Source organism: Mercenaria mercenaria, chromosome 13, assembly GCF_021730395.1.
Source record: "Mercenaria mercenaria strain notata chromosome 13, MADL_Memer_1, whole genome shotgun sequence".
NCBI classification, from domain to species: domain Eukaryota; kingdom Metazoa; phylum Mollusca; class Bivalvia; order Venerida; family Veneridae; genus Mercenaria; species Mercenaria mercenaria.
The window spans coordinates 37,002,467-37,074,089 of NC_069373.1; the positions used below are offsets into that span (position 1 = coordinate 37,002,467).

At 33.8% G+C, this 71,623-nt stretch overlaps 10 protein-coding genes and 1 long non-coding RNA gene across 11 annotated transcripts in view; 5 read left to right on the forward strand and 6 right to left on the reverse strand.

Annotated features, from left to right (window-relative positions):
• Nucleotides 1–1,720: 1,720 nt before the first annotated feature.
• LOC123529411 (uncharacterized) lies at nt 1,721–6,824 on the forward strand. Its single transcript, XR_006682133.2, has 2 exons — nt 1,721–2,001; nt 4,632–6,824. It is a non-coding gene; the product is annotated as an uncharacterized LOC123529411 (long non-coding RNA).
• Nucleotides 6,825–8,358: 1,534 nt separating this feature from the next.
• On the reverse strand, nt 8,359–9,791 carry LOC123529844 (caveolin-3-like). The gene is made up of 2 exons (XM_045310394.1): nt 9,654–9,791; nt 8,359–8,954 (listed from the first exon to the last, which is right to left on the reverse strand). Exons 1-2 carry the CDS (start codon nt 9,708–9,710, stop codon nt 8,628–8,630), a joined length of 384 nt encoding a protein of 127 aa, XP_045166329.1. The 5' UTR covers nt 9,711–9,791; the 3' UTR covers nt 8,359–8,627.
• Nucleotides 9,792–13,965: 4,174 nt separating this feature from the next.
• LOC123529111 (caveolin-3-like) lies at nt 13,966–17,941 on the reverse strand. The gene is made up of 2 exons (XM_045309321.2): nt 17,793–17,941; nt 13,966–14,632 (listed from the first exon to the last, which is right to left on the reverse strand). The coding sequence occupies exons 1-2, from the start codon at nt 17,850–17,852 to the stop codon at nt 14,309–14,311; spliced, it is 384 nt and encodes a 127-aa protein (XP_045165256.2). The 5' UTR covers nt 17,853–17,941; the 3' UTR covers nt 13,966–14,308.
• A 1,236-nt stretch (nt 17,942–19,177) lies between these two features.
• LOC123530098 (caveolin-3-like) lies at nt 19,178–21,750 on the forward strand. The gene is made up of 2 exons (XM_045310799.2): nt 19,178–19,347; nt 21,329–21,750. Exons 1-2 carry the CDS (start codon nt 19,294–19,296, stop codon nt 21,656–21,658), a joined length of 384 nt encoding a protein of 127 aa, XP_045166734.1. The 5' UTR covers nt 19,178–19,293; the 3' UTR covers nt 21,659–21,750.
• A 4,768-nt stretch (nt 21,751–26,518) lies between these two features.
• Nucleotides 26,519–28,446, forward strand: LOC123529698 (caveolin-1-like). Its single transcript, XM_045310150.2, has 2 exons — nt 26,519–27,362; nt 27,746–28,446. The coding sequence occupies exons 1-2, from the start codon at nt 26,847–26,849 to the stop codon at nt 28,082–28,084; spliced, it is 855 nt and encodes a 284-aa protein (XP_045166085.2). The 5' UTR covers nt 26,519–26,846; the 3' UTR covers nt 28,085–28,446.
• Nucleotides 28,447–36,710: 8,264 nt separating this feature from the next.
• LOC123528800 (caveolin-1-like) lies at nt 36,711–37,898 on the forward strand. Its single transcript, XM_045308807.2, has 2 exons — nt 36,711–36,869; nt 37,227–37,898. The coding sequence occupies exons 1-2, from the start codon at nt 36,807–36,809 to the stop codon at nt 37,557–37,559; spliced, it is 396 nt and encodes a 131-aa protein (XP_045164742.2). The 5' UTR covers nt 36,711–36,806; the 3' UTR covers nt 37,560–37,898.
• Nucleotides 37,899–41,016: 3,118 nt separating this feature from the next.
• LOC128547891 (caveolin-1-like) lies at nt 41,017–44,464 on the reverse strand. Its single transcript, XM_053521569.1, has 2 exons — nt 42,629–44,464; nt 41,017–41,627 (listed from the first exon to the last, which is right to left on the reverse strand). The coding sequence occupies exons 1-2, from the start codon at nt 42,698–42,700 to the stop codon at nt 41,295–41,297; spliced, it is 405 nt and encodes a 134-aa protein (XP_053377544.1). The 5' UTR covers nt 42,701–44,464; the 3' UTR covers nt 41,017–41,294.
• A 149-nt stretch (nt 44,465–44,613) lies between these two features.
• LOC123528798 (caveolin-1-like) lies at nt 44,614–46,261 on the reverse strand. Its single transcript, XM_045308805.2, has 2 exons — nt 46,130–46,261; nt 44,614–45,185 (listed from the first exon to the last, which is right to left on the reverse strand). Exons 1-2 carry the CDS (start codon nt 46,190–46,192, stop codon nt 44,853–44,855), a joined length of 396 nt encoding a protein of 131 aa, XP_045164740.2. The 5' UTR covers nt 46,193–46,261; the 3' UTR covers nt 44,614–44,852.
• Nucleotides 46,262–46,839: 578 nt separating this feature from the next.
• Nucleotides 46,840–47,974, forward strand: LOC123530419 (caveolin-1-like). Its single transcript, XM_053521570.1, has 2 exons — nt 46,840–46,911; nt 47,191–47,974. The coding sequence occupies exons 1-2, from the start codon at nt 46,855–46,857 to the stop codon at nt 47,521–47,523; spliced, it is 390 nt and encodes a 129-aa protein (XP_053377545.1). The 5' UTR covers nt 46,840–46,854; the 3' UTR covers nt 47,524–47,974.
• A 1,962-nt stretch (nt 47,975–49,936) lies between these two features.
• Nucleotides 49,937–51,055, reverse strand: LOC123528799 (caveolin-1-like). The gene is made up of 2 exons (XM_045308806.2): nt 50,896–51,055; nt 49,937–50,595 (listed from the first exon to the last, which is right to left on the reverse strand). Exons 1-2 carry the CDS (start codon nt 50,950–50,952, stop codon nt 50,257–50,259), a joined length of 396 nt encoding a protein of 131 aa, XP_045164741.2. The 5' UTR covers nt 50,953–51,055; the 3' UTR covers nt 49,937–50,256.
• Nucleotides 51,056–67,496: 16,441 nt separating this feature from the next.
• LOC123528794 (caveolin-3-like) overlaps nt 67,497–71,623 on the reverse strand; it is an 11,303-nt gene continuing 7,176 nt past the window's right edge. The window contains exon 2 of the mRNA XM_045308797.2: nt 67,497–68,132. Coding sequence (XP_045164732.2) covers nt 67,800–68,132 — 333 coding nt within the window. The 3' untranslated portion in view covers nt 67,497–67,799. The remainder of the gene's footprint in view (nt 68,133–71,623) is intronic.

The following is a 71,623-nucleotide window of genomic DNA, read 5'->3' on the forward strand; positions in this document are numbered from 1 at the left end:
ATATTCTAATTATTGAACTATATATCACATTTTGTTGACATGCTTTTTGACAAAAAAAGAAAGATATATTATAGAAGCTGTTCTTAGAAAAAAAACATATATATAAAGCAAACGAAATGTATATTGTGCAAATGAATGTGTTTTTATAACTTTTCTTTTTTCACTTTCCTATCAAATGTACATGTATGTTTTATATAATTATTGTTTGGAAGACTGAATAAACTATTGTTAACTGTAGTGCCTTCCTGTAAATATTTCAAAATTGTTGACATATTTAAGAGAAATTACAAATGAAATGCGATTTCCTGCAAATGGGGCAGCATGTTAATACTTCTGATATTTATCATACAAACTTTATGCCTAGACATAACAGAACAGGCCAAAATTCTCTTCCCAAAGTACAACATATTACCAGTAAAACATTCATTAAATGGTACATGCAGTGAGCGAGTTTGGCTTACATTTTCCAATTAAAATGGTTCATAAATACTAAGAGAATGAATCTTGATTAACGATGAGCCTTGAACTTGCCTCATGGAAAATTTACAGATAAGATGCTCTAGGCGTCTTTATTTGATTATACTGGACTGATTTGGTTTGCAGTTGCCAGTTGCCAGATTTTCAGGTCGTAAATTCTTTATAATAGGACAATAAACTGATTATCACCCCATAAACTTAAAATTTTAAAACACCTAAAATTCAGTGACGTATAATGTTGGTTTCCAAGAGACTGAAATTGTGCATTTATGGCGTTAATTTTTCACGTGAAGTTAACCAATGACATGGCAAATAATCACAACCAAACTTTGGGTAAAAATTACATGATATATGTTTGTATGAAATTTTCTCTGTTGCAATAAACGGAGAAACGGTGTGTGTGTGTGTGGGGGGGGGGGGGGGGGGGGGGGGGGGGGGGTTGATGAGGATAACTATTATAATTTGTAACTACGGTAAATTAGGGTAAATAGATATATCGATATCTCGGCAATACAAAGCAGCATTCTGCTTCGATTTGAATTCTTAATTGTTTCAAATAACTGTTACATACAGCAAACATTTATTTCTATATCAACAAGGGCAGTCGTGGTTAGAAACATATAGCAAATAAATATCGATGAATTTTCTTATTTGAGTAACAGAAAATAAATGATAGAAAAAGAAAAAGTTATCACGAATTCAAAAATTACAATTACATATAACAGTACCTGCTACAAAATTAGATATATAGGTACCAAACACTTGTACAGCAGGAAAAAGAAACGAAACAATATTTCATTTTAGTATAGAAAACTTTTTGCTGTGAAATGGAAATAAAAAAAATGTTCAGATTTTCATGCCAGCTTTTTCTCAAAAATAAGGTGTCCATAACAGTTGATATTTATACTTCAAATACAATAAGTGCAGTTGACCAATTCCCAGGATACCCGAACCTTCTTCATTTCAAAGATATTGCTAAGAAGCTTGTGATTTTATGGTTACTTGTGGCACTAAAGAAATTGTATTATGCAGAAAGGATCTCATGCAATAACAGTTAAAAATGGTTTTCCTGCTGAGCACTCTTTTGTGTGAACTTTTACACCTTATATATAGAATTATACACCAGCCATTACACCTTTTCAACGTTTTAGACAACATGTTGATCGGATCGCATACAGAAAACATGAAAATAGGCAAGAATGTAAGAACATATTGACGTGTAAGTCTAGCGCACTGGAAACAAGCGAAATGTCCGTGACATCTTTCAAAACATATCAGCTTTATCAATAATTCAGTCGTCTCTTTGGCAACCGGGTATTTATGCCATCCACACATAACTACTGGATCATTAACAATCTGTCATTCTGCTGCGCGGCTCCAACGGTATAACTACTCTAGTCTCAAGATAGGCTTTTTCCTTTATTTAACTTTCTCAACACAAGCGAGTGATCTGTTAATTTTGGCAAGATGGGTGAGCCAGACATGGAAAACAGGGATCCCAACAATATCAACGATCATTTAAAGGTAAAGTCACTTTATCATATTTTAGTAATGATTGCAACTAGAGCTGTATAACCATACTTGGGATATATTTTTGTGTAAGAAGATTTTACAAATGATGTACCAGCATTTTTTTCTTTTTTATTTTAGCTTTTTTTTTATTTTATATCCGTCATTTTCTCCGAATATTTCTTTCTTACAAAATTGATGCTAAACAATTAAAATATGGCTAGTAACGTACCATTTAACCAAACAGAGAACCCTTATTTTTTAACCGACATTTGCATAAAATTGATGTGACATGTACAATGGGGTAGAGGTTGGTAATTTCAAATATCTCTTAAAGTGGATCAGTTTTGGTTCTGATATTTTCCTGACTGATATATATATATATATATATATATATATATATATATAATATATATATATATATATAATAAGCTACAACTTAAATAATATTTTTCAACAGAATTTTATATTATCTAGGAAGTATAAATTAAACAAAAAGAATTTTAAATGTCAAAATCCACCAGTTTTAAAGGCTTTTTTCTAAACATATCTTTAAGATGCACGGTGATCCAAACATTTTTTCTCTCCATTTTGAAGCATGTTTTATGTGTCATTAAAGCAGAACAATATTTTTAAAATCTTAACTGCAGATTTTCTTTTTCAGATTTAAATACTTTTTTCCATTGGAAAAAAATGGATGGCGTAATTATGCTAAAATGTAAAAATGAAATTTTTGTTAGTGACATAGTAACCTGTAAGACCTGATATCCCTGTAACATTCAGTGGGATATTATATGTCTTATAAAATACCCACATGTTTCATTTTTTTTAAACAAAAAAGAGTGCGATGACCTGTGATTTTTTTTGCCCCTTTTTGTCTCGGCCTAATGTTCCTCAAGCTCACAGAGTATGTAAAGATTTAAACTGTGAAAAATTTGATCCTATATCCTTAAAGACAATATTACCATTATACATTATTCTAATACAGCCAATACGTTTTTGGTCAATTTTTAGCATTGAATTTCTCGGTAGAATTCTGTTTTATTGGATATTTTCCATAACTTTCATCCATTTAGAACACCACATTTTTTTAAACCAATTTTTATCCCGATTGTTGGATTTTGGTTAATTTTAAAACATGTTAGAAAACAATTTCGAAATGTGGTTGGTCTAAAATATCCTATGAAAAGTGTGACTTTAAAAGTAACATCATTCAATAATTAAAATAAATCCGTGTCTAGAGACTTAGATATAGGTTCTTTCAAGATTTCAAAATAACTAGTTGAAAAATAGGATTAACGCGTATGTGAACATTTATTCTTTTTAGTCTTATTTCATATTTCAGGAAAGTTTCAAAATATGATTATTATTGTTGTCTGGGTTTTTTTTAGGTGAGAAAATATATTAGATCTTGTTATAGTTAAGATAATGAAATGAGAATCGGTGATGAAAAAACTATCTAGTAAGGTCCTCCATGATTGTAGAATTGTAGAACAAACGTATTGCATAGATAGAGGATATTTGTTTGTGTCCGTGAAAGATTGAAATATTTTTCACAAGTGAACATCAGAAAAAATATTTTCACGAGTGACATAGTGAAAGATGGTGTTCAGGTGGGAAAGATATTTTGATATAAATTCTTACATGTGAAACGAACAATTTTTCTTTTCATTTCATGTTTTAACTTTCAAAAATATTTCAATCTGAAACAAACAAATATCCCTTATAAGTAACAAATCTCTTGTCTTGTCCTCCCAGCTGGCTTATGAAAAGTTGGTGGTTTTACCCAGATGCCTTACCGTGCCTGAAATAATGTCAAGGAAAGATAGGGTCTTCCTTCACCATAGAAAGCTTGAAAGCCGACATATAATTGTGTCGGTGTGATGTTATGCTGACCCGTACCCCAAACGTTTGAAAATTTCCCTTCGTATTTCGGTAAAAATTCTGTAGTGGACTTAGGAAATGTTGTTGTTAGTAGTTAAACGACTTACAATTTCAATTACCTTTATAATGGAATCAGAAGTGCAATAAGAAGTTAGATTTATTTTCCATTAGTTCCAGTGGGAGCATATCCCGTTCTATTTACATGTTGCTAGGCAAATAAAGAAAGAGTCATTAAAATTGCACGAGTTAATTGGCATAATAAAATCAAGATAGTCACGCATCAAACACAGAGACCACTGCTGTGGGATCTGCTATCTTACCACTGCTCATTGACTGAATTGACGAAGTCTCGTAATGGCTGAAAAGCCTAAAATAAACTGACAGAACTTTGCGGACATGACTGTGGAGTCGTTTCGATACGTTTGGATAGAAATGCCGACATCTTTAAAAGGCCAGCTCTAAATTTAACAACTTATTCAATACCTGCTATCAAAATGAAATAACAATACGAACTTGAACATATTTTTTTAAAAATCTCTTTTATTTAGTTATCTCTGCAGGTAGAATTATTTGTAATTGTTCAAAATATATAAGCATGAAGTAATAAATTGAAATGTTGAAATTTTAAACTTCAATTCCAGTTGAGAAGATTTTTGCACATGTGGTAATTTTAAGCGTTTTGGTTCAATGTACGTACCAATATACAGATTGTCTGTTGACTTCAGACGCAATCATTTAGAATAACAACATATTTGTTTCAGATTTCCTTTGAAGATATTCTTGCAGAACCCGAAGGAGTACACAGTATCGACTGCCTGTGGAAACTAGCATTCACATGCTTCAATTGCTGGCTAGGACTATGTTACAAGATCAACACAATCTGTTGTGGTATTTGTATAGCCGCCGAATGGGGTTGCGAATTCGCGCAAACTGCCTTTTACCATATATGGTTTATAACACCATGCTTGCGCATGCTCGAGATCAACTGCTCTGTGCTAAAGAGAATACACGTGACCGTTTGTGGATGCTTTTTGGAACCATGTTGCACAGCTTGTGGAAAAATATTCACAGCTTTTGAGAAAAGTTAAACATCTTTCACTATTCAAATTTGAATAGGTCTTCTATGGTTAAGATATTTAAACATGGTAATATATATTGCGCGAGTTCTGTTTGTAAAAAAAAACTATTTAGAAACTTGTGACATAGTCAAATATCACTGTATTATTTAAAAACTATAAAAATTAGACATTACACGTCTATCAACATCAAATATTTAATACATGTATATTTTTGGCACTGCTGGGACACCAAGATACCCAATCTTACTGTGCCATAGTCGGACAGTTTGCTCATGGTTTACCTGTTCATAGACGTTTGTTGAATATTGTTAACTATACACCACACTTTGAGCTGTCTTTGGACTACTTCTTATATTGTCATATTTATTCGTAGCTTCTTACAATAGAGGGATATACTGAAGTATCACATATTCTACAGATTCGGTCAAGAATGTTGAACATTGTGTATAACGTTTTCAATATATTTTGTGTATAAATTCGTTTTGGTTAGGAAATTGTGAAACTGTTGCAGTTTATATAATATTTATAACAGCTATGACAGTAGAGGACCTTAAATTTTAAATTATAACAAAATATTTGAAAGACGAACTGTTAAGTGTTACATATATCAATCAAAACCGACTATCATATTAGAATCTTTGTTTGATCATGTTTAAGCATATTGTTCAAGCGTTTTTTGGGAAATTTTCATTTAATGTCCGTTATTTCTTCTGTTTATAAAGCAACTGATAGATATGTATTGGATTAGATAGTTGTAAAGTCCAAGCATATCCTATGTTTTAAGTCAAATAAAATAAATTCAGGCCCACTATTTAAATCGAAATTTAGAAGTCATGTTAGATGTAACATACAAAACAATAACAAAACTTATTTACAGACAAAAAATGACATTTCATCAAGTTATAGCCATACTGGTACAGGAAGTTCATTTTTCTTTTAACTTGTGTTGTCGTACTGATGCATAGATAAATATCAGGTGGCTTATTTTTGTGTCATTGACTGATCTCTAGTACAATACCAGTATGACATAAGTGCGTGTGCGTGTGCGTGAGAAGTGACTGGAGCAAATGAAAGACAGCTGAAAATGTAGGAGAGTTACAAAGCGAAGCTGTGATAGATTAAATTTCTTGACTTATCTGATCCGTCCAAAATAAACACATTTGTATTATTTTTTTTTTTTAAAAATCATGTTCGATTTTTTTTATTTCACTGTTTACTTATTTTTCATATATATTTTAAATATTGTTTCTTTGCTGTTTATAAAGTTCAAAACCTACATACACCATTATAAAGGTCTCATCAGCTGAAAAAGAAATTGCTTATATTTCGTACTTTACCAAAAACATGCGATAATTAAATCGTGTTTATAAGAAATTTCGCTTCTTGTTTTCGCGCATGAATATTTTCAAAAAGACCTTTTCATTGTTATTTATATAAATATTAGATCCTTATGCACTTCTCTCTTCCATAATCGAGCTCGGCTATTACGTATTAACCGCTAAAAGATAATGTTTCGGAACATGTGTATCTAGGATTTTTGTACAGACAGGTTACTAATATTAGTATTTATGCAATTAAACAAATATGACTATTGTAGCTGAAAATTAAAATGTTATTGCTCAACTAGAACTTCTTTGCAGTAAAAACATAATAGACAATATATTGTTTGTCAAAAAAAAATAAGACAGGTGTGCCATTAAAAGAAACATAAGAATATGTTTTTGAGCATTGATGTATAATTATACAGCTTTACAATTTAAACGCTTTTGATTTCTTTGATATGATATTTTCTTATGTTTTATTTTTCTATCAAATGTACCTGTACGTATTTTATATCTATTGTTTGTTGAATAAACTACTGTAGAATATTATTGACTTGCTGTTTAAGTTTTATCTGCCGATGTGCATACTAAAAGGATTGCAAGCATACTAGTATTTAGACACCTACTAAAACGGAAAATTAGGTAGAATAGTTTGTTAAAAACACTACTCTGACTACTAATGGGTGCGCTGTTAGCACAAGATAATAATATGTTCATATTGTTGGGGTTTGACATAGATTTTGGCATTATGTTAGGTAGTCTTACAAACGCTTATTCCATCATAATCTGATTGAACGATATGGATACCCAGACTACACCATATTAATAAAAGTAAACCCCCATAAAGACATTGAGCACATAAAACGCAACAAGAGCCACAATGCGGAACGCAGGTCACTCTCAATGCAGTGCTTCTGTTGATGTCCTTTTAATATAACATACACTGAAGATTACATCTATGAACTATTATTAGCCTATGCCTGAATATTAAACCAGGTACTACCGATAATTCCATAAACGTCCGGTATTTTCGATAATGCGCTTACTTAAAAGCAAATTTTGCTGAAATAGACCAGGTTTCCACTAATTGTCATTTAACTGTAATAAATGTCTTTGAAATGAGGTCGTAATACACGTGCACACCCTTCAGCAAGGCAGAACCTCGTTCAAACTGGTGCTAGAGCAAGTGTAACATGTGTGCAAAAATTAATGGAAATAATTATTATATACAAATTGAATGTCTTATCTTCATACAACTGCAATATTATCTTTATATCACAATAGTCATATAGCACACCGACGGTATTGCCAAATTTAAGGAAGAAAAATCTTTAAAGTACTTTAAACGCGTAGAACGCAATCAAACAAAATAACGGGAGACTTAGTTTGACTGGGTCTGCACATGAGAGGTGATGAATTGTTCAACACTCATAAGGCTCCCTAGCACCGGTTCTTATGCGGAATTCTATAAGGAAAATGTTGAAAGGACTTCAAGATCTCAAAGGATCAGACGGAGAGACATTTTACAGTCGCTAAATGGCACTAAAGGACAAAGTCTTATGGACACATTTGATTGGCCATTTGATTTGATTTAGGTAACTGGAAGATTACACGCTTAAGCGGCATGTTGATCTCCTACAAATCCATTACAGAATATCACAAGTAAAGACGCGTTAGTGATTTAAGTCAAAGTTAGTTCATACTGAATATCAGGCAGCTATATTTGCGAGTTGTTAGTTTGTGTATAGTTCCAGTGAACACAGTTTACTTGATATAGCTTCCATGAATAAGTATCTCAATCATACATGAGCACTTGGAATGGTCTCAACCAGCTTCTTCTACTTGGAGTGGAATACACACAACCAGAACATTATAAGTAACATTTACAATTTCAAATGGTAGTTAATAAAGAATGTTTTCCTGAATCGCAACCTTGTCAATCCCGTTTTGGTATCACTGCATTGTCTTTTGTTAATAAAAAGGGAATATTTTCTTGCATTGTAGCTATGGAAACGAAAAGAGAAGAATATCGCTTCGCTTTATCAACATATAAAAGGGTCATTTATTAAAAAAACAACAACAACAAATTTCGGCGAAAGTGTTGTAATGTAATTTTGCAACAGAAAATAGATAACAGTGAAAACTGAAATAAAATCATTGATGACAGTTTGATCTCAAAATTTCAGTTCAGAAAGAATATTAGATGTAGTCTACCAGACGGAATTATGTTGTTCCATCTAATGAATAATCATTGTAAAGATTATATTCTGCAATCAGACAAAAAGTCCAATCAGCATCATACGTTGCCATTACACGTGACAAAACACAGTTTTAACTTGTCCCTGGTGGTTCAGGATTATCCCTTCTTGAACATGTGGAATACGGTTCCGCAAGCCATGCAGCAAGGCTCAACACAACAGTTGACGCACTGAGCCCACAACTTCTTCAAACAGCTACAATTGAGGTCAAACATCTTGAAGAGAGGTGTGAAATACCAGATATGCCAAAAGGAAACAAGCGCAAATTCGCATCCCCACTCTGCTGCTATACAGATACCACATAGGGTAGTAGCGATCATATAGCAAAGTTTCTTCCATAGATTGAAACAAGAATAGGAAAGCTTCCATACACAGTCTATACTGTGAGTACCATCAGGCTCAGCCAGAACATCTTCAAACTGGCACTGAAATATATTAAAGATATTATTATAATTTTTGCGCTTTAATTTCATCATCTCAGTTTCATTTTTATTGTATTTCGTTGTTCCTGCTCTCGTTTGAAATGTCAGTAAAATCAATGAGGAGATCCTTTGGTAGCATAGAATGCAAACCAAGCAAAATATTAGCAGACTCGGTTATACGAAATCTGCTCATCATATATAAAGAAGTGTGAAATGCCCTTAAAGTCACCATAGCACAGGCTCAAGAGAAAGAAAATAATTTTAAATGGACTCCATGGTCCATAGGATAGGATATAATGATAATAACACTGCGTCCAAGTTTACAGCCGCCATACGACATTTAGAGTTATCAAATCTCTAAGAAGATCCAAGAACGTTTCGTCACATGACGTCAAAATAAAGTTTGTCACATGTTCATGAAATCTTACTCTCAAACGTACTGATAACAGTAATTGTAATTAGTAGAAGCTAATGCAGAAATGGAAAAAGAAACAAAAGAAAAAGCAATTATTGTTAACACAATACCTCATTACATTAAAAATAGTTTTGTTAACTTTAATAATATTTTTTTCAGTAATTTTAGATACACTATAGCATTTTTCTTTTTGTTAATTGATATCTTTTTGTTAATAAATCCAAATTATTTTTAATACTACAAAGGCAAAAATGTGCAAAATTAAGGCAAAAGTAAAAAAGACTTACCGTTAAGTGATTATTTATGTTGTTTGGATCTCGGTTCACGAGATCGACCTCGGCCATTTTGAAATGATGATCCGACAATACTGTAGGTAAATGGCTAAATGAAATTGCAAAGAAATCTTGCCAAATATAAAGGCCAGGGTGTTTGCACAGCATGCAAAGCCAACGGGGATGTTCCTTGTCGGCTAAATATACATACGCATATTTGTTTTCGTGTAATGCTCATTTTGTACATGTTATCCAGATATACTGAAGATAAGTAAATTTATATTTGTAATTAAGATTGTTTCATCTTAACGAAAAATGACTTTGACAAGGTATATTCAAATATTTACTCATACTCCAACTAATATAATCCCTAGATAAATGTTGGAGAAAGCTAGTTGCTGTAGCCTCCTCTTATTGAAGGAATATATGATAGCGGTAGAAGCAAAGTTAAGATGATTTCTAGTGTTCATGGAAGCAATACGCACACCTTATGCAATTAGCGAGACGCGTCACAAAGGCAGCCACTCATCAACTGAGATACATCAGTAGATGTGTCTTATACATTTGTATACCAACCAGAAAGATACATTTTATCATGATAAAATATAAAATGGGGGAGGGTTATAAACATATAAATGAATATCAAAAAGAGGCAGTTTCTATCGATTTGTGATAAAGTGACAGAGAAGATCCGTCAATTAATTTAACACATCATTTATAGACATTCAATTCGGAGGCATGTTTGTCTTCAAAATGATAATCATATTAAAGGTTTGTATCTTATCATTTTTAGTATATTTGTAAGTAATTCTTTCCCATATCCGATATGATTTTTGGGCATTGATGAAGGTTGATGAAGAATAATGTTTGCGTTATAATCCGATAGGATCAATTACTTAACTGTTAAAACTGAAGAGCCTCTATAGGGTCTTCATGTCAGGCATTGATGTTTTCCATTTCCGTTCATGTTTCTGTCTAGACTCAACAGTGTTAATGTTTTTGCACTTTGGGCGGACATATTTGAGCCGTGCCATGAGAAAACCAACATAGTGGCTTTGCGACCAGCATGGATCCAGACCAGCCTGCGCATCCGCGCAGTCTGGTCAGGAACCATGCTGTTCGCTTTCAAAGCCTACTGCAATTAGAGAAACCGTTAGTGAACAGCATGGATCCTGACCAGACTGCTCAGATGCGCAGGCTGGTCTGGATCCATGCTGGTCGCAAACCCACTATGTTGGTTTTCTCATGGCGCGGCTCAAATTATTTTCTTTACAGTAACATTTCATGAAAAAATAAGATTGGTTTTAGAGGAAATGTAAGGTAATATTTTTTAAACAGGAATTATTGTTATGAGACTGTCGTAGAAAGACTCCTCGTAATTTAATTCAATATTGCAAATATGTTTGGTTCTTTGGAATAACGGGGTCAATTCAATATTTACTTGACAGAGTTTCGTCATTCTCGCACACAAGAGGTCGTGGTTTTCATGAACCTCTGATGGATGTGAATGAATAAGAAAATCTATCACTTAGATTATTTCAAATTATCTACAATGATGTGATTGTTGTGCTAGAAAGTGCTATCGTCTTAGATTTCGAGGCATATAAATAATAAAATTGCATTTCAATAAATTTTTACAATCAATTTATACTCCACTTGTTGTCGGATTTTGCTAAAAGCTTAGGTAGTTGAAATAAGTTTTTAATTCGAACACTCAAAAAAGTCAATTAATGTTTTAGCGTTTAATTGGCCAAAATAAACGCAGGTGTTTTTTGTCAGATAAAATATTAATGATAATCTCAAAAAAAAAAAAATTTAGACATCTACATTGGCGTATAATTTGCATTTTGTTCCTGCTGGAATCGGTATCTACACTCTATTCTTAGTCAAACTGAAAATAATATATGTGTGTGTGTTAGGTTTTAACGTCTTATTCAACAATTTTTCAGTCATATACACGACGGTGTCTACTTGTAGCAATGGGCACATTGCCCAACTTTATAGTGCTGCCTCACTGAAATATCACGCCGTTGACACGTGGCATGATACCCCACCCAATCACATTATACTGACACCGGGCTGATCAGTCCTAGCACTATCCTCTTAATGCTGAGCGCCAAGCGAGGAAGCTACTAAGTACCATTTTTTACGTCTTTGGTATGACGCAGCCGAGAATCGAACCCACGACCTCCCGCACTCAAAGCGGACGCTCTACCACTAGGCTACCGAGGCGGTTAATGAGATCTTGACTCGCACCAAACTGATATAAATCTCGAAAAGGCGTCATTTTGCAATATCTGATCTTTCCGACACGATGCCCATACAATATGCTCATTTTTGAATTCTGATGTATCTGGTAAACAGGAAATAGCGAAAATTCTACATTTTTGCCTGTTTCGGCCGGTCAGTAATGATGTTTCTCTTATTGTGCCGGTTTATGTAAAGGCATTGCGTACATTCGTATATGGTTCTTCGGATCTGCATTTTATACTTATACACAAGCATTAGTGTTTTATATCTCAGTCCATTTCTTACCGTAACGTGTATTAGGGATTAAACTGGTGGGATTTAACTTTTATTTACACTTTCCTCTGACTTTGGAACATAGTCGGGATTAAGACTAAGGTTCATACACTGAATCAAACTCACTAGAGGTGTTGCGTTGCCCAATTGAGTTTCTTTATTAGTATGTTTTTGCCCTTGTGGACTTGTCTACATGTTTTTGTATTTACTCACTACTCTGAGTCTGCGGTTCGAGGGTGCTCTTTTTGTTGAAGGTGGCCTTTTTCTATTGAATATTTATCACTGTTTTTCTATATATTGTTTGCTTTCAGCACTTCGATTAGTTAAAGCTGGTTGAATCCGGTTTAATAGGGCTTTCAGTGATTGTTATTTTTACAGTATGTAATTACTTCAGTGAATCTGCTGCCTTGTTTATGCGTCCAAAGTATTATCGTATAGACTTCATAAGTCTTTACATTAGCAGCTTAAAATGGCGACCGTAGAAGTTTTTAAATACTTTAACTCAAACTTTGTATTATCTTGTCATGTGATATTATGCAGTCCAGTCAATGATATTGTATAAGCATATAGGATGTTGCTATTTTCATTACTTTTTTTATTTACATGCGTTTTTATTTAAAATGTGTTTATGAATTAAATCTACTTGAGGAATACCTGGGAAACTCAAGACGCTTATCTAATTGAACTGAAAAATCAAACCTACAGGAATTTACCAGTACAAGACTTATTTAGCATGAAATTGCAGCTTTGGTAAATGCTGTGATGTTGTTGTGTATGCTATCGGTAAATTTAGGGAACCCATGTTATCGTATTAAACCAGAAGTAAACGTTGAACCAATTATAGAAGTGCAGACAAAGAGGACAACTGGGAAACCATAACAGTGTTTCAATTTATATAGTCCAAATATTTTCATGAGCTACAGTGTTTTATAGTTATACAGATTTTCAGCTTGAATGGAATGATAATTTTGGAAAATGTCCGTGATTTATGCATAACATGTACCCACTATAACAAGTCTCACAAGTATCCCAGTCTTTTCAATAAACTGTTGATATAACATTGAGGATGAATGGGAATTAAATTATTAATGTCAATATATTTTACGCATAAGTCATGGAGACTTTCAAAACCAAGTTGCCTTTATGTTGTCGCTTTCAATACGTTCATTTGAATAATAATGTATAGAAAACCTGTGTTTTAACGTTATTAATGCACGAAAATAGGTTATACGTTGGCTGAATAAATTCACGAAGGCGTAGCCCGAGTGAACCATTCTGAGGACGTATAACCGATCTGAGTATATTAATTTAAAACACGATCTTGCTATACATTATTTGGTTTCTAATATGTTCTGAATATAAAACAGTAGATAAAATACATGTATAACAGCGCTCTTTCTATGTCGCAGAAAATATTGACGTCATCCACATTTTTGACAAAGGCATTATGAGCCTTTAACTTTTTTTATGTTGAAAGTTTTTGCTTAACTGTGACACACCAGGCTCGTCATTTATCCTTACTACATGCCATACTGTTGATATCTTTATGACTGTAAGAAGTATCCATTCCGTTATAATAAGCCTCCAGAATTGTAACCTTTCTAAAAGATTCATCAATTACTTTTCATTAATTTTATGGGCGACAGTAGTTTTCAAAACAACAGTCGAAATAATACGTTTATCTCACATAAGATTGATTATTCTAACATTAAATTTCTTTTGTCAGGTAGCAGGTTTAGTTACCGTATCCAGTCATCCAGGATATATTTTCTATGATAACAAAAAGAATCAATAACAAAAGAGATATAATCAACAAATTTATTAAAGCATTTAATAGTACTTACTTACATTCAAATGAGAAAACCCGTTATGGTTGAGCATTATTTAGAAAACACATACAACATAATTATGTTCGGAACAAATTTTAGTCATTTTAATACTAATATATGTTTGATATGAATAGTATTTGAAACAAAACTTTACTTTTACATTCGTATTTTGTGTACAAGAATAAGGATGTTTCTTCAGTTGTCAATGAACTATAACCATAATTTATCTTTCATATAAGTGTTTTTGTATTCATAAATATATAGCTTTTAATAGTTTTATCACATATTCCTTTTTTCAACATGTAGAAACACAGTTTGTTATTTTTTGAAGTTATGGAAGAGCTGACCACATGCCATACAGCATGGCTCGACACAACATGACACACATTGGTTGTACATCTTTTTCATACACCCGCAATTGAGGTCGAGCATCTTGAAGCATGGTGTGAAGAACCAGATATGGTAGAAAGATACACCAGCAAATTCACATCCCCATTCAGCAGCAATACATATACCGCAGAGTATTGTGGACAGCTTGTAGCAACAGCCTTTCCAGAAGTTGAAGCATGAGTAGGATAGTTTCCACACGCAGTCAATACTGTGAGTCCCCTCTGGTTCGGCCAAAACGTCTTCAAAGGAACACTACAGAAAAAGAAGAAAATTGTCAAATAAGTGAGGCAAAACTATTTCCCATTATTGATTCTATTTTCTTCGCTCTGAAATAATTATGCAAATTCTACTGATCATATCAATTAAAGTCAACAAGAAGAAAGGCAAAGCATACTGTAGCACACTGTATGACGTGCAATTAAAAAGACAAAAGCATTTATAGTATGTAGTACACTGTATACCGTGCAATTAAATATCAACAGCAAGAAAGCCAAAAGCATTATATAGCAATATAGCACACTGTATAACGTGCTATTAAGCTTCAACACAAGGAAACCAAAGCGTTATGTAGCACATTTATATACGTGTAATTAATTTAAACAACAAGAAAGCGAAAAGCAATATTTAACACATAAGCAAATTTACCATATATGTAAAAGCAATAAGCAGATTTAAGCAAAGCAATTTAATAACTCACAAAACAAAAACGAAAATTTATATTGTAATACTCACACTTCATCCCGTACGTTCCTGAATCTGTATTCGGGATTTTTAAGTCTGAACTATAAACAGATTTAACACCAGTATCACCAGTATCCAAATCATCTGTTTTCGTTAACCATTATCCATTGTAGCATTTCTTGTTATGTTAATTATCAAACATCTTGGCCGACAATGTAAAAAAGTGATACCTGACTGACGATAATTTAATTGTATATTTCTGACGTTTATGGCATAATCCAAAAGTAAAAGTAAAATGTATTTATCTCAAAGTGGCTTTATGGCAATTCAAGCATTGTCGACACATTGGATACCTTTGATTTTTGCAGATACGTCATCTGGATGACAGCTTTGACTCGCGGCGAGTGCTAGATTGTAGAAATACAGTTATGCAAACAGATGCAATATTAAAGTAGTCTACGAAGCTAAAAATAAGCAATACAAAAGCTCAGTTTTGGGTATGAGTTGCATACTCAATTTTGTCTTCTGATGAATTCAGACGATTTGTGAGATAAAATATACAAATCGGTGATTAGTTACTGTGATATAGCGTTAAATTGATGCCTCAACATGCAGGATCCTCAAACCTAATTAAAATCACCTCAAGAAAATTAACATAGCTAACAGGCTAATACCTTTCTTCTCCTTAAAATTGAAGTGAATTATGAATTAACTGTGTTGGTTAAGTCCATGGTGTCAAAATTTTTCGTAGCAAAAATAGTTCCTACATGAATTTAGATTTGAATTAGCAAGTTAGATTAAAAGGTTTCTATAGAAGTTAAATCTTTCCTCACATATACTGTAACCAGTTCTAAAATAGAGTGACTTCTGGCATTAAGATAAGGTATGTAACAACAGTCAAGTTCCATCTAAAAGCGAAATCAGTCAGAATAAGAGAATGCCTAAAAAGCGGGGCAAAATATTTCGAAAGCCAAAAAGCAAAGCAAGCATAAAGCAAATATAAAGCTAGATAAATTAATAATCCTTGGCCATTATACTACATAATTAATTATATTGACCAAATAGGACTAATGTATATCATATATCTAACAAAATGTGAAAACAAGAGAAAAAGACGAACATAAATACAATAAATAAACTGGTATTTATTCTTAGATATCACAGAATTAAAACCCCTTTGATGGTTCAGACAGTTACTGTCATCATTCCATACAATACGGCATACCTTATCCTCGTAACCCCGTTCTCATTTCTCTTTTAAACATTTAACAAATAAATCCATCATGTATTAGTCCAAAGATGTAATATATACGTCCATTTTTAAAACGAAGACTTTTGGTTTCCTATAAAATTGACGAAATTAATACGAAATTTATCACTGAAGTAGGAAACTTTTCACCAACAAAAATTGTAATTTAACAAATATGTCACATTTCGTCTATTGTTATTTCTTAAAATTGTGGAAGAGCTGACCACAGGCCATGCAGCACGGTTCAATGCAGCAACTAACACACTGGATGTAAAACTTCTTCATGCATCCACAGTTGAGGTCCAACATCTTGAAGAATGGAGTGAAGCACCAAATATGGTAAAATGACACAAGTGCAAAGTAATATCCCCATTCAGCAGCTATGCAAATTCCGTTCAAGAGGGTGCATATTTTGTAGCAAAGGCCTTTCCAGAGGTTAAAACATGTGTATGACAACTTCCATACACAGTCAATACTGTGTGTGCCTTCGGGCTCTGCAAAAACATCCTCAAAATTGCACTGAAAAGGGTAATAACGAAACAAAATTAATAAGCGTTCCATTCCGATGAAAAATTTTTTTGTGCATCTATATCTACAGCTAGTTTGGACTAATAGAAACCAGTGTTAGATGTAATGGCAATTTGTAAGTACAACAACCATTTCATCATCAAATAACAGAACTAGTTAGAACAGTTTAATTGTTTAGAAAAATGTTAAGAGAGCATAAGTAAATTCTTACCTTTCGTTCTTGTGTTATAGTAGGTAGAGATGCTACTTGGGTTCACATAAAGGTGTTTTGTAAGGGAAATATTGCTACTTTTCATGCTAAAGAAAAACTGGCACAACATAATACAATATTTGAATCACAAAAAAACTTTTGTTAAAGCACAATGTAAAATATTGTACAAAGGATTCGGGAATCTAAAAGAGACAAGGCGCAGTATTCTTCGACATTCTGAGTTTGAAATTTAGATATCGGCTTATAAACGACATCCAATTTTCGTATCCACATTTAATAAGAAATTTTACAAAACTCTTAGTAGTGGTTAAACAATATTCATGTAGGTTATACTATTCTTTGTAACAAGTAAGCAAATATTTCGAATAAAGTACATAGAATTTAAAGTATCAATTTCATACATACAGAATGTAGATGAATTTGAGCCCTGCGAATCTAACTACAAGATCTCTAAACTAAAGTTGCAATAGAGTTTGCTGCATTGAAATTAATCAGAAAATTATAGTCAAATAAATTATCTTTTTAAGCATATTTATTCATATTACAAAAATATAACACAGAATTTAAAGAAATGACAAAATTATAAAAGATATGTAAATTATTGCTTGAAATTTTGTCATTAATCTAAAAGAGTTAGAATTTTTTTGTTCAATTAATAAAGGTTTTAACCTGAAATTTGATTTAAAAAAATTAAAATTAGAAAAATCTGTAAAATATATACGTAAAATGGGTAGAATACTTACTTGCAAATGATTGTTGATGTTGTTTGGATCACGGTTAACAAGATCAAGAGAATCAGCCATTTTCGACAATTGACGTTTTATCACAGACTTTGCTAATTAGTGACGAGAGAAGCCGGACAGCTATCAGTGCTATGGTAGGAAAACTAGGTACAACTCAGATTTTATATGCGTATGTCGTTCCTAGGGAGACGGTGGCTAAAGCTAAAAACGATTGCTCAAACAAGCGTTTAAGTGAGAAAGCAAACGAAAGAGGGCAATGTAAATATATTCAAATACTTCAATTATGTTTGGAGTTCACTACTGCTCAGTTACGGTGAAATTATGAAAATATAGAGAAGCTTAAACGCTATCCAAACAATCAGGCTGCAACTTCTATTGTAAAAGGGGTACCACTAATCTCTTTGAATGGAAATACTAATGGATCGATGTTACTAATATTTGTACTAATAATAGGTTCGGTTTCATTGTTGACATTTTGAATATGTTGTTGTTAGTAATTTGTATAGTAAAAAGTATAATACCGATATGATATTTTTAATACCGTACGAGATTTAAAACTTTTATCATTGAAATATTTCAGTTCTATAAACATGGTTTAAAATATGTGTAAATTTTCAATGTTGAGGTTATGATCAGCCTTTAGTATCTGTTAGAGGACATTGTCGTTCAGTTACGATTGAAATTTTAGATGAAAAAAATGCATCAGTTACAGAATTGATTGAGTAATATTGAATAGAATCTCATTGAAATTAAAAATAACTATTTTGAAAACTCAATGTTGCAGGCATACTTTACATGAATACGCGACTGCATCAAATGAACACTAGCTAATCATGTTTTATTTTCCAATAAACATCACCTGGTAAGTGCTTAATTGCTTAATTATGTCAATGCCGTAATCAGTCTTTTCGCGCTAGTGACAAAATGTTATCAAAGATTAATCATTCGATATTTCATTTTTTCCAGATTGTTAGGAAACTAGGACTATGGTTTAAATACAAGTATTTTTATGTCCTCTATTTTCATATGCTATGATAAATCAAGTGGACCTCCCTGTTAGCTATACAACTCTTATCGTATCAAAAATTCAGTGAGATGGTTGCATTCTAATCTTACATACGGTCACTCTTTTTTTTTCATCTTTGGATATGGGTTGAGTATGTAATAGAACAAAGATATAAGCAATATTTATCATGATCTTGAATTTTATTAAAGTGCTTGGATGCCTTCAAAACTACTTTATAGGCCTTCCAGGTGATAAGGTTGAAGTAGAGTTATTTTGTATATACAGAATATATATGGTTTAGTTATAATAAGTGCCCATATCTAGTTTACTGATAAGCAGTGTTTGAACAATCATTTCTTTATAGCGTTCTCAATAGCAACGAAATAAAAGGCGAATTCATTCGGTGAATTAACTCACTGGTGATACGTTGGACTATTGAGTACATTGTTAGTAAACAAGAACAAATCTGAAGGATTGTATTTAAGTAATTTAAGAATGTCGGTAGACCTAATTAACCGAGATCCTAATTGTATAAACAGTCACATACAGGTTTGTTATACATTAAATATTACTTAAATATTCAAATATTTACTCAATTATCCTGTTTAAATAAAGTTCATCATTATAAGGAAATACGAAAGTGCCGGCTATCCAAACACGTTCATCCTTTTAACAAATTTTATGTAAATATGTTAAAATTCACTAGTGATATAAAAAGCAACTGAATAATAATTTTAATTAATCAATAAAAATTTCGTTTTGTCATGCTATATAAAAAGCAAGAAAAAAAAAACTAAAAAAAAAATTATGATTAACTTAACAAATGAAATTTTGGAAACTTACATATTTGTTCGGAAAATGTTTTAATTAAGTTGAGAAGACTGAATAAGTTAAAATCTTTTTCTACGTTTTGAGAAACTTACTTTTAAAAACTAATGTTATCCTAATAAGAAAATATCATTTGTTACTTGTCGGAGTCATAGAGATGCGTCAGCTTTCAAGTACGATTCCACAAAAAGAAAGACCCTTTAGAAAATGATCTTTGCTTTATGATTAATTAATTAACGGTGTACGTGCTTGGACTTTTTTCGGAATGGCCGAAATGTGATAAAGCCATTAAGCTGTTTTGTTCTTACATGCGCACCGTGTCTAGATATACCTAGACTCCAAGGCGAACCTTTCAATCAGCAGCACACACAGTTGAAGCTCGATATCTCGAAGTCGCTTTTCTCAAAATTCAAGCAATCTCGGAGACATTTGTAAGTCTCGGCAGGAAAATTCGTGCACAATATATCATTTTAAGTCGAATTTCGGTTATCTCGAAGTAAAATGCTCGATCCTTCGGAATTCAAGATACCGAGTTTTAGCCGTATATCATTAATTAGGCTATTCTTTGATTTGATAATGATTATGCCCGTGCTCCTTTAAACATTTTGTCTTCCTGATTGACATTTTACTGAGGTCAAAGATGCAAAACTATATTCTTATAATATTTTTTTCGTAGTTTGAGTGAAAAGGTTATAGTGATAAATTACTGTATATTTAATTATAGTGAACCATAAAATTGCAGAATAACAAGTAAATAAGATCGTGATTGTAAATGTCATAGTTCTATATCATATGAATATTATCTTTTCCATTTAGTTTGTGGGATGTCGTTATCAAAGCCTGTTTCGCTAGGCAATTAACCATTTTCGCAACAAGACTGTTTCGCTCTATTCTTTGATCAACCATTTTCATAATACGGTGTTTTCAAGATTTAACATTAAATGTACGAAGTATCAGTAATATCATTTAGCATTCTTAAGAACTGCGATGGTAGTAATTTGATTTTTAAAAAATAATATCCAGCGAACATCTTGCACTACAATATCTTATATTTAGATATTTACTTCAAATGTAAAAAATACTCATCAAATGTATTTAATCTTACTAAACATAGGAAGCCATTGTTTTTGTAGTGCTACATATATGATTAAATGCCATGCTGCTACAGCTTGGTCATATATTAAAACATGGCATTTGGTTATAGTATATGTTTAAATATTTTTAAAAAATATATTGATTATGTTTGAATTTATTGTCAAAACATAATTTTGATGGCGTATTTTCCAATGTTAATTTCAGCGACTTGACAAAATAATATTCTGAAATTCAATTTTGACTTTATATAGGAATGGACTGTTATAAACTTCCAAGATGTTTAGGATGGCATAAAAGCAACAATTTCAACTAATTTCTAAGTAAAATATAGCCTTTCGAAATTGTGATTTAGCCCGTTTTTAAACATGTAAAAATACATTTTTTGATCATAAAATTGATATCTTTGTGTCGTCAATCTTTCAAGACTTATAGAATTATATGTAGTTCATATCTGTATATTGCAAAATAATGTCACAAGTCACGGAGAAATATATTACGGATGAGGTGGGTCACTTTCACGCTTTAACAATTGCTATTCATTGCTCTTACTACAATTTGGTACCATGCATTTGCTAATCATATACAAAACACACCTCTTTATTTCCAGTGTGCATTTGAAGATGTATTAGCGGAACCGGAAGGTGTCCAGAGTATAGACTGTGTCTGGAAACTGTCTTACTCTTGCTTCGAGTGCTGGAAAAACCTCTGCTACAAACTAACGACACTTCTCTGCGGCTGCTGTATTGCAGCTTCCTGGGGTTGTGAGTTCGCCTCCGTCGCCTTCCTTCATGTCTGGCAATTTACACCTACCCTCAAAGTTCTTCAGATCAACTGCACCTACTACAGGAAATGGTGGTCACTTATTCTGTCATGCTGTGTGGACCCGTGCTGTATTTCGTGCGGACAGATTTTCCATGCATTCAAGAGAGAAAAATAAAAAGACTTTGTACCACAGTATATCTAAGATAAACCAGTATTTTAAAATTATGTCATATTCTCTAGATTTATAATAAAAGTATATTTTGGTAAGTAACATCTTCGTTTATATTTGACTGGGTAAAGTAAATAAAACAATGTAATCTGTATGTCATGGTAACAATCTACTGATATAAATACGGCTCTTTTGATTACACTGTCTGGAACTTAGTGAACTAAATTCCGAACTTCTAAGTACACACCAGAATACTTTTTAAATGTCTTTAACTTAAATTGTTAGTCGATGCTAACCAAAACTCAAAAGAAGAGTTTATTTAATATTTGATGCATGAACATATTTTCGTTCAACAAACGCTTTGTAAAATCATTTAGATAATAAGGAGGCTGATTTTTACCTCTTCCTGTCTCCGACTCGATGACAGAATGACACGAAAGGATGCGAAATAGCTGAGTTGTGTCCTCGTTGAGATGAAACTTGAGTAAAACAAAATGTCTCTGTCGTGTCTTCGTGTCTTCGCCACGAGCACGATGACACGACAACTCATCAAATCGGTATTCTGTCACCCTTTCGTGTCATCGTGTCTTTATCCCGTGTATACGAGGGCAAGAAGACACAATAAATCGAAATCCCAATGCCGTTCCATGTCCTCTGGTTTTCATCTTGTGCATACGACGACACGTAAATGACAAAATATATGGATTAAACGTCGCGTAGTCGCCACTTATTTCTCGTGACTTCGTGTCGTCGCCCTAAGCACACGAGGACACGCAGACACGACAATGTGAGAATTTGTTGTCCTTTCGTGCCTTCTCTGCCTTATATACGTTTTATTAAAGTTAAAAAGGCTGAAACTGAAATATCATGACAAATTCGCAAAATTTCATATCTGCTTTGATGGAACGTCTACACAGTTACACAGTCTACACAATATGTCATCTTAAGTTGTAAACAGTGCTTTCACATGAAATATTAACATCCTTGGGGGGAAATGCGTATGTCAAAAATATCTTTTATCTGCAGAAGCAAATGCTTTTGTATTCGTGCATAAGACTATTTAGTACTAAAGAATTTATTATGTTGGATGTAATCTTTCTGCGCATGTATACTTGAAGGCGAAGAATAGATGATTTATTGTGTCTATGTTAGCCGACAAACTGCCGATTCGTCGTGTCTTACCTTATTTCACTTTCAACATTTCGTGTCCTCTTGCCTTGTGTCCTCGCGAATCAGGATGAATCAGATGACTTTCGTCCTTTCGTGTAATCGTGTATTTGTGTCGTCTCCCCGATAACACGGAAGAAACGTAATGACAAAAATCAGCCTCCACAAAAAACGAGTCACAAAATTAAAGTTGTGGAGTACGACGTAGGTTTTCATGACGATTGCTTAAGAGCAATTGTTTCAAAAATTGCTGAAATTTCAAGCAGATAGCTGTCATGTGATCTCAGCCTTATATTTAAGTAAAGGAAAAATGTTCTACCGTACAGATAAAGACTTGGAACTATTTGAAACCACAATTATGACGTCATGTTCTACATGACGTCATCAACGTTATTGATTGTAAACATTTACCCCTGATGAAGGCATTGAAAGCCGAAACTAGTTGGAAATAAATTAAAAACCAGTTTGAAGTTGTTCTTCCATTTTCAATTGTATTAAACCACAATTATGCGATCACATGTTATTCAATGGACCAACATGATGTATACCTTTACCAGATTTTAGATTTAAAAAGTTTCAGTGACAATTTGTTTTTCAATTAGCATGGATTTAACATTAATACCTAGTGCAAATTTAGAAACAAATCAGCTCAACAAATAGTAATTAAATAATTCAGGTAATAAGGGGTCCTGTATATTCTGCGTGCTGTCACCATATATAATTTGAAACCTAATAAAGGGATTAGGCATAATCGCCAAATAATCAAATACTGTATTTCCATGGAATCCAAGTCACTTTTAAAAATTGGTGTATAAAAATGGCATCAGGTTAAGTTTGTATTCAGACGCTCCCTCTGCAACAGACCTAGGTTTTGTGGATAAATTGTCACTCAGTTATATAGACAATAATGGCAGACGTAGATCTTGTAAATAGGGATCCAAATAACATCAACGACCACCTCGCTGTAAGTATCTTGTTCTTGCACTTGATATTTCTTAAACGTACTTAGTTATTTGTACACAGTTTCATTCTTTGCTACCTCTGTATCTGCTATTTTCAATCTTCTTTTCTGAGCATGTTTTCTTAAAATTATTTTTACATCATATTCTAGTTGGACACGTTGTTTTATTTTTGTTATGTTCTACCTTGAATCTCAATTTACTTTCACTGAATAGACAATTTGTGTAAAAAATCTGTTTTGTAAAAGGGCAAAGTGGACTATCGAGCTAATGAGCTAAATGATTCATTTGGTCAAAACAATATATATATATATACATTTACTACATGAAACGCTACATTATTAAGGCATGAAGGATATAGTAGAAAGCTAAGCTTTGAAACCCTCTCCTTAAATGATTCATTTACTTTATTCCAGTGTAAGTTTGAAGATGTTCTGGCCGAACCTGAGGGCACTCACAGTATTGACTGCGTCTGGAAGCTCTCATACACATGCTTTAACCTCTGGAAAGGAATCTGCTACAAGATTTCAACTTTGCTTTTTGGAATATGCATCGCCGCAGAGCTTGGTTGTGAGTTCGCGCATGCGTCGTTCATTCACATTTGGTATTTCACACCTTGCCTCAAGTATTTGGATCTAAACTGTGGGTTCTTGAAAAAGGTCTGGGGTCAGTGCGTCCAGTGTGCATGTGAACCTTGCTGTCAGACGTGTGGCCTGATCTTCCATGCTTTCAAGAAGGGATAAGCTGTAGATGATAGAAACAGACCATGTGAATGTCACTTTTGAACACTTGAATATGATATCATTTAACTGGTTTAACTATAATATAAACTTACACTTTTAATAAAATTTTCTGTTTAAATACATTTAAAAAAAAAATTGTGTATAGAGTTTTGGTAAAGCCTTTAGTAACGTCTGTGCGAAAAAAATATCAATCAAAGGGCTCTTTAGAGTATGTCTTCATAGATTTTGTCATAATGCCTTTTTTATGTTTTTATTCATTTGTAAATTTAGAAAAAATCGCTAACGTCAATAAAAATATTTGCATTTGAAAAATATGACATGTGTAATTTATGTGTAATTTGTAAATTTAGAAAAAAATCGCTAACGTCAATAAAAATATTTGCATTTGAAAAATATGACATGTGTAATTTATGTGTAATTTGTATAATAAATTGTCCAAGTATGAAAGAGATGTCAGTCTATCAATATATCGAGCGTGTATATAGTAGTCGCAACTTGACCGCGATGGTTGACCTTAGGCTGATTATTCATATCGATTATTTCATTATAGAAATCAAGGGTGTTGGGTAAGCCGTTGTATTTTATATATGTAAAGTTTGTATACAGTGCGTTCAAAGTAATATAATAATTTGTCATTTAAAAACTTTCCATTACATAATTTATTATAACAAATTTAATATGTCCTTTTTATCGTGCAGTCGTGTTTTAACGTACCCCTCTTTTAATAATAGGTTGTCCTCATATGTATTATAATGCAAAGTTAACACGGGTCAAATTCGTCTATAATTAAAGCACCTCAGTTGCAATACACTATTGTGAGAGAAATCCAATACAATAATCAGGAAAGTAATTGGCGGTAATTCAAACTACCGTTTGACACGTGGTAATACGGTAAACTTGTGTATTAATGTGTTAAAAACTCTTCATTAATCAAGCACATAAAATTGTTTAATCGTTTTATTATGTTTAAATTATTAATATAATTACCAATTTCTAAATTTTGTCATCTTGGCAGCTAACGTATCAAGCATGACAGCTTGAACCCTGTTGTCACCCCGCTTTATATTGATGCAAAATTATGAATTCAGCTGAAAGTTCACCATTTTACACATTTTTCTCATTTAAATTTTTGATTTACAATATATTGGATTCACAAAGTCAATGTATAACTGACTTGATGTTTTGATTCACGGATAATAAACTTGGGGCCAATTACGGGAATTACGGGTCGGTTAGAATGACATCAGTCGGTGACATCAAGCGCATTTTCAACTTATTAGCAATCGGGCTTTTACCGGCAAAATAAACATGACAAAGGGGGCAGTGTTTAACTACAAACCGTCTCAAGGCTGTGATTGGGGTGTTATGTGCTTCCGGGAATCTATCCTTATTTTTTCTTCTTCTACACTTCTTGAGGAATAATCCATGTATTTGGACTTTCAGTCTTACATTGTAAAAGAGGCGATGAAGCTCAGTGTAAAATGCTATTACACACCTTTATGAGAGAATAATATGCGTTTTGTGTCAAAGAATCAGTTTTAATAAGTTGGAATGTGGCCTTGACTTATGCAACTATCCCTAACTGTGTCACCGTTTTACTTATTATCGTGAAGTTCTTTATCTTATCAGTTTTTACACGTTTTTAAATGTTTAAGAGAACTTTACAGATGTGAGTGAAACCCATTGTCCTTTTAAATTTATTTTTTGTAGTTTAACATTGTCTTTGGCACATAGAAAGTCAAACTATTTTAGAACACCTATTAAATGGATTAGATTATGGTAATGTATTTAAAATTGAATGCAAAGATGTTCAACGTGACCTCATAAACTATCCTGAGCACAGCTTAGTTTATCAATTAATATAGATAACTGGTAATTACCCCAATCTACCTCTGTTATACTATACTTTTCCCAATAGATGTTATTAATTAAGGAGGTATGCCACAGTCGACTTATTTATTATTATGAACCTTTCCTAAAAACCTGTCTAATGAAAGATAAATGATGACACGACATTTAATTACCAAATTGGGACGTAAAAATATGCGTAAAAAACATGGCATCCACATGTCACATGGTCATAATTTCCAGAATAAGGATAATGTATAAGCTTTTCCAATTACTGTAATGAAAGTTACATTTGGTCCATCACGAAGACGTAAAACAGATCCCCGTATTGTCCCTTGGCAATACTTAGTGACTGCAGAGAGCGTATGTAGCTACATTCGCTTGGTAAATAATAGACATGTAACAATAGATCAAAAACAAAAATCGGGAGATTAGTTTCTGTTTTTTTCTATAGAATCTAAACATTTGGATTGAATCATGTCAGATGATGAGAGGGATGCAAACATGACGGAGCCTCCGTCAGTGGATATACCGCTAAATGATCGTGTTAATGATACATCGCGGCGTTCTAGCAGGGCATCATCCGCCTCTACATCATCATTTGAAGATTTAAACACACTCCGCTTGAAGAATACGAGGCGGCATTCTGGACAGTCGTACCAAAGTGATATCAGTGAGGGACCTGCAACGGTGGAAGTAGGTGAAATAAGGTCGCCTTTGATTGAATCTGGAACCTCAAGTACTGCACCTACATCTCCGCACGGTATGTTGGCTTTCAAGAAGTCTTCGATAGAAGAACACCCGATTCACACACATAATACGACACCACCAGCGTCACCAAACCTGCAATCTACACGAGCAAGCGCTCATAGCGTTTCTCCTAAACCTAACGCAAAGGGAACGAAAGCTAACCCAAAGCCAAATAAAACAAAGGGAAAGAAAGGGAAAATACCGGAAAATAGAGATCCCGAGGATGTAAATGGCATTGTGAAGGTAAGGCAAATAAATATGTGCTGCCACGTTAAAAGTACCGTATTGCTAATAGGCGTCATCTTAATGGTTTCAATAAACTACAGGGCACAATGTCGGTTTTACTCTAAAGCAGTACAAATGTATATGTAATGCTGAACTTAAGATATAATTCTCGAGTATAGAAAAGTTGAACTTATATGACGACTCGTATATCATTTTAACTGTAAGATATAAATACATCCTTGTAGTTTAAATGCATTTTTTTCTGTTACTTCTTTTACATTTCAAATTTGATTTTCCAACAAATTCGTTTATCAAATGGCGAGACAAAAACAGCAAACGCGAAGAAGATGGTAAGAGTATTTCATTTAACAAAACATTTATGTGATTAAATATATTTATAGATTGATTTCGAGGAGATATTTGCCGAACCGGAAGGGACGTACAGTTTTGGTACCGTATGGGGAGCTACATACAGGATTTTCACCGATTCAAAAGTGTGGTGTTATAAATTTCTTTCTGCACTATGTGGTGTGCCGTGTGCTTTGTGCTGGGGTCTTCACTTTGCGTGCCTTTCATTCTGTATGATTTGGTATTACCAGCCAAGTATCAGGAGTTTCTCCATACAAATGAAACCTTTACAGAAAGTATACGGTGTGCTAGTGAATTCTTTCATTGAACCTTGTTTTGCGGCTGCTGGAAAACTTTTTAGCAACATCAAAGTGTATAATACAAACGACTGAGTTAGAGATTCGAATTTAATTCTTTTGAAAAGGCTATAACCCCTAGCGGATAAGTGCAATTTTATTACAACTGTCATCTTCGTCATTGTCATCTTTAGATGAGCACTATATTTACAATTCAAAACAATGTATACTCATTTTTGATCTGAACATTTGTGTTAGTTCTTTAGTTTTCATTTTTTATTTGTATTTAAATATATTTGCAATGTAAAAGTGTCAACTGCTTAAGACTTTTTTCTGATACCCGATACGGTTAACATGTATCTATTTTTCTTAAAAGATAACGCGTCTCATTCCCTATTTCTATACACGTGCATATAGAAGTTTTGACGTTAAAATTAAAGTAGATATCAGAAATTGTATGAATCGTTTCTTTTACTTTCTAATCAGATTTTGTACAGAACGGAACGTGAAGTACTGTACATGAGTCGTCAAAATCAAATCTTGTTTTGAGTACAGTTTAAGGTATCCGATCCACAAATAAGCAAGGTCTATAACAGTGCTATTAAAATATAACAAATATTGATGCCAGGTAAGCTCATATAATTTTGGTATCATTTGAAAGTGTATTGTCTACTGAAATAGAAAATATAAATTACATGATAAACAGAAATACAGTTATTACAGTGCAAATTTTATCATTTCGCCGTAAAAACATGACTGTAATGATTCTTGCATATTATTTATGGTCATCTTATTTACTTATTCTTGTTCAGCAGTCACAACTTTTTTTCAGATGATACAAAAACATGGGGTCACAAGGCATCAAATGTTATCTATTTGTTTGGATACATTAATTCAGTAACATATCTAATAACCTAATGAGACTAGATATCCGTATATTTGAATTATGATTTTGTTTTTTAAGGTTTTGTCCGGGCAGCTACTTGTGAGATAAATGTAGATGACGTTCACGGCAAGTTGTCTATTTAAGTAATATACAAAAATAAGTATTAACAGTACAACAGGGTTTGCTTTACATTCCGATTGTGTCATAAAGATAGGAGAATATATTAAAAACAAACTATTAATTGCACAACAAATCTTCATTCTATGAAATCCATTTTATTTAAAACGTTAAGGGGATATTTCACAGCAAAAACAGTGTACCAATGAAATTGATTTTTGTCACAGGACGAAACACATTCCAATACATCAATTGTAGAATAGAGTGCAATAACGCGCAGAAAGGAGATGAATAATTAATTACCGCTATCTGTTTTATCCTAGTTGTACCGTGTTAAAACTATTCGAATGATTTTATTTTCACGGAATAAGAGACGTAGATGAATAAATATGCCGCGCAATGAGAAAACCAACATAGTGCGTTTGCGACCAGCATGGATCCAGACCAGCCTGCGCCTCCGCGCAGTCTGGTCACGATCCATGCTGTTCGCTAACGGTTTCTCTAATTGCAATAGGCTTTGAAAGCGAATAGCATGGATTCTGACCAGACTGCGCGGATGCGCAGGCTGGTCTGGATCCATGCTGGTTGCAAACACACTATGCTGGTTTTCTTAAGGTGCGGCTAATATGTTCATTTCGTTGATCAAACAAGTCTTAGACGCTTACTATTTTCACAACATTGTTGTTTTGTTTTTGCTTTTCATACAATTCAGAAGCAAGTTTATTTAAAAAAAATCTACTTTCTTTATATAATACAGATTTTAAATAGCTTTTAGATGCTTTCAATGCTCACTGGGACTGCTATTGATTTAACATACGGATAAGTAAACTGTACAAATATGTTTTCTTTCTTTGCACATAATGATTATTTGCTTGTTATCAGTCAAATATTCTAACAATTGAAAGACCTTTATTTGCTTTCACGCTTTTCATATTTGTGCGTTCCTAACTGATCAGACAGTTGCCAAATTTGTTTTATTTATTAAACGGGCTTCGGTTTAGAATGCTGTGCGAGCAACATTTTTTTCCAACTACATCGATAAAAGATCAGTTTATCAAATGAGATATTCTCGGAGACATACTATTTATTTCTCTGTATTAGTCATAGCCATCCGTTTAGTGTAGCACGTCCAGCAGTTCAGTTTATATCTATAAAATGTTTTCTTCCCACGCGATAGGGTTACATTCTACCAATTCAATTTCTTATTTATTTCATATTAATAACAAAACATTCAGACCTCATTTTCAGCACTTTAGAGCATTTCAATGATACGAAAACCATATATGGTCATTTAGTTTAACATGTCTTCTTATCAAAAATTGAAAGTTATTGACATGTTATGTTGTATATAAGAAATATAATCTGTTCTGAGAAACATCACCCTCTAAAAATGCCCCCATGAAAACAGCCGTTTAGCAATTACGCGTAGGTAGACATTTTTCGCAAAGAATAAAACTTATTCCAGGAAATTTACAATGAAAATGATCTAGATCTTTTCTCAATACAATAAGCAATAAAAAATAAGCCAAAAATTTAACTGTCACCTCCTGTCACTCATTTTACTAGATTTCATCCATAGCATGGAAGTACATTTTGGACTACTTCACATGTAACACTGAGTAGTCACTTCCGGTTTAGTGTAATCCGTCCATAAGAAATTAAACTTTAAAACGAGTGCCAATTATGTTATATCATCAGATATTGACAGGAAATCCCGAAAAAAAGTTTTATTTGTTGTATCGTGAGCTAGTTACTAAAAAATTCAAAAACACATATTGTTTTAGTTTCATTTTTTTCAGTTTCATTCCATTATCCGATCGTTTTGTGTAACTTCTGCAAACTCGGAACCTAGAGCAAAGCAAATGTATTTATATACAAAACATACTTAAACTTTACCTTCGAAGCAAAAGAGACAAAAAAAAAAAAAAAAAAAAAAAAAAAAAAAAAAAAAAAAACAGGAGATAAAATAACTTTAGTCCGACAAAAGTGTTGATAATGTATCTTAATTAGGAAACAATATACTATCAAAGTAGCATTAAACAATATTTCATATATTTGACTTAAAAAAAAAATATATATAAAAAAATCTTACTTTTTCATTTGAATCGGTCTCGATTAATTGGGATCGTATTTGTGAAGGCTCACCATATTGAATTTAGCACCGGCCTGAGATTCCTCTCACAGTTCGTTGATTTTTTATATAGAGTCACAGACTTTCATCGATACGTAAGCAATGTGTCTGGAGTTATGCTTTAATAAGTGTGAACTTCAATATGATGTGATATATCAACAAAACGATATCACTCCTAGTTACTCCTCTTATGGTACACCCGTGGGTCGTAGCAATAACGAAAAAGTACGTTTCACATCTTCCTTCCTAGGGTTTAGAGTATGATATGGACCTCTTTGGACGATAAATGAGCCGTGCCATGAGAAAACCAACATAGCGGCTTTGCGACCAGCATGGATCCAGACCAGCCTGCGCATCCGCGCAGTCTGGTCAGGATCCATGCTGTTCGCTTTCAAAGCCTATTGCAATTAGAGAAATTGTTAGCAAACAGCATGGATCCTGGCCAGACTGCGTGGATGCGCAGGCTGGTCTGGATCCATGCTGGTCGCAAAGCCACTTTGTTGGTTTTCTCATGGCGCGGCTCATATGTAATTGACATGAACATATGAATCTTAAACTCACCAACAACACAACTTTTGATATCTGTCACAACCCATCCATGTACTTTGTCTCTAACTTTGACAAAAGTTTTAGGTCTGTGTTACAGTGTTTAATGATCAAGGGTGTCTGAAGCTGCAGACAGATATGGCAACACTGGTACTGTTTCATAGTTTTGATCAGGCTACCGAAGAATGTCATTCTGTACCGCTATCAATGACGACACAGTTCTGTGAACATCCTGTATGCAGATGCAGTTTATTTTACATTTAGATCTCGTAAAGTATACATGCAATATATAAATTGGGTAGAAGAGGTATTTTTCCAGATATTTAAATACGCTTTGTATATTTTACTTCTACAACCAGTTCCAATAAAGGTACACATTTTGTATAGCTTACACTATGATCAATAAGAAGGTCCTTTTGAAACACAGAACGCAACCAAGCAAAATAATAGTAGACTATTAGCGGACAATATACATGAAAGGTTATAGGCACGACTCTAGCAACGCTTGAGGGGAAATACATATTGAATGAACAAACCATCAAACTGTACAGAGCCCAAACAGTTACCCAGGAGCCGTATATTCACGGGTAACTGTTTTGGCTCTGTCCAGTACACGGCGAACTCGGCAAGCCAATCCGTGCATGTTTGTAGGGATAACGCTTGTTTTTCGTGTTATAACCTCCGTAGAATCCCAAGGGAATATTTTGGGCGTGAAGAGGTTATAACACGAAATGAACATGCGCTAAAGCTATTCTAGCATAAAACGTGTAAAATCTAATAATTGAATATAATGTTCCTCAACAACATCAAATATTTCCATGAAATGCACAGGAATGTCTGCTATGTTTTATTAGGTTGTCGTCATTTCCTTTTGAATTATATGTTTCGGGGCCGTAATACGTTTACGCTTTGCATTGGAACGCGTATATAAAATGGTGTTTTAACAGCACGCGAGCGTGAGAATCTCGCTGTTAACACACGTTTACTCTCCTGTTAAAATACCCCGAAAAGTGACAAGAACACCAGTTTTATGCTAGAATAAACTTTTTTAATAGATGCCTTAAAAAGGAGGTAACGAAATTCAATGAATGTTTTAATAAAATATCACAAATATCACAGGCAAAATGCACGCATCATATTTTACAACTGTGGTTATTTTTTCACAATATATAAATCAATGCATGTAAATCATGAGTGAAAACTAAAATAGTGTCCCATCGCTATAGCTTAAACAAGGTAAAAATGCATTAGATTATACACATGGATTCTTAATTCTGACATTGTACTTGTTCTCTTTACTTTTATAGTGTGTCCATTTAGTTCAATAAGTAGTCTCGTCTCAAAGTCCATTACAGTTCTTTATTTAAGACATATTTTTCATGAAATAGCACTTAAAATAGGAAAAGATAAATAAAATCATTTTAAAGGTGTTCTTTTCTAGAAATAATATTTCTGAATTTACATAACGGCCAGGAAAATTGTTGATAATTATTTTTACACCAGTCATTTTCTTCCTTGATTGTTTTATGTTAACTTTTTTGAATCTGAATTTTGCTGAATATTGTTGCACAAGATTCACATATTGGTGTGCAACAGCAGCTGACGATAGTAGTAAACACTTTCTGGTAACAGCCCAAACAGATGCTGAAGTCTCGCATACATGGTGTCCAGATCCAAATGTGGTCGAATGCCACTAAAGCAAAATCGCACCCGAGGCCAAGAGCAATACAGAGCCCGCATAATGTGGTAAGTATCTTGTAGCAAAGGGATTTTCCACATTCAAAACATTTGTAGCTGTTTGTCCATATGCAGGGAATTGACTGTACGCCTTCTGGTTCTGCCAATACGTCCTCAAACTGAACCTGAAATAATAGTAATTGATACTTATCATAAAAACGACGACATTTAATTGAATAACATTGACAGATATGGCAACGATGACATTATTAATTGAATAATATTGACCGATATGGCAACGATGGCATTACTAATTGAATAACATTGACCGATATGGCAACGATGGCATTCTTAATCTTGCTTGCCGATTTTCTGGAGCGAAATAAATACTTCAATATTTCAAATGAATTTATAGATAGTAATACCAAACAATATAAATCTGTATCTGGTATGATTTGCTTGTTTTGGGCATTCCTGGTCAATTCATGGTGATAAATCGTCTCCTTACTTCTTATGCTAACATAAATATGTAGTTTAAAAATGTTCATTAGATAAGGTAATGCTAATACGTTTTGATCAAGATGACAAGAGAGCGAAATATATCTCCAGATTTGTATTTTTTATCTATTGAAGTAAAGAACTCCAGTTTTTTTTATCAGAATTAATGTAAGTACTCAATATGTAGTGCGTGGTGAAAGCCTCGGAGTTTTAGAAAATGCTAAGGTTTTCTATTCCTAAAACAGACGTATAAATAAAGTTCAGCTATCTTTAATCAGATCGTTCTGGTTACATGAAAAGAAATAAAAAAAAATCCATGTTTGTGTCTTTGCTGAAGCAAATTTTACGTGTAATAATGCGTGCGTGTTTGAATACCACTAACAATAGAAATAGATATACCTTTAAATGGTTGTTGATATTATTTGGATCTCTGTTGTCCAAATCTACCTCCATTATTTATAATTTGAAATAAATTTTGAAATAATCCCTCCAGAGTTTTAATAGCCTTTAAATGAACTGTAGCTAGATTGTCCCCTTCGGGGCAATTTATAGTTGCTGATGAAGTTAGTTGCCATAGTGTCCGCATCAACTTTGTCTGGAAAAGAAATAAGACCGCCTATTTCAAATTTCGCATTCATTGTAAAATACAATATGAAATTCTATCAATACAAATCCATGAAATGGCAATGTTGCCGCTATAGAGATATCAATTAGAGCAGGAAAGGGTTCGATATATACACGTTTTAATGCCCCCACGTTCTTTCATGTTGTTCTACATGTCAAGGCAGAGCTGGCACATGGTCGAATTCAATTAATATGAAATATAAAATATCAGGTATTGAATTACTGGAGATAAATAGAAGAAAAGAACAAATAGAATTTGAAACGCTGCAAAAAAGTTTTTTAAGTAGCACAATTACTGTTCGATACAGCAGTACATGACATTTGAGGACCCTTTCAATAGGACTTAGCTCCAGATTAACTTAACATTCATTTTTAGAAAAACGACGAAAAGCATGTGGTATGTTATTAAGATAATCAATTAAAATACTTATATGTCGTGATGAATTGTTTTAGTTTGCTATCAAGTGAACGAGCAGATAAACTCATGCTATTTTCATGACAATTGCAAAAAGAAGTATAGAAGTATTTATGCATTTCACATAATCAAAGGTGTTTTTGTAAATAGATGTTGCCTGTATTTGAAACCGTAATGTTTTAATTTCTAATCACATTCTCCAAATTCAAAGTTTTGATACGATTCGTTTTCGTATGTTTAATTGTCTCATGCCGTTATGTGTACAACCGAAAACTGATGAACGAACATGCAGAAAAAATGGGAAAAGATGCTACTTAATTAGAGTGATACACAGGCAAACAGAACGTTTTCTCGTTCGTATCAAGCGCCGAGTAATTAGACAAGTGTTTAACATTACATTTGTAAATCACAACCTTTTGACTTTTATGATAATTTCTTAACTTGTGTTCTAGGGTTTACGTTGCAAAATACGATAAGGAATAATAAAGAAAAAAATCATTGTATCCATTTATGTATACATTTTACATAGTCGTTATTTACTTCTTTGCTCACTTCAGGATTAGTACGCGCAAGCACGCACGCATGCACGCACGCTGTGCACTCGCGTTTAGACCATATACATACATCTACAGAAACATACATATACTTCACTGTTTTGCATAAATTCCTCCAGTTGTAATTCTGCTGCAAATTACTTAAATTATTTTGACTATCAACAAATTTATATGAACCAATATTCAATCACATTCAAAAGACTTCTTTTGCCAAATGCTTTCAATTCACATTTACTGTGGCTCATCAAAACATGGAAACAAAGAATAGTATTGTTGTAACATATTGTGGTATAGGTGAAGGATACAGACTGGTAATTCTAGAATGGTCATTTTCTTGAATGTTATATGTTTTTTCATGTCTTTATACTTGTATAAAATGTAAACGAATGAGACTTTAATACAATACAATGTACGATATATAACGAAATAATGTGCTTTTTATGAATAAAAAAATACGGAAGCAGTGATGTTTATATCAGAAACGAACATCGCAATTTATTGTCTACTTTAGAGACTTAATTACACGTTGACAGTAAGAAAACGAACAATTATTTATGTGTGCGTATTAGCAACAATTCATTTTCACTTACCTTTAATAAAGTAAGCAGGATACCAGGATATCTCCAAAACCTTTCTGTTGCCATTTTTTGTAATTCCATCTTAAAAAAGTGTTTCGTCTGTCATTATTACCTCTGTTTATTTAGATAAGATAACTCATTGAAGGATGTTGTGAAAACTAAGATTCCGGCAAAGACAGACTTAGCCTGCGTCTGTGTTTTTAAACACTTTCTCTTCTTTAGCATCTTTACCATCATTAAGTGTTTTTTTTTCTTTTTTGTTTAAATGATACAATAAATAACATTTACAATAAATACCGTTGTAGAATGGTGTACTAGTTGCAGAATGCTTGATGTATGTGGGTTGCGCACGTTTATACATATTTTTGAGAGAAAAAAACTTAAGTCAAATAAGTCATTAATAACAACGTTCCCTATTTTGGTGTTTTCAATGTAAAACATAATGTAAAGTCTATTGAGAAAAGATTCTTTTGAAATATCAAAATAGACAGAAATATGAATGCTGAAAAGAGATCATATTCAGCCTGTTCACCCCTCGCTCTATTGTGAAACATGAATGAGTGAGTTAAATAGAATAGTGAATAAAGAAATGATAAAATATGGCAATTAACTCTTTGAATGATAAGCACCCATTTGAATATAGTGGGTTTCTATGGAAGAATAAATAATGTCATTTCTCTAGCAACCGACGCCGGGTATTTAAGGTTCTGTGTTGGTTGAGACAGCCCTAATCCCCAGCAGAAGAGGCTCCAAGATAGTGATTCTGGTGTTTAGTTTGAAAGGCTAATAAAGATGGCACAAGCTGGTCCTGATTTGGTTAACAGAGATCCAAATGAGCTTAATAAACATATACAGGTATATATCATCTCTTTATTTCATTTTTTTCTTTAAAAGTATTAAGCATAGTGTACGTATATTTCGTTCCTCTATGTAGATTTTTATCTGAATGTTCTCTTCAGTTTCAACGGAAATTGTTAGAAGAAATATTCGATAACAATGAACTGTATAAGTGTGCACTTAAGAGTAATATTTATAATGAATCACTAAGGATATCAGTAAAAGGAAAACACTTGAAAAAAGAGAAATTGTTACGAAGCGCTTTTTTATCAATTAAGCAAGGCTATTTTAAAAAAATATATATATATTCATCTTTTTTTGTGTTGTTCTTTGGTATATATATATATCTTTTATAACAGTTTCACTTAATTCTAGGTTCAATTTGATGATATATTTGGAGAGCCTGATGGAGCTCATTCCATCGACTGTATCTGGAAAAACAGCTATAGCTGTTTCGAATGCGGCAAGAACCTATGCTACAGAATCATGACAACTCTTTGCGGTCTTTGCATTGCGTTGGCTTGGGGTTGCGATTTTGCCGTAACGGCATTTAATCACGTGTGGTGTTACACTCCTTGCATACGTGATTTTACCGTCTGTGTCGGCTGCTTCCAGAGAGTGTTTGGCACCCTTATTGGCTGTTGCTGCAACCCAATCTGCGAGTCCTGTGGCCTGATTTTCAGCAAAGTGAAAATACAAAAATGTTAGGGACTACAGAGTATAGCAAGCTCACTTGCAGTAAGACACTGAGAAAGTAAAAATCATTTTACGAATTTGATTACATTGCAAGTGCTCAAATGTCTGTGTTTCTTTGACGTACATAAACATTCTTCTGTGATCATTGGATGTTTATTCATCTTTTTGGATATACGGTATTATTTGATATATGTGAACTGCAAGAGAATAATTTTCAAAGGTTTTATGTCAATTTATGAGCAGTAAACAGTTGAAACTATTGTTTTTTGGAATATTCTTGCACTGTTTTAAGTTTCCTGGATATTATTTAAGACTTCAAGTCTGTGATGATTTATTTTATATTTAAATATATTGAATTTTATTTGTTTAGAATTTTCTATAACAGTTTTATTTTTTTAATTGTTCTGAATTAAAAAGAAAAACACAAATAAAAGACTTTTTATGTATTTCTTCAATTACAAATCGCATACGCTTAAATGTATAATGTTGAACATATATGAGAAAACCAACATAGTGCATCTGCGCCCATCATGGATGCAGACCAGCCTGCGTATCCGCGTAGTCTGGTCAGGATCAATACTGTTCTTTCAAACCCTATTGCAATTACAGAAACAGTTAGTGAACAGTATGGACTCTGACCCCTGGTCTGGATCCATGCCGGTCGCAAATGCACTATGTTGGTTTTCTCATGGTGCGGCTCATTAAACATCTTTAAAGCATTTCCTTTTGAGGCATAGAACACAACCGAGCAAAATGATAAAAGACTCGTGTTGTCATACGTTATTCCATGTTTTAAAAGATAAATCATAGCGATTGCTCTTTTCGAGTTTTATTTTCTTCGCTGATGATTATGAGTACAGCAGAACTAGGAGAACAAAAAAGAAACCTCTCATCAGTTGCCACTAATAGTATATGAGTCTTATTAAATCTGCTTACAGAGGTTATGACTTTGAACTAGTAATTTTAGATGTTTTCAAATTAATCATAGGTTTAAAGACAACTGGAACCATTTTTTTAGCTTGTTTTTATTTCTTGTTTTATTACCTTCTTACCTTTTTAACATTTTTATAGGTTTGCAGCACAAACTTATGAAAAAAAATTTCTAAACCCAACTGGGATATTCTAATCCGTTTCTCAGAAACCAACAATGATAACGAAGCCCAGGCGTGGACAATGGTAGTGGCTTAACTTTGTTATAATGTGCTTTTTTTTATTTAATTACGAAATTTCAAAGAATTTTGCCTGTGAAGGTAATTCGGTACAATTCTAATATTATTTGATTCAGAAGGACACCTGTTCTTAACAATAAAGAATATTTAAGTGTTTTTTATTCAATAAACTAGAATTTTAATGTTCAAAAGGCAATAATGTCGGGACACATCGCCTCGAAAACTAAAACATAACTGCCATTTAAAAGCTGTATACAAGTCAAAGTTACAGCGCTGATAAGTTCTGACAGCCGTTGATGCCTTAGTGGGACCTTTACGTATTAATAGGAACCTTTATCCTGTTCTGTTTCATTGAGGGAAAATTTTCTGCCAAAAAACTCTAAACGCATATGGACAAACTTTAAATGACCTTTGACCCGAAATTGCGACAATGGCTTTCGAGATAAATTTATGCCTATTCTTGCATAAAAACTATTTTTTTCACTGGATCCGCCCATGTATAAACAGGAGAAAAATCGTGTGCAAACAAGGCAATTCACGTGCTGTTAATACATGATTTTTATTTTTGAAATGCTTTGCCAGGGACGTATGTATGTATTTCCGCGCAGACTGATATTTGGCATCTGCATCTTGTTTCTTCCACAATAACCTCTTCTTGTTGCATTATAGATACAATGTAATCCGTAGTATGTTTAGCTGTATCAGTTTCCAACCCCAAACGTACTGCCCCCATCAATTTACGCACTAGCTTCTCTTAGAGTTTACTCCCTTTACAAAGCGTCTGTTCAGTTATTGTAAATAACTGTGAATAAATAAGTATCGCGTGCAACTTGTGCTATTGCCCGTTTTTAGGTATTATAATAATGATTTTTGTTAGTATCAGTCGGTTTGTTTTTACCTGATTGTTCGCAGAATTCATGTAATAAACATCGAAAGCTAGTCACTAGCTTCGTACTCATCCGTACTCTGTTTGTCCGTACTCAAAATAATTCGAATGTAAAATTGTTATTCTTAAAATAATTGTGTTCCTGTTTATCAAATTTTTAAGTTACATGCAAAATTATGTTTAATGTAACGTTTGTAATAACTAAAAATAAAAATATGATGCTCAAAAACCTTCAAATCACCCTTTTCGTAGTGTTGTTGTTATGTGTGCCCCGGTTATGGATATTTAAAACATGTTTACCGTTTCCAAGAACAACAAGAATGGTAAATAAAAAATGTACCGGAATCGTCAAGTCATCACATATGAAAACAATGCATTTAGTCGTCGTGTAATGTTTTTTTTTTATGCAAGAATAGCGACAGTACACGTTTGTTTTGTGTATTAACGCCTGCAGAAGCCCTTGGGATATGTTTGTGATCTCGACCTTCGGTCTCGGTCACAAACAATCCCGCGGGCTTCTGCAGACGTTAATACACAAAAAAAACGTGTATTATCCCTACAATATGCCCAGATTGCTCGATATCAAAGTTATTGTCCTGTAAAAGTCGGACGCACACACACATACACACGTTTGCCTCAACACAACGAACAGCTATTTTGACGACTACGTCGATCTCTCACCTCAAGTGGGCTTGACAGAAAGAACAATTTTGATTTGTTCTAGAAGGTGACTTCAGACTATAAATGACAAAGCCTTAAAAGAGAAATAGTCGTTATAAATGAACTGGAAATGAAACGTAGAAAAGGAAAAGCAAAATAAGCTTTTTTTTTTGTTCGTAGTTTACTTTGAACGAGTCCACTACATAAAAGTAAATCTGATTTTCTTTCATTTTATTAAATAGTTCCATTGCTTGATTCACACTTGAGAGTTGTTGCATACATATATGTCCTAGACTGTATTAGCGCATCATTATGTAGATAACTTAGGAAGTTTGGTATTTCTTTCTTTTCCGTTTATTTCGTGTTCTTGTAAAACATAACTACAGTATGTAATTAACAATTGTAGAGTCAGTACAAGCAAATTGTTCCACACTGTGTACTTAGACAGATAAATGGTCGGAGAGCAGATTATTCCAACTAATTATTAATCCCTTATTATAACTTTTTACGCACATTGGTCACAAAACATTGCTCATATTGAGCTAGGCAGTTATGGCTGTGGATAGGATTATGTTATTTGCAAGCAAATTCTATGTTGCGACAAACACCTGTCTATATAAAAAAATAATAGATAAAAGAAAAGACAATATCACTGCGGCAATTATGCATAACTGGGCAAAAATGTATATATGAATACTAAAAAAGTAATAGCGAAATAAAATTTTGAATAATAATGATATATTCCCCGAATTTTATTTGTCTGAATCTAATTAACATTATTTATAATATCTTAAAATCCGTGTAATTTATAAATGTAGGTAATGAAAAGACATATATAAATTGAAGGAAGCACGTACATATAAAATTTACAAAACTGATATTCAAATTGATATTTGATAAACTAAACATGGTAAAGAACAAATTTAGCAATTCGATAATACTCTACATCTGTCTATATCGTTCAAGTATTATTTTTCTGACTTTTTAATATCTCCCCAGGATGAAACGCACTGTCAGTTCAGGTTTGTTACATCACAATTTTTCAATGTGTATTTTAGCGAACAATAAACCAAAAGATTCACAAACGGGAGCCACGCAGCAGTCAAGAACAATCTTGAATATTTTCTTCAAGCAGCCAACTCCAATGGAAAAATCTCTAATAAATGGTGTATAACACCAAATATGGGCAAAACTGGTAACTGCAAATTCACATCCCCAGAATAATGCTATACACAAGCCACAAAACAGGGTCAGGATCCTGTAGCAGACGTTCTTTCCGCATTCGAAACACTTGAATCCATTAACCCATGTACAGTCCATTGATCTGACACCTTCTGGTTCTGCTACCACATCCTCGAACATCACCTGTTAGTCAGGGTGAAAATTGTAATATTAACTATAAGTCAGGGTGAAATATAAAAATTACAAGTAAATGAAAAATGAAGCCAAGCTGGTGTTGTTTTAAGAAGACGCTAGGGCAATATTTCAAAATATGTTACAACTTAAGGAAACAACACCACTTGTGATTGTCTAATTAGGTATACTTACCGAAAAATGTGGCTACCCGAGAGCAGATCTGATCAAATTTGCTTGTCAATCATTCAATGTCTTCTCGAAGAACAACAACAATGTAGCAATTTACAATCTTAAAACTGAGCAGCAGAGATAATGTGTTTTTTTTTTAATTTTGGTAGGATTATTAAACGTTTTATCAAAAGATGATATGACCAAACTATTTTGAGACACATACATGTGATGTTCAGCCCTTTCACGGCTTGACGCGTTACTCAGTAGGCATATAAGGGGTTCACCCGGCGGGGATAACTTTCACACTGTCGAGTAACTTTGGAATATGGTGGTAAGAAAGAGTAATTAACCGATTAACCGGTTTAATCTTCCCATTGTAGTTTCAACGTCTAAGGCGGTGCACCACTGTGACGCGCTTGTTTTGCCATTGTTGTCTATTTGTTTCTATTTGTAAGAGCGAACGCAGTGGCCCAGTGGTAACACTGTTTAACTACGAAACCAGGGGCCGTGAGCTTCTCCAACTAAAATTACTTACATTTAGGATAAGAGTCCCGTATATGGGTGCTTTACACCTGGCACGCTAAAGAACCACGGAAGCTCTGAAATTGGAGCGTCTTCTGTACTATGCACTGTCCTCCCACTGAGATTACTAACAGTCTTCTGGAGGAGTCGCCCATATGGGTTATCGGTGACGACTATAAACAAAATACCTGACTTTGTCTATGTTTTATGTGCATATGTCTCTCATTTGCACATACATACATTAGCTACTTTGGGGTTTTGTTTTGAGAAGCTGCATTCAGTCTAGTGACTGAAGCAAACGAAAATGTAAGTATTACCTTTATATGTTGGTTCAAGTCATTCGGATCCCTATTTTCCATATCCAGTGTCATTTTTATCTCTGCCGTCATTTTGAAGAAGAATGCTATTTATAAAGTATTTATTCGTTTTTCATGCAATTCGTATTTCATTGCTAACCGTGTTCACATTAAAAGTTACACTGAATTTGTACTAACTTTGCGGACTCATTTTTATACCAGCCATTAGGTCCTTAAATTGCATATTTAAATATCATTATAAAGCCATAACTTTTTGAAATAAAATTGACTCATTAAACTAGCGCATGCATGAACGCCAGAAAACTTTCAATTCATTTTGATATCATTTTACATAATTACGAGCTTTGTCTCGTAAAACGTTTAGGTGACCAAATTCTAGAATACATACTTGAAAATGTACAAACAGCATGTTTTCATCTCGTGGAGATGGTAACTTGCAAGTTGACTTTAGCTAATATTTTCCTTTGAAAATATCTGTATGTTCAAAGTCATTTACACTATTGTCTGATCGAGACATTTATACTTGTCGTGTCGTAGTTCAAGTTAAACTAGCGTTCAAAATCAACAGAAGAATCGTCAAAGTAACTGATAAGCGTTATCAAGAAAGACCAACAATGTGTTTTATGACAATGAATGAAAGGAATTCAACCATAATAAAAGAACTATACCAGTCTTTGCATTTCCTTATATATCTGTATAGTTCACAAATTATTTTTTCTTATTTCTTATTACCTGTTTCAATGATCAAAATTTATACTACTCTAACTGCTGTCTCATTTTGTAATACAAACTGTTTCTGGTTTTGAAAAATATTAATTTCTTTTATATTTTGTCAGTTAAATGTTTTATAGTAATCTTTCAGCGCTGAATGTATTATTTAAGATACCAAAGAAGAGAGATAATATTGCAAGCTCTGTATCTCGAGGTAATGTATAAAAATATGATTTAAAATAGTTATTAACTGAAAACAACACATTCGCCCTAAATATTAAAAAGAATGTCTTCCCTGACATGTGAAGTGACTTCCCCTACTCATTTAGATTAATTATGTGCAAGCTTGTTCTAATCTTACTAATAAATCCCCATGGCCTATCAAATTGTTGGCCAAATAAACATTTATTTTCATTGGAATGCTAAACATAATGACAAAAAAGCATGGCATCGAGATTACCCCTTAAAAAATCAAAGAATATGGCAACGTTTTAGCTTTAACTTGTCTAATTGTTTATTTAGTGTTTTTTCAAAAGTAAACTACAACCTCCGTTATATACACTTGCAAAATACTTCGCTGAGGAAAACCTACGTATTTTGCCAACTCTGTGCACTCATTTACATCTTGGGTTCGTTTAATTTAATTCAATTATTTTAAAATAGCGATACAAAATGTTTATATTGTATTCTTACAGGAACGTGTCCATACGAGATGCGTTTTGATTGACAAGTATAAGATTTCACTCCCGATAAAGGCACGCTCAAGAACACGATACCCTATAATCAACACAGTACAACAAAGCCGCATCTGTCCTTACTCAGGTTTGGTACGATTGTAACTCTATTTCTTTCAATGTCATTCTATTCCTTAATAATATCGTTTGGTGTTTCATTTTTTTTTTAGATAAAACATTGTTTGATTATTTATTGCTGTTATAGGATAGCACCGAGTATGGTGGCGTAGGTTTGCCATAACACGGCGTTATATAAATGGCAACCTGGTTAGCTCGTCGGTATGTTCAGAACTGAAACGTCGCGAGTTGGATCCCTGGGCTTGGTGAAGATAACTACAGACTGAGAAAATGTGTCTAATATCATTCCTCTTTTACCATTAATTTACGTAGAGAAGAATTTTGGAGTCAAGAAGTTTGCGTCTGTCGTTACATATCTGAGATGATGTTGAAATATAACACAATTCTAATTGTAACGAACACAAACAGTCATTAAGAATATGGAAACATCAAAATGATCAAAATGAACATTCTTAACAATAATTTTCCTCAATGAAATATCTCATTTTATTGTGTAATCTAAAGAGAAAGTAAACAAGTAAATATTTATTTAGAATAACATAATTTAAGATCAGTTAGAAGTTAAACCTTTATCTTGATAGTTATCATTATTGATTTTATAAACATCTTCAAACACATTGAGATAAAGGGTTTTTGTAAAAGTCACATTTATTAGATTCCGGTTTTATATGAGAGTTTCAAATAAGTTCAGCTTTTAAGTCCTATGATTTCTGTATCTTGACTTGGCTGAAAATTTTTCCAATTGCCTCACAACACGGCCCTACACAGCAGGAGAGACACGATTGGAAGAATTTCTGGGCACAACCCATAGTAATGGAGAAGTCCCTCAAGCATGGTGTCCAGCACCAAACATGGCTGTAAGTCAGCATGGCGAACTCGCAGCCCCATTCCAGAGCAATACAAAGTCCACATAGGAAGGTCAACAACTTGTAACATAGGTTCTTGCCGCATTCAAAGCAGGAGTAGCTGTTCTTCCAAACACAGTCCATAGATCGTACACCTTCTGGTTCGCCAAACACATCTTCAAAGTTAACCTTGAAAAAAAGTTAGACACGTTTCATTAAAAGTACGAAGATTCGCGAAATTTAATTGGGTCTTTCTGTACTTTTCCTTTGTCTCCTTGAACTGTTCACTTGTTATTAATTCGAAGCTATAAATAAACGCAAGTTCTACACTATTTTTAATTATATATCTTTGTTTAAGTGTAAGACTGTAAGAATGTCTTTCAACGTGTGAACACCATATGCATTATGTTCATTTGTGAAAAACCATTTAAATGTTAAACAAACAAATATAATTACATATACTTTCATCAAACTTCGTGTCTCTTTTAACTATTTTAACACAATAGTAGCACTTCTGCCCGGGTAACATCATGCGCAACTTTATGACGAATAAAATCATACATCAGTATGTACATATTAATCAGATTTCATATTTAAATAATGATTTTAATATATACCGATGATGGTCCCTAACACTATGGCTGTTCAGTTATTCCATTTTTGGATAAAGTCATTAAACTTTGTATTAAAGACTTTCATATCAGAAATAAAAAGAGAATTGATATTAACATATATCATGCATTGACAATTACATTTTTTTTTCATATCCGTATAAACTACGATCATCTAGAATGGAATGGACTGGGGATCCAGACAAAATCCCCTGCGGACAAAACCCCCTTCACTCATTTTTGCATAGGCGGACAAAAACCCCTTCGCGTTTTTTTGTCCCCCTTGTGAAAAAAAGAGAAGGGGTTTTGTCTTCTATGTAAAAACGATGAAGGGGGTTTTGTCCGCCTATGCAAGAATGACCGAAGGGGTTTTGACGCTGGGGATTTTGTCCTACACTCAGTGGACTGAAATTAAGTCAAAAATTAAAAAAGAGAGCTATGCTTACTTTTATGTCTCCAAGTTCCGTAAAACAACATTATCTGAAAATTTAATATAGGAATTATTAAATTGAATTTTCTTACCAGTATATGGCCATTCAGGCTGTTTGGATCACGGTTGTCCATGTCTACTTCCTGCCCAGGCATAATTGTTTCTTTTATATTTTTTTTCCACTACCTTCTCTCTTAGTCCCGAAAATCCGTCTGAAACTAAAGAAATAAATTTCGTTTATATATTTGCGCTATATGAGAACATTTAATAAGTTTGTTGCTAATGACTATAGCTTATTTCAAAGTATTTTGAAAGGAGTGAATGATTCTTTCAAAAGGGTTCAATATTATCTGCTAATTGCTTGGGAACGGCGTTTTCGGGGTCAGATTTACTTTTGCTGTTGTAGGAAATCAAAATACAATATCAGAAAAATTGTGACAGTTTTACATCTTTTTTTTTATCATTTTCTATGAACAAAATGCAAAATGAATATTTATTCTTACAATGGATCTATATAGTAAATAACGAAAAAACAAAATAAACAGTTGAAAGTTTGAGCTTTATCAAACACTTCATTTATTTAGAGGTCTAAACAGTGCGCCAATTATTTGTAATCACTGTAATTTAACCATTGAATACTTTTCTTCTTGGGCTTTGAAAAAAGTCTCAGGGCCAATTCATAAATAAGATTAATAGTTAGCAACACGCTTTGCTTTACTGAATAATGACATGACATTCAGTAAGTAAAACAAATTCTAAATAACTTGCCCGTTCATTTTCTTGTTGCACATTGGGAAGTACTGATACAATAACAAATATGGGGGAAGTGGACCTTAAAGTTCGTGATCCAAACGAGCTTAATAGTCACATACAAGTTAGTAGAGATTTTTGAAAATAAATCTTAATCAACATTTATTTTAGAACCCATTTCAGATGTTTTATAACAATAGTTTACTAGTTCAATGTCAGACGTCCCCGCTCCAACACGTCTAGAACTTAATTTCTAAGTAATAACACAAAGTATCTCATACTCAAAACATGTATACTATACTATAGATGACACAAACTTCTTTTCAGAAAGATACCGCTCCATTTGCTTAGATTAAAAATATTCATAGTAAACAGACTTTAAAAGACTTACTGAATTTTACAGGTGAATTTTGCAGATGTCTTCGGGGAGCCTGATGGTGTACGTTCTATGGACTGTGTCTGGGAAAACAGCTATGCATGTTTCGAATGTGGCAAGAACTTATGTTATAAGATAATGACCTTCTTCTGTGGTCTTTGTATCGCTTTGGAATGGGGCTGTGAGTTCGCCATGATCACATTTAACCACGTATGGTGCTGGACCCCATGTCTAAGAGACTTCTCCATTACGATGGGATGTGCGCAGAAATTCTTCGGAACCTGCGTGAGCTGCTGTTTGGTACCTTTTTGTGAGGGATGTGGAGCGTTCTTTAGCAAGATCAAAATAAGTAAAAGTTAACACTTTACAAAGCTGACGAACTTGCTCTACGCTTGATGAGTTTGAAGTCTTTACATAATTAATCATATATTTAATATTGTTTTGCTTTAACGTTATGGACATAGCCTGTGTTAATGCAAAAACGATTTCATTTCATTTAGTATACCTAATGTAATTAAGTCTGATACGGTGATTGAACAAGCCTGTAACTAAATGACGACTTTTTCAATACGCATATGGATTTTGTGATACTCTTCTGTGATACTATTACTCAGGGTTTCTGTTTAAATTTTTTGTTTTATGCAAAAGAAAAGTTTGGTGTTGCAAGTAACATGTTACATTTATGTATGCTTACAAGCTTCTGTGTTGTTTTAGAGCAAATGAGGAGTATATATGAGGATGATAAGAATTATCTTCAAACGTTTAAACGATAAAGTTAATATTAATAAAATTTCAATTATCTCGTTCTTTATCGGTCTTCAGAATCTGAATATCAATAAAAATGTGAATACTTTTATGTTCACCCACTTGTAAAGTGTATGATAAATCAATATCTGATAAATATCAATCATTTATACAATAACTTCTCAAGCCATAGTACTGGAAATAACATATTTAAGTTTAATGCTATTGCTTTTGACTTGATCGCATGCAACTATACTGAAATATCAAACTAGTTTTGTTAGTCCTCCACCTCTGATACATGTGGGGAAGTTGGCAGTTACTTGCGGAGAACATGTTTGTACTGGTACAGAATCCAGGAACACTGGTTAGGTTAACTGTCCGCCGTTATATGACTGAAATACTGTTGAAAAAACGGCGTTAAACCCAAATCAAACAAACAAACTAGTTTTGTCTGTATTTATTACGCTATCGTATGCTATCATATTCAAAAGACACAATTGCAAACTTGATTGATAAATTCCCATGCTACTGAAATTAGATACCCATATCACCATATCATCGAAAAATATACAATACAATCTAATAAAGCCAATGTTCATAAAAACATACAGCTAAGGGTTCTGTGTGTGTGCATGTTAACGAATGTGTACAATAATATGCTGCTTTAAAGTCAAAATAACAGAATGATTCAATCCATAATGACAAAACGCTGCCAGTAACAAAAACAAGGAGAGCAGTCCAATAAAGAAGAACAAAGTTTAAAAAAAAACCGCAGCCTATTCAAATCGAAACCCCACTTCCATGTTTGTATACACTATGTAAGTAATTGACATTTATACAAAAATATAAAGACAAAGTAATACAATTAGACAAAAAGAAATCAAAAACAAAGTTTATAGGACCAAAATGAGGTACTTCCTTACAACGATCAGTTGCGCTTCTCATAGCTTGCCGTCATTTACGTGGAATACAAAAAAGTTACCACAGAAGCATAGAAATAAGCGCTCTTAATGATCATGTCTCATTGTAAACTATTAAATGTGTGCTTTTGTGAGTGTTTGTAAGTTTTAAACTTGCATGGTGTTTCATTGACTTTCCTTGACCACGGAGTTGTACTTCGATCGTCTCACCTGAAAAGATGCGCTTCGTTACATGGTTACTAGGGGCATATCACCTACATTAATCCGCCGTTTATTCATGGGGAGATTATTTTCTTTAAATCAAAGATTTTAACTAAAATATTTTTTTTCCTTTTCACTTTTCTATATGTGTTATCAACGTTTTCGCTGAGCTGTTGTCATAACGGCCACGTTCAAGTGGTAACCAATTATGTGTAGAATATTCATGAACTTTTTGTAGAAAAATTATTGTGGGATAACTTTTGTCCTGTGTGATTGGTAGATGTTATATTATATAACGACTCCACTAAGCCTAATGATATAATCATTTGAATATAGTTCTTTTGGTTTCAATGCAAAAACGACCTGTCGATTAAAGCTTCGAAATTGTTCCAAACTTTACCGTAAAAGTACGGATGACCAATCGTAGATGGAGTCACTTTAATGTATCATAAACAAGGAATATAAGGACTCGTCCAGGGAAAACAAGCCCAGCACAGACCCATAAGGTCAGAGAGAATTACATTTGGTTTATTGATCATAAGCATAAGCACAAATATAGATATTTTGCTCTTGATTGATTTAAAGTAGAGAACCGTTATTGACTATCGGAAAATTACATATTCGTGATTTCGGCATTTTCCGGCTTCTAAAGCTATGTAAGCTCTGAGCTACTTTACGTCCGATGAATGCCAAATGACCTAACGGGAATACGTAATCATACGATATTTGTTGTGTGCTTTAACGGGCCCGTTACGTGAAAGGATTGAATTATTTACTTTATTTGTCAAACGGCTCACCTTAGTTCATTACTCCCAATATACACTGACGTTGTGATGTTATATTAAAACGTTTCATCGGTTTTTGTTGACGAAGCATAAGTGTCTTGGTGATAATAAACAAATAACATGTCATTTAGATATATTTTATTAAAGAATTAGACAACCTACATACATTTTTAAAATAATAAGAACGTTTTGTTAATTATATTCAGCGCAGCCGTAGTGCTGCAAAAGGCATATTGTTTATGTAAACTTTAACAAAAGACCCTAGAGCATTTCTAAACATTGACAAAGACGGTATTGATATCTGCAAGGTAAATCACATTCTCATACGATTACACTGCAGAACACCAGTCATTGTACTTATTTTATGTTTATCTTAAATTAGGAGATATCATGTTAAAAATTATCCGTAACTTCATTAGTTCAATTAGAACACTACATGTCTATTAAGATTTCTGCATGTTAACTCTGATATTAGAGAAGTACATTCCGCACGCTTCACAGATCGGGGCAACACAGCAATTACAGCAGACTCCCCACAATTTCTGGTACGGGCTGCAGTTGATAGCACAGACTCTCAGACAGGGAGTGATGAACCAGACATGACTAAACATTGTGCTGGCGAACTCACAGCCTAATTCCATGGCGATGCACATGCCACAACAGAACGTGCTAAGGCGATAACAGCAATTTCTCCAGAAAGTAAAGCAAGTGTAAGAGAGCTTCCATACGCAGTCCATGCTGTGACTTTCTTCTGGCTCAGCCAAAACATCTTCGAATGCAACCTTTAAATTTAGATTGCAAATTACAGATGAGTTAAATGATAAAATTTTTTAAATCAACGTTAACGTTTGCTTTTCGCTTTCATCATTGAATAGTTTCATACAAACAAAGTATAAGTCATCATTTGAATTTTTGTTAATAGAGTGTTTCAATAGATAGTAATTGTAATGGAAAACGAATAGTATTAAAGTACTAGTAATGGAAAACAAACAATCACATAAATAAAAACAATATAATAATAATTGATTAAATGATCAATTAAACACTTTTAAAAAATCGTATAAATACAAAAGTAAAGCTACCTTTAAATGAGCGTTGATTTGATTGGGATCCCTGTTCACTAGATCTACTTCTGCCATTTTGTGTGCCTTTTTGACTTAAGTTTCCGTTTGATTCTTCTTCGGTTGGAAACGTCGAAATGGATTGTACAATTTGTTAACGTCTTAATTTAAAATGATTTTATATTTTGATTAAGTCCTTTGTTTGGGGTAAACCTTTTGTCTCATCATAGTTATTGTTTTGAAAATTACGGTGTTCCGTTAGCGCCATCGTGTTATCGCTAAATCAAGTCACGATAGTACGGTAGCATAATTGTGAAGGCGATGGTGATGGAATATAGAGGCACATTGACGAAGAACCTACACCACGATGACATAATGGTAATAGAGGGATGCCACGACAGCATTTTAACGAAGACGCGATGCTACTTAGTGTAATCGCCCCATCACCATCGTGTCATCGCTCAATCACATCGTACTATCGTGCTGTCAAGTCATCAAAAGATAATAGGTAAAGGTAGATTTGTCGAGAGCACAGAGCACCAAAACACAGCGTAAGAGCCACGCATTTGAAAAGGAGGGACACAACAAAAAGAAGTTGTAATGAAAAAATATCATAGGCGGGTTGCTTCAAAAATCTAACATGTTCATATTAATTTATGCCAAATATAGATAGAGAGAGGAAATGGTGAGGGGTAAAATGGGGAGGGGGAAGGAAGTTGAAGAGGAAAGTAGAACAAGGATGAATATGCAAAGGGAATGTTACGTTCCTTAATCACAGTCACAATACAACGTAAACCACAATAGCGCAGACACTCATATACCAAAGATAAACACACAACCACACCCAACAAAATAACATAGAAAAACAAACAAGCAAGATACAAAAACACAGGAGGACACGCTTTAGACTCACAAGCACACATTCTTGCATAAAAACTACTTTTGTCACTGTATCCGCCCATGTATAAACAGGAGAAAAATCGTGTGCAAACAAGGCAATTCACGTGCTGTTAATACATGATTTTTATTTTTGAAATGCTTTGCCAGGGACGTATGTATGTATTTCTGCGCAGACTGATATTTGGCATCTGCATCTTGTTTCTTCCATAATAACCTCTTCTTGTAGCATTATAGATACAATGTAATCCGTAGTATGTTTAGCTGTATCAGTTTTCAACCCCAAACGTACTGCCCCCATCAATGTACGCACTAGCTTCTCTTAGAGTTTACTCCCTTTACAAAGCGTCTGTTCAGTTATTGTAAATAACTGTGGATAAATAAGTATCGCGTGTAATTTGTGCTATTGCCCGTTTTTAGGTATTATATTAATGATTTTTGTTAGTATCAGTCGGTTTGTTTTTACCTGATTGTTCGCAGAATTCATATAATAAACCTCGAAAGCTAGTCACTAGCTTCGTACTCATCCGTACTCTGTTTGTTCGTACTCAAAATAATTTGAATATAAAGTTGTTATTCTTAAAATAATTGTGTTCCTGTTTATCAATTTTTTTAGTTGTATGCAAAATTATGTGTAATGTAACGTTTGTTATAACTAAAAATAAAAATAAGATGCTCAAAAACCTTGAAATCACGCTTTTAGTATTGTTGTTGTTATGTGTGCCCCGGTTATGGATATTTAAAACATGTTTACCGTTTCCAAGAACAACAAGAATGGTAAATAAAAAAATGTACCGGAATCGTCAAGTCATCACATATGAAAACAATGCATTTAGTCGTCGTGTAATGTTTTTTTTTTATGCAAGAATAGCGACAATACACGTTTGTTTTGTGTATTAACGCCTGCAGAAGCCCTTGGGATATGTTTGTGACCTCGACCTTCGGTCTCGGTCACAAACAATCCCGCGGGCTTCTGCAGACGTTAATACACAAAGAAACGTGTATTATCCCTACAAACGTACCTATATATAAGCAGGAAAAAACAATCGTGTACCGTCTTAGGATTCCAGCAACCAAAATAATGGGGAACCACGAAATCTAATTCAAAGTAAAGGGGGGATGCAAAAAGGGAGCGCAAATTCAAGGGGAGGGGACGGGGGCAATAGGGAGAGTGTGGAGGAGGAAAAACGCTTACAACAAGCACGAAAGCATGCGCAACAGACAATACATGACAAGCAGAAAACCAGTTGAAAATATGGGCACCGCCTTGGAACGGTCAGTAACTGGGGATTTAAACGCGTTTCGGGCATGCCTACCTCACACTCAATTTATTTTCAACAAGTTACACAAAACAATGTAAGTAAAATCCCCGATGAGAAAGGCTCTAACATTAGCGCAATAATAACAACATCTCGTCAGATCACCAAGAGCCTAACTATAACTAAGTAATCGTAACTCCACCATTGTGCCTTCGTTTTAATCTATTTTTGTTACGCATGTCAGACAGGAAGGGATTGCAACGATAACGATGACAGATTTGTGATGGTAAAACAACACAACGGTGAGGCTAAAATGCCACGATCGATGGTGGTGATTCTGGTAGTTGTATAATAACAGAGACGCGAGGACATTTTGCGAATTTATCAATTGTATATTTTGGCATCGCTCCTTAAATATCATGCCTTCGTGATATATTGTCTCACTTCATCATGTTCATGGCATCGCCAAATTATCATTGTGCTATCGACCTATTGTCACGAACTTTTACGCATAGCCTGACAACTGCATCAGTGAGTCGACTCTTTGGTTCTGTGGTTAAAACAGTGGACTACCACCCGAGCGACCCGGGTTTATATCCTGCCACAGTCAGTTGTGATTTTTTCGTCATAAATGCTATGGTCTTTTATTGTTACGGCTAAAAGTTAAGGATATCATGGTGTTATAGCCATATTTCATATCTTGTAACTGGATGGTAATATTTAACCCTTTACTCCATAGATACGCATTTTAACGCATCTATGCATTACTCCATAGATACTCCTTTTAACGCATCTATGCATTACTCCATAGATACTCCTTTTATCGCATTCTACTACATTGATAGTTTAAATGCAAAATACCAATAAAATATATTGGCAATGAAGCCCACAAAAGCATATTTGTGAAGTTTAAACTGTTAATAAAAGATCAGTTTCAGAAAATCTTGTGGTTATAATTGTAATTTATTGATAATTATCACTTTTAATTCAGGTGGCATTTTCTGAAAATCACACTGACTTTATATATATTAGGACAGCTATTGATGGATGGAAAAGTACATAGGTGACCCAAAAACAAGTTATTATTTGCATTCTATCATTCAACTATGGCAAATTATGTAAAAATGAGACATAAGATTGGTGTAATAAAAGGTGTGGTTACCATAACAACCATTAAAATCCATAGATCACTTGTCAACATATGGAATTTATGCTAATTGACCTGGACCCCTTGGAAGTGTGTTTATTGTGCACAGCTGTCAAAACAAAGCAATTAGGGTGTTGCTTGCATCATTATTTATGATGTGGATCAACAAATTTTATAGAAAGTGTCTTTGATCAGTGCTTCTTATCAAAACATTATGTAATTAATTAATTTTATGATCTATGAAGTTCTGTAAGTTTGGTAGGGGTGTAGATTTTAATGATTATAATTAAATGGGTTTGCTTATTTTGAAAATCACTTAATACAGACCTTTCTAGTCTTTCATTTACCTTCAATTAATAAAATTGTGCATTTGTAACAGTAAAAATATTTCTTTTCTGTTGTATCACATGCATAAAACAGCTAAATTATAATAATATTCTAAAGTCTTAGGTTTGTAGCTTTCTATTGTGAAAAATATTTATCACAAAATTATGAAAATTATACCATCAGAAAGGAAATTTAATTCTAAAAATAAATTATGTTGGAAGCTAAATGGTTAAAACAAGTATTCATAAACTAATTTTGATCTGAGTTACACAGGTATAAATTTTGCATTTTTCTCCAATAACCTGTATGGAGATAGTGTACAGATAATGCAACTGAGTGTATTGGGTATCAATAATCAATACTATTGTATCTGTATGGAGTAAAGGGTTAAATGAAATTTGATCACTTTAAAACATTCAAAATTAGAAGCGTTTCACCGAGAGATTTTTTAAATTTCATCACTTTTGGGGGAGATAATCGGTATTGAAGTTAACATTGATGCCTATGGGAAATATATAATTTCTTTGATTATGAGACTCTGAACTTGAGTTTCGAGAAAAAATTTCGGTAGAAAACTTCATTATACGATTCTGATACAAATATCAAAACGAATTTTAAAATTCTCCATAGGGAAAAGAAGAAAATTATTATTTTTTAGTTTTAAAGGGAGATAACTCATGAAAAACCGAAATTATGTAAAGGAAATTTTACAGAACTTCTGTCACTATATAACTTGTCAAAATGCACCTTATTTCTATCGTTTGACATTTTCAAAGCTTACATTTTCAAGTTGTATCTATGTTTTTGGTGAATTTGAGGCCTATTGTGAGTAGTCATCCTTAAATACTATCATGTCATCGTTAGAACCTATTCACAAATCAATGACCCGTTGGCCAGCATTGTACACCGTAGAAAATAATGTATTAGTATATTCGAACTGCTGATATCAAATATCGAGGACATGTGTAGTTCATTTTGGACCAGTGCCTACCCAGTATGAGCAAAGAACGCGATGTATGATGGAGAAGCTTTAGTTTATACATAATTTATTTCAGGCCGATTGTGAAGCAAGTTCTACAAATTACATTAATCACTCTTGACACCTCATTCCTGATGGAATCCATCGGCACGAGGGTATTAGAGAAGAGAAGCCAGTTTCCCTTTTCATGCTTAGCGTCAGGCAAGGGAGCTACTGGTACAATTTTCACGTCTTTGGTATGACACGGCCGGGGATCTAACCCACGACCTCCTGCACTCAAAGCGGACGCTCTACCACTGGGCTATCGAGGCGGTCATAGAGAAGCAATAATGTACGGTGTCACGATGCTGAAGCTAGTATGGTAGTAAAACGGTGAAAACTTTGCTATAACACAGTCGCTTCTCGCCATCATAGCATCAAATCTTTCATCGCACTCATACCTTTGCAACTTGCCATCGTTCTGTAGAAATTTGCTATCGTATTATTATCAATATACCTTCGTTCTCCGCCATTACCATTGTACCTTTACTCTTTGCCATTGTACTATCGCCGTTAGCTGTCTTCCCGTCGGTCATTGTCACCATCCTGCTTTCGCCCTAAGCCTTCGCGTTTCACCAACGCACGTTCGTTTAACAAATTAGGCGCTTATGGAGTGCACACATACAAGTAAGGAACGTCGCACCAACACAATTGTAGGCCATATGCCGATGGTGGAGGAAGACCTCAGCTCCCCCTCTGTGCATTATTTCATCCTGGACAGGCACCTGGGTAGAACCACCGATCTTCCGTAAACCAGCTGGATGGCAACCTCACATGAAGTATTCTTCGCCCCGAGTGAGGCTCGAACCCACGTCGTTGAGGGTCAAATGATTTTAAGTCAAAGACCTTAACCACCCGACCACGGAGGCTTCTATCTTATTTTTATTTTTCACATGTAACTTATAGACATGGGACGATAGAAGTTATGTTAGGCACTTAATTCAATGAATGTTTTAAACAACTATAAGAACCACTTGTATGTCGTTGATATTTAACATTAAGGCAAAAAGGTATCTAAAGGTCCAATAAGCTTACATATTACGTTTAAATGTGAATTCAATCATACGCATTCAATACCCTTAAGTTTCACAGTGAGGAATTTTTCCCACGGGTGTAAGTACGACCAAAAATATCCAAAATCAGAATTTTTACCTAAACCTTTGACATTTTCTGTTTTTCTTCAGAACAGATCGCTAACGTGATACATATATTGTATAACAGTTAATGGGTTTGATTGATCCCTTTCCGTCTAAAGAAAACATTATGTTAATCAACCATCATGTTCCAGATCGAGCCCGTCATTACTTCCTACGGCCCTTGAATAAGTGAAAATTCAGATGTTATATTCTATGCATTCAGATAGTTTGTTAGACCACATATGTATGTCTATAAAATGTTTATTAAAGGCAAGCTAAGTTCGATGTATTTCTCAGATAGGCAAAATAGCCCTAATTATTTCAGAAACCGAGCGCCAAGATTGACGAAGAGCGAGGTATGTTATTGCCCAAGGTTGAGCACAAAGTTATATATTAAGCACAGTGTCATATATAACCTTTAGCCTGTTGGCGGCAAGAGATTTTGCCTATGGAACCAGCGCAGATCAAGAATGATCATGGTCTGCACTGTCCACCATACAGTCAGTAAATTTTCAATGAAAATCTCTTCGAATAGTAAATGGTATTGTCCAGATTGAATAAGTTTATATGGCCTTCATTTGGCATTCAATATGGAAGTAACTAAACATAACTGTATTTTTCTTATCTTAAATTAACTTTGAAATAAATTTTCCCACTGGCACCAGACCAGAAAGAAAATGCCTCTGTACATGTTATATCCTACCCCTAGGTATTCTATAAGAACCAATATATTGAACGGGAAAATATACTTATCCATTTCAATAGCGCATTTCATACCTAAAACGCGCAGTTCGGTAAATAGGTACTGTAGATATTGAACAAGTGGTAATTTATCTTCAATTGTGTTACTTTTGTGTAGCAGTCACTTTTCTTCAATATTTCATGTCTGAGAGAAACAACTCATAGTTTATAGTTTTATCAACGTTACACAAAAAAAACTTCGTTGAACTTCCCTAGCGAAGTTCCGGTCTAGATTACAAACACATTCTGACCGGCTGAAATTGTGTGTCAGGCGTGGTTTAACCATACCTGTTCGTTAATTTGTGTATATGCAGCATAAATGTGCAGTATCAGTTAAATAAACGGTACACACGTACACCTATGTATGACTTCAAATTCAAAATCATATATAAGATGAATTTCATTTATCATCTCGAGTTTTATTGTTGAACTGTGAATATTTTGTATTCTGTGTTTTGTTTGTTTACATTTCGCTTAACATGTGCACACTGCTGTGACCTCTAGACAGGATGGTCATTAGGGAAGATCACGCAAGTTTTCATCTGTAACGTTAACGAAAGCATAAAATATGCGGAGTATGTTTGCAATATGAAATATTGATACATGTGATTGGTGCACGATGAAAGATAAATTACTGCGTATACCCATTCACCGAACTGCGCGTTTTAGGTGAGAAATTTACGATTGAAATGGGTTAGTGCATTTTCCCGTTCATGACCATGGTTCTTATAGAATACCCAGGGGTAGGGTATAACATGTACAGAAGCATTTTCTTTCTGGTCTGTTGCCAGTGACTTTTCTTACCTATAATACTACTGCATACATAGGTACAACTGAGGTAATCAAGATTCTCTTGTTTTTTTTTATCTTTGTCTCACTCGCGATCTTCATAAGGACAGTTCGATGAATGTATATCAATAGTGATTACATTTTGCAGTTCCTTATTTGTTTTAGAAAAGAAGGACATGCGCAGTGTAAATGGTGTAACATTTTTCATTTTTTCTACTGGGAGCCGAATGACATTGCCATATTTTCAAATGTCCGTACATAATACAGGTACAATTGCGGTTGTCTTTTCTTTTATCTTATCATTTTGTCCCGTTCGGGATCCACATGAGGCTAGGTCGATGAATGTATCTGAGTTATGATATTTGTTACTGTTCCTTATTTGTTTTAGAAAAGATGGACATGCGCAATGTAACGGTGTAACATTTTTCTTGAGCAGAATTACATTGTGGTATTTTCAAATGTCCATATTATTCATTTAATCATTATTATCCGAACTTTTTCACCATTTTATGAATCATTTTACAATTAAATAACTGAAAGTAAATACATTTTTGTAAATTAATTCGTTCCGTAAAATGGATCAGGATACGTTACAATCGGTAATATATTGATATTCCTAATCATTCAAAGATCTTCACTGATGATATATTACCGTATTCCGATTTGACCATCACTTTTTAAAAAAAAAAATCCTCAAATAACGATGCCCAAAAACCACGATGATATGAAAATCTACAAAATTACGACGATGAAAGTCGAAATTGAAAACCATGATGGTAAAAGGGCGAAATCACTATGGGAAAATACGAAACTATGATGTTAAAAACGCGATATAACCTCGCATTTTTACCCTCATGGTTTAGCTTTTAATTATCGTGGTTTCCACTTTCGACTTTCATCATCGTGGTTTCGATTTTTATCATCGTGATTTTGACTTTCACTATCGTAGTTTCCACTTTCACAGTCGTAGTTACGACTTATATCATCGTGGCTTCGACTTTAACCATATTGATTTCGTATTTCAATATTGTAGTTTCGACCTTCACCATTCTGGTTTCGCTTTTTTCGTCGTGATTCGACTTTCAACAGCTTAATTTTGACTTCCATCATAGTGGTATGGACTTTCGCAATCGTAGTTTCGACTTTAATCACAGTGACGTTCCGTCTCCCCGCTGCGCATGTTTAATGTGATCTCAGTTCATCAATGGATGACTTATCTCAATATATTTTAAAAGGGGATTTTTCGACAATGGTTGATGTATCAAGGAGTATTGACCGGAGGCAAATGACATGCGCAACAGGAACTGGACAGTCGAAACCACAACGTAGAATGCCGAAACTACGATGATGAAAGTCCAAAATCGAAACCATGCAGGTGAAAGCCGAAACTTGATGATGAAAGTCGAAAGGGGAAAGTCAATACTACGACGTCAAGAGTCGAAACTAGGGTGATGAAAACACTAAACCACGATGGTGAAAGCAGGAAATTATAACTTGTTTTCGTGATCGTAGTTTCATGAATTCGACTTTCATTATTGTAAGTCTTCACCGTCGTAATTTTGACTTTCATCATCGAGGATCTACTTCCTTCGTTGTTTAGTGATTTCAATTTTCGTGGTATGGGGTTAAGAAATAAAATACGCGATGATCCAAACAGAACACAGTAGGCCTACATGTTGGGTATAATGTGTTTGAACTTGTTTCGTATTTTTCCCAACAATACATTTATTTTTTCATCAATCAAAATATTCAAAATGTATTTCAATTATTTAAGCCGGAATGCAAGAGAAACAAAAACGGGTAACAGAAGCTACAGAAAGATTGGTATCGCAAACAAAATTTTCAACTTTATGTCAAAAATTCTGACGGGAAAACTGAATTTCAGATATTTCAACGGAAAGCAAAAGACCGTTATTTTTTCTAGGTTTGTAGCAACTAATCATAAATGTAGCAATGACAAACATTAATTTCATATAAAAGAATTGGTGATTATGATTGCTGCCAAACAGCTAAGCTAAGTGTTACTTGTATTTCTCAGTGTTAGGTTTCGGCGGACGAATCGTGTTTATTTTGACTATAATATACAATCGAAGTACATACACTTGATACGCTTTATTAAACAATTAAACAAACTCACATATGAAATAATGATAACCAACGTTCTGCAAATTACATTCGCTGCAGTTGTCGAAGGCACCTTGGGGAGGTAGACCTTCACACAAAAGCTAGAAGATTTTCCTCTATAGTATGTACATTGTAAAAAAAGATCACATTCTCACACTATCATGATTTTAGTTTTTCAATGTTTGCTTCAAATTATAAAATCATCAGTCAATGTATTATCCGTATCATCACAATTTCATCAGAACTGGAAAAGTTCGTTAAGCTTTCTGCATGTTTACTTTGATATTAGAGAAGTACATTCCGCATGCTTCACAGACCGGAGCAACGCAGCAATTACAACATACTCCCCACAATTTCTGGTACGGGTTGCAGTTGATTGCGAAGACCCTTAGGCAAGGGGTGATGCACCAGACATGAGTAAACATTATGTTGGCGAACTCACAGCCTAATTCCATGGCGATGCATATGCCACAAAAGAATGTGCTAAGGCGATAACAGCAGTTTCTCCAAAAGGTAAAGCAAGTGAACGAGAGCTTCCATACGCAGTCCATGCTGTGACTTTCTTCTGGCTCAGCCAAAACATCTTCGAAGGCGCACTGAATTTAAAGGAAAATAATTCTGACATTTAATAAAATCTGAAATGAAAAATGAGTAGAAGACGAATTAACATTTATCAGCTATTCTGGATAATTTTATGCAAAGATAAATAAATAAATAAATAAACCTAAATATCATCTTCTATAATACAAAATTAATATTTTTAGAAGATAAGATAATCATAAAGTATAAATACCTTAAGATGAGAATTAATATTATTAGGATCTCTGTTAGTTAGATCTACGTCCGCCATCTTGTGTGTCTGTTAGGCTGGAGATCACACGTGTTTCTGCTTCTCTAATAAGCGAGGGAATGAGCATATATTTTTGCAACCACTTTATTTAAAAAGGTTTGATCTATTGATTAAGTCTTTTCTTTTGTCTGAGATAAATCTTTTGCCCTTTATCTAATTGTTTTGAAATTAATACATTTGTAATTTATTTTGAGGACAATGAATGATCATTCAGCTTACCACGTGACGTGGTAAAGTATTGTTACTGACTTGGCAGTTTTTGTGTTTTAATGAGAGATACAAACTAGATGAAGTTCGTTTCAAAACTAAACACACAAAATATATGTTATAGAGAACTTAAAGCCTAATTCTATTTGTAAACTACATAGATGATGTTGGAATTTAACATCGAAAATCAAAAATTGAAATCATGCAGGTGAAAGCCAAAACTTGATGATGAAAGTCGAAAAGGGAAAGTCAATACTACGACGTCGAAAGGCGTATCATCATTTCAATTTGAACAGGAATAGTCCGTTAAGATTTCTGCATGTTAACTTTGATATTAGAGAAAAGCATTCCGCAAGCTTCACAGACCGGGGAAATGCAGCAATTAGAACAGACTCCCCACAATTTCTGGTACGGGTTGCAGTTAATAGCAAAGCATCTTAGGCATGGGGTGATGGTCCAGACATGATCAAACATTATTTCTGCAAACCCACAGCCCAATCTCGCGGCAATGCATTTGTCACAACACAATGTCATAAAGCGATAACAGCAGTTTCTCCAGAAAGTAAAGCAAGCGACCGAGAGCTTCCACACAGTCTATCCCGTGACTTTCTTCTGGCTCAGCCAAAACATCTTCGAAGACGCACTGAATTTATAGGAAAAATAACTTTAACATCTATAAAATCTAAATTGACAAATAAGTGAAAAGACAAAAATTCTCACAGGAATTAACATTTAGCATCTATATTGGATAAATTCATGCAAATCTTCAGGCTTAAGTCATTACATGAATTTGCGCATAAATAATTTAAGCGTTTAATAATAAAATGAAAGTGTAGAAAATGAAAAGAAACAGCCTTATAAATAAGTAAATAAACCTAAATGTCATCTGCAATAATATTGAATACAAATATTTTTAGAAGATAAGATAATCATAAAGTATAACTACCTTAAGATGAGAATTAATATTATTAGGATCCCTGTTAGTTAGATCTATGTCCGCCATCTTGGGTGTCTGATAGGCTGGAGATTATGCGCGTTTCTGCTGGGAATGTGTACATATTTTTGAAAACATTTTAAAAAGTTTTGTCCTTTCTTTTGACTGAGATAAATCTTTTGTCTCAACCTAGACTGAAGTTCATCTAATAGTTTTGAAATGCATACATGTGTAACTTATTTTGAGGACAATGAATGATAATTCTGCACCGTGTGCAGTGGTAAAGTACTCTTACTGACGTGACAGTTTTTTAATTAAGAAATAATAAATATGTGCCTATATTTTATCAGTTAATAAAATATGGGCAGGAGTTCGGATGCGTAATAATTAAAGCACGAGTGCGTAGCACGAGTGATTTAATATTCGCATCCGAACGACTGCCCATATTTTATTAACTGATAAAAATATTTGAACATATTTATTATTTCGATTCTAAATCTGACCTGTCTGGTGCTGATATTAAGGCAATATGTACAGAGGCTGGTTTATTGGCTCTGAGAGAACGGAGAATGAAAGTGACAAATGAGGACTTTAAAAATGCTAAAGAAAATGTGCTGTACAGGAAGAATGAAGGCTCACCAGAAGGACTCTATTTATAAGATTGGAAAATTAATTATAATTTATTTACTGTCAAAGTAGAATCTAGTTGACATTTGTTGTGCCTACAACGCAGAAATTGTAAACTACACACACGACCAGACATAGATGCACTGGTGTTGAAGTTGAAACTTACCGGGCTGAAACATATTCTTACGGTAAAATATAAACAAATAAATTCATCAGTTAGATATTGTTTGTTTCAGAAAATTTGATGTACTTTTTATTACTACTACATAACACTGAAAAAGTCGAGTATTTAGTCGGTATATAACGGAAGCAGAGTAGAATCTCAGTCGTGTTACAATCGTAGGGCGGAATGGAAGAGCTATATTTTATCGTAGATTCATGTATAGGCGATTTCGCTATATGTTTATATAGCAACTGCTGCGGATCGTGTTAGAATTATAATTAATATTATTTTATCAAAACCTTTAAGCTAGATTTTGTTTGCAAACATACATGAGCTTTTTCGTTAATATGTCACGTTAAGTGTTGTTAAGATCACATTTTCATTGTTATGACAGCATACAGAGTTGGTGAATTCGGGTAGTCACAAAATATTTTGTGTCCATCAGGTTTGTTATATCCTTGTTCCATGTGTCCATTTAATCAACCAATTTTGTATTAATCGTAACAAAATTGGCATACACTATTTCTGTATATCATGCTATAGTCTAGAACTATAACGTTTTAAGAAAAAATATGTTGAGACTACATCTCCGAGAATTGTTATGATACGTTTAGGACTTTGTTATCCTAAAACTGATGGCAACGTTAACAGTTAGAATGGGTAAATATTACGTAACGCTTATGCATCATTGAGAGTCGCGAAATATTATTCAGCAAAAGAGCGAAAGCAAATCTGAACGCCAAATTAGAAAAAGTGTTGAAGTTTGATGTTCAATTAGAACTTGATGGAATTTAAGAAGGAGTATCTAATTAAAGGTTGTTAGATCTGAGTCGAGAAATGTGCACGAGTTTTGAGCGGAATTAAACTTTAATGCGCGACTTTAGAAGCGCAGTATTATTTAGCGAAAGAACGAATGCATATTTCTCGATGCAAATCTAATAATCTGTTGATGACATAGGGGAATAAACAAACTAAACTTGACTCAAATGATATATTTGCCCTTTAATCAATCTCGTCGTTAAAGAACTTTAAACGTGACAAAACGCATGAAACTGACGTCATTGACAACGTGTCGTGAATGACATGAAAAATTGAATTCAGGTTCCATTGTAACATTACGGACTTTACAGTTGAATATGTAACAAAATAGCATTATTAATGCTATAAAGTCAAATTATTTCGTGAGCATACTATTTTTATTTTGTAGATTTGACCGAAACGGCTATTTCACAGTTAGGCCTAAGTCAACTTTTGGGCTTCAATATTTAAAGATAGGATGTATTGGTATCGTAGTTTTGTAAGCATGTAATTTCGTGGATTTCGTTGTTTGCCCTCAAGTTTATAACGATTTCTCCGTACACTACAAGTAAGACTTACTTTTTCTGTACAAGAAGGAAATGTGGTATATCACTTCAAAGATCTAAAAAGTAGACAACAGGTCTTCCTTATCGAGGCTTCTATGTATTAGTGTAAGTACTATCAGTAAGTGTTTCCTAGATTGTCTGTTGTTTGTGTAGAGAATTATCGCCTCTTCGTACAATAGTGTGTACAGAAACACACAGTTTTCCTCTGTGCAGTGTGTGTAGATTATAACCGCTCATGCCTGAGTCTCATATTGTTGAAGTACATGCCACATGCTTCACATGTTGGGGTCAGGAAACAGTTTACCGTTGTCCCATAGCATTTCTGAAACATCCCACACCATATCGAATACCATCTTAGCTGCGGAGTGCATAACCAGATGTGCCAAAAGGCCGTCGTGGCAAACTCACATCCCCAAGCGAGTGCGATGAAGATACCACAAAGAAACGTGAGTGTTTTGTAGCAGCAGTTCTTTCCACATGTAAAGCATTTATAACTGTTGGTCCAAACGCAGTCTATGCTATGTATGCCATCCGGTTCACCAAACGAATCAAAAAAATCAATCTGAAAAAGATAAAAATGTGCAAATTAAGTACATGTATTTATTTGCCGAAAATGGTTTCTTAGTTACAAAGGCATATATGTTTAAAAGGTATTTTACGCGAGTAAAATTTGCTTTGGTTTCGGAAATGATATTTATTTGCAGAGTTGAAGCAAAGTCTATATCACAAATTGTACAAAGAAAACTATTTTAGCTTACAGTCTTGTAGATCTATCATTATTTGAAGAAACGAGGAAAAGTTAACTAAATTCAATGATCTTTCTTTTTGCTCAATAGATTTGAATAATTCCTTCTTGTACACGATACAACATAATATTACAGGCTAAAATATTATACAAACTTTAGTAATCTAATTTTTCAACTGCATGCTTGTACACAGACACTTGGATCAGAAGATCCAGTCTCTTTCATAATTCTGGAAAAAGTCGAATGCTCGTGTGTCAATCATTAAACACATTTTGTGTCGATAGGAACAATTAAACAAGTCCCCATTGCTATATATCCATTTATATAGCGTGTTTTATGGGTGGAATTTGAGCGTATGCCATATTAAAGAGCTAAATAAATGAGCAAAATACATTTTTGACCTGGCGACCTGATCCAAATATTCCGAGTTTTACTTACTCTTTCATTAATTGAAGAAACTTGGAGCATACTTGGTTTTTGCTTGAACAGAGAAATGTGTATCTATGTTGGAAATGCATGTATTATCAACTAAACCAATGTTTACAAAAGGTAAAGAAGAAAAATCTTTTAAAATTACCTTTATACTTGTTAGTTGTGTACTCTATGTCACTGACTATTCTACTAGCTATTGCTGGTTACACTGTAAAGCGCATGCTTTTTCTACGCTGAGATATAAAACAGTACGCAATTCTCATTCATCTAGTATCTAATATATTTCTTTGTTTAATTGTCCACCGAATGCAGTCAAAAGGAATCAGTACATCGATACGGGTATTATGTTAATGGACAGGCGAAAATGCAGGTACAAGTAGTTTTATTCTTAATTCAGGTGTCAACTGCACATTTCACAAAGAAAATAATATTTTTTTCTGAAAGTGAATAAAATTTGAAATAAGAAATTAAACAGTAATATGTAACGATACGACGGGGTAAGGAGGCTCACTTCGTGATACAGTGACAAATATTCCACCGATCCGAAACTAATACGAAGCCGCCACGAACATTAAACTCTTTGCGATGCTCTGCAACTAAAGTCTTACAAGGGGCCTTCGTGGCCGAGGGGTTTAGGTCGCTGGCTTCGAATCATTTGCCCCCTCACAATGTAGGGACTAAACACTGATTTGGGTGTAGAATTCTTTCAAGTGCGAAAGCCATTCAGCAGGTTTGCGGAAGGTCGATGGTTCAAACAAGGTGCCCGCATGTACATGAAATAATATTCAAGGAGGCACCTGAGGTCTCCTTCCAACATGAAAAGCTAGAAAGTCGCCATATGACATATAATTGTCCCGTTACTCAACAACAAAAAAATAAAACACAACTAAAATCATACGTCCATTGCAAAGCTTCCTGTTTATATATAGAGAGAATAATTTATATTAGTTTTTTGTAGAACACCAAGGCACAGTGCTAACTGATGTGACCAACCCTCATTACTATTGAACATCTTTGTGATATCCAAGAAATAAGTAAAAAAAGGTAAAACTAATGTTATAAGGCAAATGCGCTGACAAGATTATACAGTAAAAGTCACCGAATGCAATTTCAAAGCATATAGAACAAAAATAGTAATACATTTGATATGCTATGAAGTTATAGATGTAGATCAATTTAAGACATCTAAATGTGAAGTAAAGTATTTATTTTCTTTACACAGGTAGCAATTGGCTTGAGACGTTAATGTATTTTTAAAAGTTATCTGTATAAAGTATTACAATATATGATGACTCTCTTTCCGTCAAAGAGGTCATAACAAACACGTTATTATATTGTGAGAACGTGTATGTAGTCTCTTTCAAATGAGGATGATTAAGGATGATTGAGCATATTTTGTTCAGTAGTTATAAAGCAGTCAATTTTCCTGTGTGTAACCAAATAAAGCTCATGATTTATCATGTGTGATGTGATGGCATCCCCAATACATGGCAATACAGATTTCACTCATACGTTTGTTCAGTACTTTGAGCCTAAGCTTTCGTCATTTTATTAGTTTATTTTAAACATATTTTATTGCATGTAAGACATGAAGTTATATAATTACAGCACAGATAGACATTAACAATCAATGAAATTATAGCACGTTAAAAGTTTATATCAGTAAATAATAGGGTTCTGATTTAAGCGGGTGATATGGGCCGTTAGGGGTATCCTTTCATAAGCAAATACAGTCTTACAAAATTCGCTGTATTTGTTACTTTGCTTGGTTGCGTTCTATGTTTCCAAAGAACATTCTTATATATTTTATAATATAGTAAATCAATGGCTATGCTATGAGGATATAAAGTAAATTCTAACACAAGTTTCTCATTTTATTCAGGCTCAATGATAAAAGGTAATTCAGCACTCTCGTGCAAAATAGAGTTCCTGTTTTGACCAGAAAAGTGTCAACTATATATTGATTTCCTTTATATATAAAGCAGATTAGATATGTAGCAGATGATTTTTAAGACAAACTGTAGTGAAGACTAACTGTATAAAGTATGATAGTGCTCGTTCCTTAAAGGAAGTCATAACACTACACGTACGCTGTCAGTGATATTGTTATTTTGTTTCAGATTGTGTGTTTACATGACGATTACCGTGGTTTGTTTACTAGTAGTTAGGCCTTTGTAATCTTAATTCTGCTCAAAAGCAACCCACAGGCCTCGCAAACTGGACCCATACAGCAGTCGATGCACATGTTGTAGCATTTTCTATATACAATACAGTCGATTTGACATTTCGCTAAGCTTGGTGTGATGCACCAGACATGGTTGAAGGCTATACCGGCGAACTGGCATCCCCAGGCCATGGCAATACATATTCCACATAAGAGGGTGGCCAGCTTGTAGCAGCAGTCTCTCCAGAGGTTGAAACATCTGAAAGAGAGCTTCCAAACACAATCCATGGAACGGGCTCCTTCGGGCTCACCAAGAACATCTTCAAACTCAGCCTAGAAATATAATAATAAGAAAACGTCATGCGTTGGTAAACGCTGACACATGAAAAACACACTGGATGTAATTTCATCACTAAGTGCATGCCACATCAAAATTCAAGGAATTACAGAACAGTGTAAGAAGAAAATAATGGCTTTACCTTTTATCATGTGCATCACAAGTACCAAGACCTCTGGAGTGCTTACAAACACCACACTCGTGTGTGCGAAAAACGTTTCCGACTATAAGATAATGCAATTGTTAAATTTATTTCTAAATCTTATTGTTAAAATAAATTGTAATTTCAAATACGTGCACCAAACCGTTTTAGGAACGCAACACATAACTCTTGGTTTAAGCTCAGATTTAAGAACGTTGCGTAGTATGCAATTTTACCCCTACTTCACAAAAATCACTATGAATTAATGCCTATTCACATATAGCTGCATGCTTCATAAGACACACTACAAAATTTAATGTAACAAGGTGATGCAACATACGTTAAGATTAGAACCTCAGGCTGACATACTGATAAATTTCATTAAAATGATTTTAGTGTATCCTTCATTCCCTATTGAAAACATTTATGATTCAAACAGTGTTTACTCGTGCTTATTAACATTGACTTTCAAGCTATTCTTAAGGCTGCTTCATTATCAGTTTCGAATATTAGCTTTTTTTCGAAACGTTTGAATTTGATTTGATTTGATTTGATTTGGGTTTTACGGCACACCAATACAGTATAGGTTATATGGCGCCAAACAGGACTAAAAATTTTGGTTTCACATCTCATTTACATCGAAATAAAAACATGAGGTATGGAATCAAAATTTTCATACCTGCTGGAATCACATAGTTACTGCAAAACCAGGTGTTCAGACCATATTAGTCGCCTCTTACGATCATACAAGGGTAAGACAGTGGTTCCAATTCTTTTCATACACAGATCGTCCCAAAACCACATGGGGCTCGAAAAGTTTGAAATGTTTCATCCAAGATAACGTGTTGTTTTATCTTTTACTCCAGAAGATGTATTAAATTAGCCCTTTATACCAGGTAACCCGAGATCCCGAGATCTCTTCCTGTCGTAGAATTATCCCCTGTGTGTCATGAAATGGAAAAGGTAGCGATATTACCAATGTGTATTGTTTTAAAGGAATAATGTATTTAGGACCGACAGTTAAAGACGCTCAAAAATATAACTGTATTCTTTTGTATTTCCATGATAGTAATTATACATAACTTGCATGAAGAAATATATGAGAGTTATAAATGGACAGTGACATAAATTAAGCGAAATTTGGAAAGTATGACAGAATCTCATTCAGGATTTATTCCACAATAACTTTTTTAAATACAATTTCTGTACTTTATGAATCTTTGCACACTTTGCACATTCTGAAAATCCATGGAAGACGCAATACATTGACTTTTTAGATATATGCGAAATTTTATTACCGCTAGCAAATTGTAAGATGTAGGTTAAGCCAGAGCTTAACATGAATCAAGTTATTCCATAAATAAATACTGTGTCAAAAACATTCTGACACCGATAGACCAATCTGGCTCAACTGAAAGACATTATGTGCAGGTAAACAGGGCTGACTTCCAAACAGGGATGTTAAAAACTTTTGATTTCTTGTCTGGTTTAATAACTTGCGACAAAATGTTATTTTGATATCCAATTCGATACTTTGCGACAAAAAGTTGATTTGATACCCCATTCGATACCTTACGACAAAAAGTTGATTTGATACCTCATTTGATACCTTGTGACAAAAAGTTGATTTGATAAAGTTGATTTGATACCTCATTCGATACCTTGCGACAAAAAGTTGATTTGATACCTCATTTGATACCTTGTGACAAAAAGTTGATTTGATAAAGTTGATTTGACAACTCATTCGATACCTTGCGACAAAAGTTGATTTGATACCTCATTTGATACCTTGCGACAAAAAATTGATTTGATACCTCATTTGATTCCTTGCGACAAAAAGTTGATTTGATAAAATTGATTTGATACCTCATTCGATACCTTGTGACAAAAAGTTGATTTGATACCTCATTCGATACCTTGCGACAAAAAGTTGATTTGATACCTCATTCGATACCTTGCGACAAAAAGTTGATTTGATACCTCATTCGATACCTTGCGACAAAAAGTTGATTTGATACCTCATTTGATTCCTTGATACAAAAAGTTGATTTGTTACCTCATTCGATACCTTGTGACAAAAAGTTGATTTGATTCCTCATTCGGTATATTGTAACAAAAAGATAATTCGATACCTCATTCGATACTTTGTAAGGGAAGGACAGTCTCTAATGTTGTCAAAACTTGTTGTCCGACCCTTTTGCCTTTTGATTATGTATGTTGGAAGAGTAACGAAATATGATTAAATCGATACCTTGTAACAAAATGTTGATTTGATACCACATTCGATACCTTGCGACAAAAAGTTAATTTGATAAAGTTGATTTGATACCTCATTCGATACCTTGGAACAAAAAGTTGATTTGATAAAGTTAATTTGATACCTCATTCGATACCTTGTAACAAAATGTTGATTTGATACCTCATTCGATACCTTGCGACAAAAAGTTGATACCTTGAGGCAAACAGTTTTTTTTTAATCCAATTATTTATTTCTCTCATTTCATGATACACGTGATAATATAAGGCAAATATAATATTGACATGTAATATCAGTGATGCTTAATTCCTTGCAATACAGAATATATAGTAATAAATACAATTTATATCAATGACAATAATGCTTGACAAAAAGTATTTATACATCACAGCTTTCGTTTAACACTATATTACTAGTAATTACATTCACTCAAATATTTTAAGAATTTCTTAGCGAACATACAGAGCTTTCTATATTCAACATGTTTATAAAACTTTGATTGTCATTATTTTTTTCAATGAAATAATATTAGGCTTCTTTATATATTTGATTTTCTACCTTACACTTTTTAATGTGGAACATTCTAATAGGTAATGAAACTCATCACCCATACTTCGAGTACACAATGTGCATTTTCTTAATTCTAAATGAATGATATTGAAACGACCAGTTTGATACGTAGCGACAACAGCTGGTCAAATATTTGATTTCATTCCTTGTGGTGATTGGTTGGTTTGATACTCAAGATGATGCCTCGCGGAAAACGGTTGATTTGGTATTGGGATATACAACTGATTTAATACCGTGCATTGCTTCAGATAGATCTCTTCTTTAAACGCTTTTGGGCCAAAAACCAGCTTCCTTTACATTTAAACAAGGTGGCAACTTTTGACATCGATTAAAAAGTGTATGTATTTGAATCCTCGGTTAATACAACTCGTCACAAAATTCATCAGGTGTTTAAGTGTTACCAGAAATTTTACTGTTGCTTTGGATATAGCTTATCCCTCATGTTGTACACTTGACATTGGGAGAAAAATAAAAGATACACGTCTGTCTGTCTGTCTGTCTCGCAAGATGTATAATTT

Excerpts from the sequence above, each read along its gene's own strand:
- LOC123529844 (XM_045310394.1), bottom strand. The coding sequence starts at position 9,710 with ATGGCCGAGGTCGATCTCGTGAACCGAGATCCAAACAACATAAATAAT. Across the intron at positions 8,955-9,653 it reads ACATAAATAATCACTTAACG|TGCCAGTTTGAAGATGTTCT; the intron begins GTAAGTCTTTTT and ends AATATATTTCAG.
- LOC123529111 (XM_045309321.2), bottom strand. The coding sequence starts at position 17,852 with ATGGCTGATTCTCTTGATCTTGTTAACCGTGATCCAAACAACATCAAC. Across the intron at positions 14,633-17,792 it reads ACATCAACAATCATTTGCAA|TGTTCCTTTGAAGACGTTTT; the intron begins GTAAGTATTCTA and ends CTTTTTCTGTAG.
- LOC123530098 (XM_045310799.2), top strand. The coding sequence starts at position 19,294 with ATGTCGGTAGACCTAATTAACCGAGATCCTAATTGTATAAACAGTCAC. Across the intron at positions 19,348-21,328 it reads GTATAAACAGTCACATACAG|TGTGCATTTGAAGATGTATT; the intron begins GTTTGTTATACA and ends CTTTATTTCCAG.
- LOC123529698 (XM_045310150.2), top strand. The coding sequence starts at position 26,847 with ATGTCAGATGATGAGAGGGATGCAAACATGACGGAGCCTCCGTCAGTG. Across the intron at positions 27,363-27,745 it reads ATGTAAATGGCATTGTGAAG|ATTGATTTCGAGGAGATATT; the intron begins GTAAGGCAAATA and ends ATATATTTATAG.
- LOC123528800 (XM_045308807.2), top strand. The coding sequence starts at position 36,807 with ATGGCACAAGCTGGTCCTGATTTGGTTAACAGAGATCCAAATGAGCTT. Across the intron at positions 36,870-37,226 it reads AGCTTAATAAACATATACAG|GTTCAATTTGATGATATATT; the intron begins GTATATATCATC and ends ACTTAATTCTAG.
- LOC128547891 (XM_053521569.1), bottom strand. The coding sequence starts at position 42,700 with ATGACGGCAGAGATAAAAATGACACTGGATATGGAAAATAGGGATCCG. Across the intron at positions 41,628-42,628 it reads ACTTGAACCAACATATAAAG|GTGATGTTCGAGGATGTGGT; the intron begins GTAATACTTACA and ends CCTGACTAACAG.
- LOC123528798 (XM_045308805.2), bottom strand. The coding sequence starts at position 46,192 with ATGCCTGGGCAGGAAGTAGACATGGACAACCGTGATCCAAACAGCCTG. Across the intron at positions 45,186-46,129 it reads GCCTGAATGGCCATATACTG|GTTAACTTTGAAGATGTGTT; the intron begins GTAAGAAAATTC and ends CTTTTTTTCAAG.
- LOC123530419 (XM_053521570.1), top strand. The coding sequence starts at position 46,855 with ATGGGGGAAGTGGACCTTAAAGTTCGTGATCCAAACGAGCTTAATAGT. Across the intron at positions 46,912-47,190 it reads AGCTTAATAGTCACATACAA|GTGAATTTTGCAGATGTCTT; the intron begins GTTAGTAGAGAT and ends TGAATTTTACAG.
- LOC123528799 (XM_045308806.2), bottom strand. The coding sequence starts at position 50,952 with ATGGCAGAAGTAGATCTAGTGAACAGGGATCCCAATCAAATCAACGCT. Across the intron at positions 50,596-50,895 it reads AAATCAACGCTCATTTAAAG|GTTGCATTCGAAGATGTTTT; the intron begins GTAGCTTTACTT and ends CTAAATTTAAAG.